The 72,089-nt window shown below is 39.5% G+C and overlaps 3 protein-coding genes across 3 annotated transcripts in view; 1 reads left to right on the top strand and 2 right to left on the bottom strand.

Moving 5' to 3' along the window:
- Positions 1 to 12,930, bottom strand: part of LOC116588729 (glycine N-acyltransferase-like protein 3) — a 19,655-nt gene extending 6,725 nt beyond the window's left edge. The window contains exons 1-4 of the mRNA XM_032340219.1: positions 12,844 to 12,930; positions 8,662 to 8,767; positions 2,855 to 2,962; positions 1,589 to 1,715 (exon numbers count right to left, since the gene is read on the bottom strand). Coding sequence (XP_032196110.1) covers positions 1,589 to 1,715; positions 2,855 to 2,962; positions 8,662 to 8,739 — 313 coding nt within the window. The 5' untranslated portion in view covers positions 8,740 to 8,767; positions 12,844 to 12,930. The remainder of the gene's footprint in view (positions 1 to 1,588; positions 1,716 to 2,854; positions 2,963 to 8,661; positions 8,768 to 12,843) is intronic.
- An 11,665-nt stretch (positions 12,931 to 24,595) lies between these two features.
- LOC116589359 (centromere protein Q-like) lies at positions 24,596 to 39,723 on the bottom strand. Its single transcript, XM_032341348.1, is given in 5 exon segments — positions 24,596 to 25,081; positions 34,486 to 34,560; positions 34,696 to 34,733; positions 34,736 to 34,814; positions 39,595 to 39,723. Coding segments are annotated over 5 exon segments (453 nt in total). The 3' UTR covers positions 24,596 to 24,949.
- Positions 39,724 to 65,889: 26,166 nt separating this feature from the next.
- On the top strand, positions 65,890 to 71,680 carry LOC116589358 (cytochrome P450 2K6-like). The gene is given in 6 exon segments (XM_032341347.1): positions 65,890 to 65,973; positions 66,635 to 66,776; positions 67,164 to 67,348; positions 68,023 to 68,164; positions 71,494 to 71,597; positions 71,600 to 71,680. Coding segments are annotated over 6 exon segments (738 nt in total).
- Positions 71,681 to 72,089: the final 409 nt, after the last annotated feature.

Genomic DNA, 72,089 nt, shown 5'->3' with positions numbered 1-72,089 from the left:
ACCCCAGCATCATGACCTGAGGAGAAGGCAGCGGCTTAGATGACTGAGCCACTCAGGCATCCCTCCATTGCCTAATTTTTGTAGGCTTTCTAGGCAGCCCCACCAGTAACTCGGGTGCAGGATGAAAGACTGGACTTTTCTATGGTAGCAGTTGGCTTTTGGAGTCATTCATGATTTGGGGATGTTATGGGAAGAGCCCTTAGGTGCTTAGGTTAAAATGAATAAAGATACTGATGACTTCTTAAAAGCTATTCTGTATTCCAAGGAAATTATAATTTTTACCACCAAAGTGTATAGGTAAAAGGCCACATCAGAAGCCAGAGATAATGCCTACACTGGTTACATGCTAAAAGAGGGACCTTTACCACCATTTTAGGCACTATTAACTCGCATCTGTCCCCACCTAACTTCAGGGAGGATGATGTGTCAATGTAAATGACTAAGACTGACTCATGACTAACAACTCAGCCTGCTAGGGGAAAAAAAATACAGGCAATTACAAGGATGTTCTCATCCTAATGGTGGCTGCAGGTGCTTTGAGGAGAGTGGGTCCTCTGGTACCACAGCCTGTCCAGTCATACCAAGGAAGAGATCTACTTATATCCACACTCGAGTAATAATGGTAAGAAAATTTTGCTAGTTTGGGTAAGTGAGTGGTAGAATCTGTCTCACGTCTCATCAGCATAACTGGGGTAAAATTGTAAAAGTCAGAGACTGTTCAGAACTTTCACTATAATGCCTTTGAGAGCATTTCCAAAGGGATGTTATAAAACACCCCAAGTCTTTAGGTAATGATATGCCTTAGTCATCCTTTGCAAGTATATAGGAACTTCTTCCTTGTGAGAGGGCTTCAGCTGTTTGCTGCTGGAAAAAATTACCAGACTTTGTATTTCTGACCTGGGGGACCCTGATTTCCTGTACAATGATCAAGGAACTCACTTTCAACGCAACAATTAAAAACAAGAACTTCATTGACTGTATCATCTCCCCAGTCATCACAAGAAGTTGGAAAAGTAACCCACTGAAGCTGAAATTGTCTATACACAGTATTAGAAACTCTTAATGTAGGTCAGTCCTGGCCAAAAGTTCTTCCATTAGCATTGATAACCATGCAATTATCTCCTTGGATCTCAGATATACTCTTATCTTACTAAATTATGCCAGGATATCCGATGCAAATCAGGTAATTATCTCTTTCCAGAATCAGCTGCTTCAGAAAGAAGCAGCCTACACTTACTGGCTTACACTTAAGTTAGAGTCACTTTAAAAGACTGGAACAGGAAATGATTAAAGGAATAAAGAAAAATATGCTGTGAAATTACAGTAACAGTGGGGGGAAAATGTCACTTGAAAGCAGCCCAATTTAAACGGTGCCTACTTACCCCAACAACCAAGCCTCTTTAGGAGTAAAACAAGTGTTCTTACAAAACTGTAGTATAAAAATTGTAACTATATAAAATGTATATCTATGAATTTGTGCACTTAAGTATATATATTATCATATATGTGAAACAGATATCATATCTATCTGATGTATATGACAAAAATGAGAAAAAGAAGACTGCCTAGTGTCTGTGCTTGATTTCACCTTGTATTTGAAGAACTTGATCCCAGTTGATAACATCGTGTTCTTCCAACAGGCGTTGGTAAGCCCTGACATCCTTGTAGAACACAGCATAGGCATTAGAATAATGGTCCAGGTTATCTCTCTCAGCCTGGGACAGAAGACATAATTGTAAAAACATAAATATGTCCTCTAGGTAACTCAAATCCTAGATAAATTAAGAACATTGACAGCTTTGCTTAGATCATTCCCACTGCCACAATCAGCCACCTATAAACAATGGCTAGATAGGAATGTGGCTAATACACTCTGGTGAGGGAAGCAACAGATATTTTGCTTAGTATACTTTTGCTTGATTATTCTTCTGGTATTTGGAAAGTTTAATTAATTAATTAACATATTTATTTATTTATCAGAGAGAGAGAGAGCGAGCACAGGCAGGCAGAGTGGCAGCAGAGGCAGAGGGAGAAGAGGGCTCCCTGCTGAGCAAGGAGCCCGATGCGGGACTTGATCCCAGGACGCTGAGATTATGACCTGAGCCGAAGGCAGCCACTTAACCAACTGAGCCACCCAGGCATCTTAGTAAATAAAATATTTTAAAAAAATGGAAATGGTATAGCTTAATGGAGCCACCAACAAGATTTAACTAGAACTCTCAGAACTTTCCTAATGTGGTCAGGGCAACACATTTGATGACGTGAGCTCTTTGTCCTTGCAAAATGGGGCAGATGTCATCTTTTTCAATCTCCCTATGTATTCACCCACATTACCAAAGTTGTTGGTCACAGGAAAACTTCAAACCAGAGGAAAAACAAGTATGAGTAAGTAGGTATGCTTCATGGTTCTAGAGATTGTGAAACACTAAAGAAACAGTTTATTGAATACATTTAATCTAGCCGTTTTCCATGTCTGCAACTCCAAAGCCAGTCAAATTAGAAGCTAATGGTGAGGGGCACCTGGGTGGCTCAGCGGTTAAACCTCTGCCTTAGGCTCAGGTCATGATATCGGGGTCCTGGGATCCTGATCTGTGTTGGGCTCCCTGCTCAGCGCGGAGTCTGCTTCTCCCTCTGCCCCTCCCTCCTTGTGCTCTCTCTCATGCAAAAAATTAAATCTTTTAAAAAAACTGATGGTGAAATATGTGCCTTATTAAGCTAATATATATGACTGTAATGGTTATAATATCCCCTTTACCGAATCTTTTCTTTCCAGTTGATGTCAACTCTTGAGTTTTCAGGAGATATTATGTTTTGTTTTGTTTTGTTTTGTTGCTCTGTCCTTTCCAATCTGTACCTCTTTCTGTCGCCGGGTGATAACAGCTTTGAAGTCTGGCCACGAATCCACCACCACCTCCTTCTGAAAGGGATTCCCACGATTCATGTTCATCACTGCTCCATAAACCTGAGCCAGAGAACCCAGAAAGACAAGCCAGTCACATTACTAACTCTTTCAGTTGCATATTACTGTTTTCACTTCTTGTATTATATAGTTGTGGCCATGAGAAGGGAAATTTTTTTATATGCACATATATACAACATGCACACGTACAAACTTTTCTCTTGTTATTTCATTATTGTACATGAAAACTGGTAAAAACAAAAACAAAAACAAACACAAAAACTAGGAAAACCTATGAAATTTCTCCCTAAACTTAGGTTTTTACTGTACAACAATGAGAGATACCAAAACAACAGGCTGACTAGATGGCACATGGGTCAATAATAAATACTTACAGAAGGAATCAGAATCTGATGTATGGATTTAGGGTTCATAATATCTTTTACAATTCCACAGATAATTTTGATGCTCAGCTGCTTTTGAAGCTTATTATACTCTCCAAAAATAACCTGCTTAATGCAACTACTCCTTCAACCCTGAGTTACAATTAAACAATTGTAACTCCCAAAAAAAGCCCCCTGCCTTTCAGATTTGATAGAGGAAGGCTCTCTAAGCATTCCCTGAGGGTCATAACTATGTCTTATTCATTGCTATGTACATGGAGTCTGACATAGTGGATCAACTGGTTGTTGACTAAACAATACGAGTATTAGAATTCTGACCTGTGCCCTTTCATATTTCTTTTCTCCACTTAGAATCAAAGATGCCGCCCCTATAAAGCAACCTCCATATGCCAGGGGTGCTTATAGAGAAGAAGTTGTGGTGGTAACAACGAGAGTGAGTTACAGGCTAGTGTTCTTAGCAGCACTTTCATCATAGATAGAAACTGAAAACAATCGAAGTGTCCATCAGCAGTGGGAAAAAATGAATAAATTGTGGCATATTCATACTATAAATTACAAAACAGAAACTTAATGGTGAATGAAAGAAGGTAGATACGAAAAGACATACTATGTGATTCAATTTACATTATATTCAGGAAAGACAAAACCACATTATCGTTTTAGAAGTCAGGATGCTGGTTACTTATGGAGAGCTGAGAAAGAGAATGTTTGGAAAATAGCACTGGGGGGCTGGGGAGAAACTGTGTCTGAATTAATGTTCTTTCTTGATTAGAGCATAAGTTATACAAGTATTTGCTCTATGAAAATTCATTGAGTGGCATAATCATGTTATGTGTACCTTCCAGTATGTGTTATACTTCAGTGAAAACCAATTTAAATTATAGGAGCATTAGAAACTACATTTTACTTCTTATATCACATCATGATTCAAATCATGCTCCTCAATACCTAGAACATTATTCAACTCTCGCTTCTCTTTCCCAATCTGGGACCTCACTCAAATCTTCTTATAGAATGTATCTTTCCTTAATTTGGTCTGGCTAATACTAACGTGTGGCATGGATCACACTTAGTGAAAATCCAAGAACTAAATTAACCTGAAAGAGTCATGGTTGCTCTGTTTAATTATTAAATTTTGGGGATCCTGATCTTATATATACATAGTCATAAATTTATTAAAGTGTTTTTTCCCATGAAGAAACCATACATCGTTATTTAAAAATGGACTTAAATATGATTGCAATGTTGAGAAGGTTAAAAGGAAAAAAAAATTTTCTGATATTCAGCTTGTGAAAGGAAAAGAAATGACTTGTTTGGAAGAGTTTTGCAACCAACTAAAAGAGTTGGCATTGGTTGAAGACAATGAAACAAATTCTTTAACACCTATTTATTCAAAGGGTGCATGTTGAGAGGAGAGGGGAAGTGGCTAGGGGAAGTAAGGATGCCGGGAGAATGAGCAGTTGGAATTTGTGAAGGAAATTTAGAGGGATATTTAATCACTGAAATACTAAGGTGAGGTAGGAGGGGGGATGGGTGAAATAGGTGATGGGGGTTAAGAAGGAGTTCACTTGTTGTAATGAGCACTGGGTCACATATGGAAGCATTGAATCACTAAATTGTACACCTGAAACTAATATTATACTATATGTTAACTAACTGGAATTTAAATAAAAACTAAAAAAAAAAAAAAAAACAGATTATAAAATACATAGCCATAGCCTCCAAAAAAATGGAGGAAGCATGGAACAACAAAACAATTGTTTCTTTATCATTTTGATTCTCGAAAGGGCATAGCGTAAGTGAAAAGGTATTTTGAAATTATGGTCAGAGAACCTAAGACAGACACTATATAACAATGCAATAACTGAAGAAAGATAAAAAGATTCAAAGGTAAAGAGACTCTGTGTACAGAAAATGAGAAATCGGGAGCGCTAAGCTAAGCAGCTATTAACGAGAAGATGATATGAGGAAGGCATTGATTTATGCCTACGTGCCTCATTTCTTTAACTCTTACTTTAAGTGGTGTTATGAGAAGCATTGAAATAAATAAATAAATAAAACCAAAAGCCAACAACAAAAAACAACAGAAAACCACAACCATGCAGTTTAGAATCTGAAAGCTTGGATTTAAATCTGAACTCTAGCCCTTAGAAAAGGGAAAGGGATTTAGTAATATCATCTGTAAAAGTACAATGTAATTACCTGCTTATTCAGAGTTATTAATATTACAGAGGAATTAATAGGTTTTATAAAGTTCAAAGGAGACAGCATTAAAGGTATGTTAAAAAAAATGATACCTACTATTCTGATCAACTCAACTAATCTGAATTCAGAGGTCCTTGAAAATACGATTTGAACAGGTGAGGGTTAATAAGTAATTATTTCATAACACTGCTAGCGACAAACCAACAACAGTTTATTGAGTAATTATATGGGCAAAGCCACATGCCAAGCAGTATGTGAGGTATCAAGAAAAAAACAGAAAGAGGAAAAATCAACATCCTCACCTGGGTATCTGGTAGTTAAGTTTCTATAAGAGAAGCAGTAGCTATGAAATCAAAAGAACCAGGATTCAACTGATTTTTACTTGCTTTAGGCTTTTTAGACTCTAAATTATTCATTTCTAAAGTGGGTTAGTAAGCATCTTACAAAGTTGTTGGAAGGATAAAATAAATTGAAATTATTTGTATGCCAAAGTACTACCCACATACTATTTATAATGTAAGAGCCCATCATTTGTCTTCATGATTATATGATATTAGATGACCCTGTGAAGGTCACCAAAACCTTTTTATTTCTCTTTGGCAAGAGTGGGTCAAACAATAAGGGACATTTTGTTTGATGTCCCTTATTCATTCAATAAGGGACATTTTTTTTAAAGATTTTATCTATTTATTTGACAGAGAGAGAGAGGTCACAAGTAGGCAGAGAGGCAGGCAGAGAGAGAGAGAGGGAGAAGCAGGCTCCCCGCCGAGCAGAGAGCATGATGCGGGGCTCGATCCCAGGACCCTGAGATCATGACCTGAGCCGAAGGCAGAGGCTTAACCCACTGAGCCACCCAGGTGCCCGAATAAGGGACATTTTGAGTCAGACTGTCCATTTGGTACTCTTTTAGCCATATGCTCCCAAATAATCACTCAGATTTTCACTACCATACATAGTTTAAGTATAATTCATAAGGCAAGATGACTAGATTTAATCACCCCAGTACAGTGCTCTAGATAACTTTTGTTAAAGATTAGTGTAAATAAGGATTATCGAGGGTGTGTGCCAAATACACAGGTCTCTGGTCTCCGTCTTTAGAAATTATGATTCATCACATCTCTTCTGGGTTATTAGCAGCCATCACATTTGCAGTCAAATGCTCTTACCACTGCCACTTAGATTTCAAAATCCATATCGTAGGGCTATCTCCTTGGTCAAGAATTGCCGCCCTCCAAGACAATGTCTTTGCACTTTGAATTTTTTTTCTCTAAGTGTTTAAAATATTTTAAATCTCATATTTATTTGTAATCTGTGATTAATGTCTTTTTCCACAGTAGCTCTGAGTTATCAGCAGACCCTCACAGACTTTGGGAAGTCTTCAACAGAGGCTTTATGATGACAAAGCCATTAAAAAACATAAATAAATAAAGATGTTGAAATAGTCAGAAAAATTTTATGACTTCTGGACCTCAGCTCCGTTGTGAACCTAGGTTATGTTCTTATGAACAATGCTACTTAATCCATACTGCTCTGCCGTTAAGAAAAGTTTAAAACTTGAGTTTACCTAGAAATAATCTAGTCCAGCACCACCTAAATTTTCCTAGAGGTCATCTAGAGTGAGTGTCAAAAAAATAATTATCACAGCCATATCTATGCTGCATGGAATCAGTCTCCAGCAGAAGACAAGTGGGAAACCGTCTGTTCAATAGTTTCTTTTTTTTTTTTTTCAGCATAACAGTATTCATTATTTTTGTACCACACCCAGTGCTCCACGCAATCCGTGCCCTCTACAATATCCCCACCACCTGGTGCCCACAAACTCCCACCCCCTGCCCCTTCAAAACCCTCAGATTGTTTTTCAGAGTCCATATTCTCTCATGGTTCACCTCCCCTTCCAATTTCCTTCAACTCCCTTCTCCTTTCCATCTCTCCTTGTCCTCCATGCTATTTGTTATGCTCCACAAATAAGTGAAACCATGTGATAATTGATTCTCTCTGCTTGACTTATTTCATTCAGCATAATCTCTTCCAGGCCCGTCCATGTTGCTACAAAAGTTGGGTATTCATCCTTTCTGATGGAGGCATAATATTCCATAGTGTATATGGACCACATCTTCCTTATCCATTCATCCGTTGAAGGGCATCTTTGTTCTTTCCACAGTTTGGCGACCTCAACTCTATGGTCAATTAATATTCAACAAAACAGGAAAAAATATACAGTGGAAAAAAGACAGTCTCTTCAATAAATGGTGCTGGGAAAACTGGACAGCTATATGCAGAAGAATGAAACCCAACCATTCTCTTACACCATACACAAAGATAAACTCAAAATGGATAAAAGATCTCAATGTGAGACAGGAATCCATCAGAATCCTAGAGGAGAACATAGGCAGTAACTTTTTCCATATTAGCCACAGCAACTTCTTTCAAGATATGTCTCCAAAGGCAAAGGAAACAAAAGCGAAGATGAACTTTTGGAACTTCATCAAGATCAAAAGCATCTGCACAGCAAGTGAAACAGTCAAAAAAACAAAAAGGTAACCCACGGAATGGGAGAATATATTTGCAAATGACAATAGAGACAAAAGGTTGATATCCAGGATCTATAAAGAACTCCTCAAACTCAACACACACAAAACAGACAATCATATAAAAAAATGGGCAGAAGATATGAACAGACACTTCTCCAATGAAGACATACAAATGGCTATTAAACATATGAAAAATGTTCATCATCACTAGCCATCAGGGAGATTCAAATTAAAACCACATTGAGATACCAACTTAGACCACATAGAATGGCCAAAATTAGCAAGACAGGAAACAACATGTGTTGGAGAGGATGTGGAGAAAGGGGAACCCTCTTACACTGTTGGTGGGAATGCAAGTTGGTGCAGCTACTTTGGAGAACAGTGTGGAGATTCCTCAAGAAATTAAAAATAGAGCTTCCCTATGACCCTGCAATTGCACTACTGGGTATTTACCCCAAAGATACAGATGTAGTGAAAAGAAGGGCCATCTGTACTCCAATGTTCAATAGGTTTAATAGGAAAGTCCTGACATCAGAAAAACTGGGGAAACAGCCACAAGTCTTACCTTATTTCACAATAAATAAAATAAAGAAATAAAAGAGAGCCCTTAAGTGTAGAATACCTTGAGTGATTCAGGGAAGTAACTCTTCAACATTTTTTCCAGGATCAGTAATTTGGTAGAACAGTTGAGCACCAGCATCTTCTCCAGAACTCTAGCAATTCCACACCTAATGAGAACACAGAGGGATGTGTTTTTCCTTGTTAACATTTGAATCTCCCGAGGAACATCCTTGAAGTCCTGCTTTCCTTGGGTGCAATTCAGAATGCCATTGCTCCCTCTGATGAGGGAAGAAGAGGGAAGATGAGACGCAGAAACAGTTGTAATTTCACATCTGTTTGTGTTTGTTTTCATTGAGTCTGTCTCAAGTCAACTGGGGGGTACAAGAAGGAAAGGGCCTGTATCTGCTTTGTGCTCTATTGTATTCCAGCACCTACAGGGCCTGGCACAGAGGAAAAGGGCATTCTAAGTGCTTGCTGAATGGTTTAGAGGAAGCTCAGAGTAAGAATCTTAGGGTAAGCAGGGAAACTTCTTTTTACAGTGTGGGGCAAAGGTGGAAGATGTGAGTGGGTCAGGCATCAGGTGCTTACAGGGAAAAACTTGCAGAGAAACACATCGGTTGAAGATAAAGAATCAGATGTGAGCAAAGGCTGAGACTCAGTTTAGTTAGACAAATTAAGGAATGAAAAGGGGACTTAATATAATGCATGCTATTCAGCCATTCAGAGGCAGTTATTTTTTTCTAGATTTGGGGACTTCCTATTCCCTGCTTTTTGTCCCTAAGCAAACATTTGAATCAGGTCTTGACTGAATTAAACAAACTTTTTTTTCTCTATATACGATGCACTAGAGTTTATCCATTTACTCTCAACAAACAGACACTAGGAGAGCAGTGTCTACCAGCTAGACATGAGAACCTGGTGTTTCTGAGACTGCAGTGAATTTTTTCCTGTACAGCACATCCCCCAGATAGAGGACGCTACTACTTGATGTGACAGCTCTGTGTGACTATAAAATACTCAAGTGTTTGATTATGATTTAAAATCCACCATACAACTCCATCATATGGTTTATATGAGTCTGAACTTCTACGAAGCATATTTCCTGTGACCAAGTCCTGGGCCCGCAGTCTGCTGAGTGGGACACCTGAGGTGTTTGTAATTCTCTCCAGGACTCTGAAAAGATACTAGGGGCAGCACCAGAAAATCAGCTTCCTGGACCCTAGTACTCATAGTCTGGGCCGATAGGAGAAGCTTTGCAAAGATCGAGTTTCCAGGGTTCAGGTTGAGCAAAGGAAGGAGAGATGTAGGCATCATCTTTTCACACTTGTATCTGCTTGACATTTCACTCCCTCATGCTATCTCTAAATAAAATATTAACTTCTTAGCAGATCCTCATGTTAAATACATTCATTTATTCTAATTCAGTATTTGAGAAAATAAGATAAAATTATTTCATAGAGAAACTGATCATGTTTCTCTTATTGCACTTGATGCCTAGAGATGTTTTTATGTCTTTATACATAGCAAAGTAGTTAGCATGAATGGTAGGAATTCTAAGAATTTGTTGGCCATTTGTTTTATTGCCTGGTTTGTTCCTCAAAGTTCCTGAAACCACTTATAAGTGTAGGTAAAATATATGATGAAAAATTAAGTTTAAATTAAAATTCAGGCAAAGGGAAAACAGAGGTGTAAACATATTATGGAGTCAAGAGTGAGGCCAGCAGACAAAGCATATGGACTATAGTTCTACAAATTGATCCTTTTTATTTGCGGAATGCATATTTGTGAATTCACCTACTTGCTAAGATTCACCTAGAACCCTCCAAACCCACAGTGATGGTGTTTTTGCAGTCATTTGTGGACATATTTGAGTCTCCAAAGCCAATATTGTCAGTGGATGCTGCAGAAGCTGACCTCTCTTTCCAGCTCTTATACTCTAAACAAGCCCTTTATAACGATGTATTTGTGCCACATTCTTTTGTGGTGTTCACTTTCTGCTGGTAATTTCACTGTTTAAAATGGTCCCAAGGGGCACCTGGGTGGCTCAGTCATTAAGCACATGCCTTCGGCTCGGGTCATGATCCCAGAGTCCTGAGATGGAGCCCTGCATCAGGCTCCCTGTTCTGCGGGAAGCCTGCTTTTCCCTCTCCTGCTCCCCCTGCTGTATTCCCTCTCTCATTGTCTCTCTCTCTCTCTCTCTGTGTCAAACAAGCAAAGAAAATCTTTAAAAAAAAAAAAAAAAGTTGTCCCAAGCATAGTACTTAAATGCTGTCTAGTGTTCCTATGGCAAAAAGACTGTGATGGGTCTTACTGAGAAGATACATACATGTGTTACACAAACTTTTTTCAATTATGGGTTATAATGCTCTTGACTGGGAGTTCAATGATAATAAAAAATCAACAAGTGTTAAATAATGTGTCTTTAAACAGAAGTGCACATAAAACAGGATTATATGTTGGGATGCATGGGTGGCTCTGCAGGGTAAGTAGCTGCCTTTGGCTCAGCTCATGATCTCAGGGCCTGGGATCAAGACCCACATCGAGTTCCTTGCTCAGTGGGGAATCTGCTTCTCCCTCTGCATCCATCCTTCCCCTGCTTCTGTGTGTGCTCTCTCTCTCTCAACAAAATTAATAAAATCTTTAAAAGTAAATTTTAAAAAAAGAAAGGTTTTGTGTTGGTCTTCTGATAAAAACATTGTGACCAGAGTCTTGCAGGAACCTAATCTTACGTTTTCCCTACAGATGGTGATCCCTGTAACCTTGCTGAACAAAACCACCACCAACAATCAGAAGCAGCGGATTTGCAGCAGGTGAGAGCACATTTTGTACTGTAAGCTTCCTGGCAGCCAACGTAAGAGAAACAAAAATGATTAGTTACGGGATTCAGTTTGTCCATAAAATTATTCTCACAGTCTTGGGGCACCCAGGTGGCTCTGAGGGTTGGTCATCAGCTCTTGATTTTGGCTCAGGTCGTGATCTCAGGGTCCTGGGATCCAGCCCATGTCAGGCTCTGTGCTCCGTGGGGAATCTGCTTGAGGTCTTCTCTCCCTCTCTCTCTGCCTTTACCCCTGCTCATGCTCTCTCGCTCACTCTCATTCTCTCTCTCTAAAATAAATAAATCTTAAAAAATATATATTCTTATGCTCTTTATCATAGCATTTGCTTGACTTTTCACTTGTATTATCTCTAAATGAAATTCTCTAACTTCTAAATAATCAAAACCCTCCTTGATCTGGCTTCAATATACCTTTCTATTCACAAATTTGCTGAGTGACAAATACGGGTGACATTAAAATCAGAGAGACATTTCTCCCATGGGTTCACAGAGGGAAGACACTATAATTAATGAACACCAGTGGACAATGTTCTTTCAGTAAACAGTGATGAATTTCCTGAAGACCTTCCTCTTATGATATACAAAGACAGTTTTAAGGGCACAGAGCAGAATGAAGAAAGTCTCATGAATGCAGAAAATATATTTTACAGATTTTTGATTTATATTAGAAAGTCATAATGACAACCATTAATTCTGAGAGCTACAAGATCAGAGAATCATAATCTCATCAATAAATTATAAATGCCCCATAATTCGCATGTGTTCTAGAATTGGAAAGTAAAGATTTTTAATTCCTCTGGTTGAACTGTTGCCAACAACAGACTCACTAACTGAAATCTTTGTCAAGGAATGTAATTAATTATAGTCATTCAAGTTTGAAGAGCTCAAGATTCTTTGGGGCACTGAAGTGTCCATCAGCACAGAACAAGCACTTAAAATATATTATTAACATTAATCAATGAAAGCATAACACTGGCCTGAAAGACCATTATTATAAATAAATAAAATATAAGGTCTCTTGCTTTTTAAGGTAACATAGCACTTACAGTACAATGGGGGACATCTGCTAATGAGAGAGAGAATTTTTTTAAAGTTCTTGTGATCTGATGCTTGTAATTATTTTTCAGATGATAGGCTTTCTGTTCAGAGATGCCTCTCTTATCTGTTTCTCTAGTTGTGCCCCATCAGTGCAAATGATTTTATATTTCATAATGCTTATTTTCCTCAAATCAAAATTTGAAACAGAAAAACAAAAACAAAAAGCAAATATCTTTCCCCATAAACCTAATTATGATTTATCCTTCCTGTATAATGCTGAAATTCATCTCTCCTCCCTATTTCTCCCATTTCTTCTTGCAAGTTTAATTAATAATTTGAAATTTATTATTTTAAGGAAGGAATGCTTACCTGCTATTGAGAGTTCAGTTTCTATCAGGTCAGTGGTTCCTTCTTCATAAATGGTGAGTTTATTCTTCAAGCCTACTTCCCTAATTAGTCCTTAGTGGAAAGAGAAGGGAGAGAAAAACAAAAAAGTGCCCACACCTGTAAATAGGGAGGAGTTTATGGTGTCAGGTGAAAAGCCTCATGCATACAGCATGAGTATTTCACCTCACCCCTTCCTTTCTCTCAGATTTAGACTTACAATGTAAAAAACAGTGAATACTAATCTTGATTTAAAGATGGACATTTTCTAGACCCCACACCCACTGTCTGCTAAGATCTCATGAAAAAATAAAAAGAGATAAGACCCAGGTGAATGGGGTACCATAGAAAATGACAAAGAGGTATTGCCCTCTTATATATTTTCATTTATTTTTTAAAAGATTTTATTTATTTACTTGAAAGAGAGGGCAAGACACAGGGAAAGTGCATGAGCAGGGGGCAGAGGCAGAGGGATAAGCAGACTTCCCACTGAGCAGGGAACCAGACTTGGGATTTGATCCCAGTACCCTGAGATCATCACCTGAACCAAAGGCCGATGCTTAACAGACTGAGTCACCTAGGTGCCCCTATATTTTCATCTATTTTGAAGAAATGATTTTGCTACCCTAAACTTCCAAAGCTGACAAAGGGATAATCTCTAAAGCATATACTTGTGGAATTGAGAGCATTTTTGATAATTTTAATTCTCTTTCCCTAATCTTTTAAATGAAAAGAGTTTACTTGTTTCCTCAAATGGCTGCAATTTCAAGTGACATGTAAACACTTGCATGGGCACACATGCAATACCTGAGCCCACAAAACAATACCTGAGCTTTGGAATAATAAACAGTATGAATATTTCAATGGCATGTGTAGAGTGCTTCAATTTGAATGTGGTTACATAGGAAGATACTCCTGTTTATCAACTTTATGTCTCATAAAGTAAATATCAAATGATGGGGAAAGTCTGGTCATACTTTTTTAAAAAAATATTTATTGTATTTATTTGTCAGAGAGACAGAGAGAGAGAACAAGCATGGGAGTAGCAGGCAGAAGGAGAAACATGTTTCTCACTGAGCAGGGAGCCTGAGGAGATCCCACATCCCTGGGGTCATGACCTGAGCCAAAAGCAGGCACTGAACCAACTGAGGCACCGAGGTGTCCTTTTCTTTTTTATTTTACTTTCTTTTATTTCTTAAGACTTTTTCATTTGTTTTGATAGAGAGAGAATGGGTGGGGGGAGGGCAGAGGGAGACAGAGTTGGAGAGAATCTCAAGCAGACACCCTGCTGAATGGGGAGCCCCAAGCTGGGATTGAACTCATGACCCTGAGATTGTGACCTGAGTTGAAATCAACAGTTGGATGCTTCACCACCTGAGTCACCCAAGTGTCCCTGGGGAATTCTGTACTTGAAGATGCTTATAAAGTAGCACAATGGATAGATAGCTGGTAGCTTAACGTGACTAGAGAAATTGTATTAGATGACAATTACTGGATGGAAAAGGCAGACTTCCTTTTTTGATCTGGATGTATTGATTACTTTTAAAAAATATTTATTTATTTGAGAGAGAGAGAGAGAAGAGGGGCAGTAGAAAGAGAGAATCTTGAAGCACACTCTCTGTTGGGCGCGGAGCCCTACGTGGACTTTAGTAGCAAAGAAATATATTTAGTGCCAGCAACTCTTAAGAAACACTAGTTAGAATACCAAAATATGGCTTAGTTACTTTATACATGATAAAGTCCAAATGGGAAATCTGAACTTTTCTATGCTCTTCCTTTCCTTCTTTCCTCTCCCCTCCTCAAAGCTGAGTGTTTGTTGACAATGAATGAAACATGAAAGGATTTAGAAGACTTGTGTTTGGAAATGAAGCCAACCTGAATGCCTTACATACTAAGTTTAACAGGTGCACCTACATTTAGTTTTGGTTGAGAATGTCAGGAAATTCTATCCAACCAAATAAAGGAAGGTATATCCCTTAATTTTAGGTTCCAGTTCAGGTGTCCAATATTTAAGCAAAACCTGTTTGTTAAACATATGCCCAACTTAAAGTTGGGGAAAATGGAGGGGTTCCTAAAAAATGAGAATTTTGAACAACTGACAGTGTACGAAGCTCTGCTACATATCTGTACAGGATACCCATTTGTCTCCAAAACCACAATTTACCTTCCTTCTCTGACACTACGTATTTATATTGTATGTCTTCCATCATTTTAAATATCTATGCCCCTAACATGGGAGCAGCCAACTATATAAACCAATTAATAACAAAATCAAAGAAACATGTTGACAATAATGCAATAATAGCAGGCGACTTTAACACCCCCCCTCATTGAAATGGACAGATCATCCAAGCAAAAGATCAATAAGAAAATAAAGGCCTTACATGACGCACTGGACTAGATGTACATCACAGATATATTCAGAACATTCCATCCCAAAACAACAGAGTACACATTCTTCTCTAATGCACATGGAACATTCTCCAGAATAGATCACATCCTGGGTCATAAATCAGGTCTTAACTAGTATCAAAAGATTGGGATCATTCCCTGCAAGTTTTCAGACCACAATGCTCTGAAGCTAGAACTCAATCACAAGAGGAAATTTGGAAAGAACCCAAGTACATGGAGGCTAAGCAGCATCCTTCTAAAGAATGAATGGGTCAATCAGGAAATTAAAGAAGAATTGAAAAAATTCATGGAAACAAATTATAATGAAAACACAGCTATTAAAAATCTGTGGGACACAGCAAAGACAGTCCTGAGAGGACAATATATAGGGATACAAACCTTTCTTAAGAAACAAAAAAGGCCTCAAATACACAACCTAACCCCACACCTAAGAAGCTGGAGAAAGAACAACAAAGAAAGCCTAGACCCAGCAGGAGAAGAGAAATCATAAAGATCAGAGCAGAAATCAATGAAATAGATGCAACAAACAAACAAACAAGCAAAAAAAAAAAAAAAAACACAATAGAACACATCAACAAAATTAAGACCCATTCTTGAAAGAATTAATAAGATTGATAAACTCCTGGTCAGACTTATCAAAAAGAAAAGAGAAAGGACCCAAATAAATAAAATCATGAATGAAAGAGGAGAGGTCACAACCAATACCAAAGAAATACAATTATAAGAACATAATACGAGCAACTATACTCCAGCAAATTTGACAATCTGGAAGAAACGGATGCATTCTTAGAGACATATAAACTACTACAACTGAACCAGGGAGAAATAGAAAACCTGAAAAGACCCATAACCAGTAAGGTGATTGAAGCAGTCATCAAAAATCTCCCAACAAACAAGAGCCCAGGACCAGACAGCTTCCCAGGGGAATTCTACCAAGCATTTAAAGAAGAATTATCCTATTCTCCTGAAATTGTTCAAAAAAATAGAAATGGAAGGAAAATTTCCAACCTCATTTAAGAAGGCCAACATTACCTTGATCCCAACACCAGACAAAGACCCCATCAAAAAAGAGTGTAACAGACCAATATCCTTAATGAACACAGATGGAAAATTCTCACCAAAGTACCTGCCAATAGGATAGAACAGTACATTAGAAGGATTATTCACTACGACCAAGTGGGATTTATTCCAGGGCTTCTAGATTGCTTCAACATCTGCAAATCAATCGGTGTGATCCAATACATTAATAAAAGAAAGAATAAGAACCATATGATATTCTCCATAGATGTTGAAAAAGCATTTGACAAAGTACAGCATCCTTTCTTGATCAAAACTCTTCAAAGTGTAGGGATAGAGAGTATGTACCTCAATATCATCAAAGCCATCTAAGAAAAACCCACAGTAAATATCATTCTCAATAAAGAAAAACCGAGACCTTTTCCGCTGAGGTCAGGAACATGGCAAGGATGTTCATTATCACCATTGCTTTTCAACATAGTACTAGAAATCCTAATCTCAGCAATCAGACAATGAAAAGAAATTAAACGCATCCAAATCAGCAAAGAAGAAGTCAAACTATAACTCTTGCAGATGATATGATACTTTATGTGGGAAACCCAAAAGATTCCACTCCAAATCTGCTAGAACTTGTATAGGAATTGAATAAAGTGTCAGGATTTAAAATCAATGCACAGAAATCAGTTGCATTTCTATACACCAACAAAAAGACAGAAGAAAGAGAAATTTAGAAGTCAATCCCATATACAATTGCACCCAAAACCATAAGGTACCTCAAAATAAACCTAACAAAAGAGGCAAAGAATCTGTACTCAGGTAACTATAAAGTACTCATGAAAGAAATGGAAAAACGTTCCATGCTTATGGTTTGGAAGAACAAACGTTGTGAAAATATCTATGCTACCCAAAGCAATCTACAGGTTTAATGCAATCCCTATCAAAATCCCATCCATTATTTCAAAGAAATGGAACAAATAATCCTAAAATTTATATGGAACCAGAAAAGAACTCGAATAGCCAGAGAAATATTGAAAAAGAAAGCCAAAGTAGGTGACATCACAAATCCAGACTTTGAGCTCTATTACAAAGCTGTCATCATCAAGACAGTTTGATACTGGCAAAAAAACAGACACACAGATCGGTGGAACTGAAGCCCATAAATAGACCCTCAACTCTATGGTCAACTAATCCTCAACAAAGCAGGAAAGAATGTCCAATGGAAAAAAAGGCAGTCTCTTCAATAAATGGTGTTGGGAAAATTGGACAGCCACATGCAGAAAAATGAAATTGGACCATTTCCTTACACCACACATGAAAATGCACTCAAAATGGATGAAAGACATCAATCTGAGAAAGGAATCTATCAAAATCCTTGAGAAGAACACAGGCAGCAACCTCTTTCATCTCAGCCGCAGCAACTTCTTCCTAGAAACATCTGCAAAGGCAAGGGAAGCAAGGGCAAAAAAGGACTATTGGGACTCCATCAAGATCAAAGTTTTTGCACAGCAAAGGAAATAGCCAACAAAACCAAAAGACAACTGACAGAATGAGAGAAGATATTTGCAAATGACATATCAGATAAAGGGCTACTATCCAAAACCTGTAAAGAACTTATCAAATTCAACCCGAAAGAACAAATAATCCAATCAAGAAATGGGCAGAGGACATAACAGACATTTCTACAAAGAAGACATCCAGATGGCTAATAGACACATGAAAAAGTGTTCAACATCCCTTGGCATCAGGGAAATACAAATCAAAACCACAATGAGATACCACCTCACACCAGCCAGAATGGCTAAAATTAACAAGTCAGGAAGTGACAGATGCTGGCGAGAATTCAGAGAAAGGGGAACCCTCCTACACTATTGGTGGGAATGCATCCTGGTGCAACCACTCTGGAAAACAGCATGGAAGTTCCTCCAAAAGTTGAAAATAGAGCTACCCTACAACCCAGCAATCTCACTACTGGTTATTTACCTTAAAGATACACATGCAGTGATCTGAAGGGGCATGTGCACCCAAATGTTTATAGCAGCAATGTCCACAATAGCCGAACTATGGAAAGAACCTAGATGTCCATCAACAGATGAATGGATAAAGCAGAAGTTGTATATATATACAATGGAATACTATGCAGCCATCAAAAGAAATGAAATCTTGCTATTTGCAATGGTATGGATAGAACTAGAGGGTATTATGCTGAGTGAAATAAGTCAACCAGAGAAAGACAATTATCATATGATCTTCCTGATGGAAGAATTTGAGAGGTTATGTGGGGTGCTTGGGTGGTAGGGAAGGAAAAAAAGAAACAAGAGGGGATAAGGAGGGAGATAAGCCATAAGAGACTCTTAATCTCACAAAACATATTTGCTGGGGGAAGGGGGGTAGGGAGAGGGTGGTTGGGTTATTGACATTGGGGAGGGTATGTGCTATGGTGAGTGCTGTGAAGTGTGTAAACCTGGCAATTCACAGAGCTGTACCCCTGGGGCTAATAATACCATATATGTTAATAAAAATTAATAAATCTGGCATCTATACACTTCTGTACATATATATATATATATATATATATATATATATATATATATATATATACAGACACAATCCAGTGGGTATCAGTATGAGAGTTCCCAAACTAGACATAATATCTCTACAGAGATATGTGTGGGGCTCTCAGGCATTATTAAGAAGGTAAAAGAGAAAATTGGATCTCCCCAGGTGCATCCCAATGGGTGTGAAAAAAATCTGGTTATGGGCTGTCCAGTGACACCCTTAACAAAAATGCTGTGGTTAGACAGTTGGCCTAGGATGGAAAGTAGTATCAAGAAGGAAATTGACTGGCTTTCTATCTCCAGGATTACCTGAGGTTCTCAGTTTCCATTGGTAAGCTGTTCTTGGGGAGTCACTGTGAAGAACCCTGGGCCCCACCAGTCCCTGTTGGGGGTGCTGGTTGTCTGAGCCCTTGCAGATTGAGATTCCCAAGGGCATTCAAATTCCCAGTTTCCCCCTCCACGTGTAGGACGGGGTTGCAGGGCTTTGATTTTTGCCTTTGAGGACATTCTCACTTCCAGTGCTGTGGGTGGCCACTTCAGTGGCATTTAGTAGCAGAGCCTTGAGGGGCCAAGTTGGGAAGCATATATAAGTTGGAACTAGGGTCTTGGACTTCTTTCTTAGTCCCTTTTCTTGTTCCTTACTCTCCTTTTGAACCTGATTGTAAAAAATCTGGTTAGCAGCTCATGAGTGCCCTTCTAGGGTCCCCTCTGGTCCAACAACCAACTTTTATCAAGTATCTGGGGCTGACTGGTTCAGAGATTTGTCTCTGAGAATGATCTCTGCCTCAGGAGAACTGGGGGAGATAGCCGTATTTAATGAGAGCCTCTCTCAACCTAAGAAGGCTGTTGGGTTTTCCTCTTGAATTTGGGTGATGGTAGGCAACTTGGCATAATTCAGAGGTTTAATTAATCTTTGACCTTCTTAATCCCTCAAGGATGCAAGCCTCATCCATTTTGAGCTTGGTACCAGTTTTTGAGGGGATCATGAGGTTCCAGTTGGGATATTGGGCAAGCACAGTGTGGGAACTGAAAGCCACCACAGGGCTCACCCATACCCTGGTAATGAAGTTGCTGTGTGTCCCCATATTTTTCAGTGGAGGCCAGGATCCCACATTTTTCTGCCTTGGAGAGGGTTTGATTTAACGAGAGCACTACCTCCTATTTTTTTTAAATTTTAATAAACATATAATGTATTTTTATCCCCAGGGGTACAGGTTTGTGAATCCCCAGGTTTACACACTTCACAGCACTCACCATAGCACATACCCTCCCCAATGTCCATAATCCCACCCCCCTTTCCCCCTCTCCCAACCACCCTGCCTCCAGCAACCCTCAGTTTGTTTTGTGAGATTAAGAATCACTTATGGTTTGTCTCCCTCTGAATCCCATTTGTTTCATTATTCTTCTCCTACCCCCTTAACCTCCCCATGTTGCATCTCCACTTTCTTATCAGGGAGATCATATGATAGTTGTTTTTCTCCGATTGACTTATTTCGCTTAGCATGATACTCTCTAGTTCCATCCACATTGTTGCAAATGGCAAGATTTCATTGCTTTTGATGGCTGCATAATATTCCATTGTGTCTATATACCACATCTTCTTTATCCATTCATCTGTTGATGGACATCTAGGTTCTTTCCATAGTTTGGCTATTGTAGACATTGCTGCTATAAACATTAGGGTGCACGTGCTCCTTCAGATCACTACGTTTGTATCGTTAGGGTAAATACCCAGTAGTGCTATTGCTGGGTCATAGGGTAGTTCTATTTTCAACATTTTGAGGAACCTTCATTTTGTTTTCCAGAATGGTTGCCCCAGTTTGAATTTCCACCAACAGTGTAGGAGGGTTCCCCTTTCTCCGCATCCTCGCCAGCATCTGTCATTTCCTGACTTGTTAATTTTAGCCATTCTGGCTGGTGTGAGATGGTATCTCATTGTGGTTTTGATTTGTATTTCCCTGATGCCGAGTGATGTGGAGCACTTTTTCATGTGTCTGTTGGCCATCTGGATGTCTTCTTTGCAGAAATGTCTGTTCATGTCTTCTGCCCATTTCTTGATTGGATTACTGGTTCTTTGGGTGTTGAGTTTGCTAAGTTCTTTATAGATTTTGGACACTAGCCCTTTATCTGATATGTCATTTGCAAATATTTTCTCCCATTCTTTCAGTTGTCTTTTGGTTTTCTTAACTGTTTCCTTTGCTGTGCAAAAGCTTTTGATCTTGATGAAATCCCAATAGTTCATTTTTGCCCTTGCTTCCCTTGCCTTTGTCAATGTTTCTAGGAAGAAGTTGCTGTGGCTGAGGTCGAAGAGGTTGCTGCCTGTGTTCTCCTCAAGGATTTTGATGGATTCCTTTCTCACATTGAGGTCCTTCATCCATTTTGCGTCTATTTTCCTGTGTGGTGTAAGGAAATGATCCAATCATTTTTCTGCGTGTGGCTGTCCAATTTTCCCAGCACCATTTATTGAAGAGGCTGTCTTTTTTCCATTGGACATTCTTTCCTGCTTTGTTGAAGATTACTTGACCATAGAGTTGAGGGTCTATTTCTGGGCTCTCTATTCTGTTCTATTGATCTATGTGTCTGTTTTTGTGCCAGTATCAAACTGTCTTGATGATGACAGCTTTGTAATAGAGCTTGAAGTCCGGAATTGTGATGCCACCAACTTTGCTTATTTTTCAATATTTCTTTGGCTATTTGAGGTCTTTTCTGGCTCCATACAAATATTAGGATTATTTATTCCATTTATTTGAAAAAAATGGATGGTATTTTGATAAGGATTGCATTAAATGTGTAGATTGCTTTAGGAAACATAGACATTTTCACAATATTTATTCTTCCAATCACATTCTTCCATGTTAATTCCAACATGTGACATTTTGGAAGGCTTCAATATATTTGTCTGGGTTGTTGTAAAATTTTCCAAGGTCCCCCTTTGTCTCAAGTCTTGCAATGAAAAGGGCTCCTATACCCTAGCCATAGCAGCATCCCCTTCCCTTGGTCCTTCTCTAGGTACATGTTCTTGAAAGGGATAGAGCCCCCGAGCACCAGTACAGGTGCCATGCAGAGGGAACTGACCTAAGACCCCAACAAACACCTTGAGGCCATAGGGAAGGAGAGACTAGGGGTGGATGATTCTCTGCAAGAGTGTCATTTGCCTATATACCTTCAGTGTGGGTGTGGTAGTCCTTTGTCTCCCTCCCCACCCCACCCCCAAGTGGCTGGCCACAGGAGAGAGCAGCCAGGAAGCTGGAATCAATCCTACACTGCTGGCACAGGCCCTTATTTTCCTGTAAGGCTGAGAAACATTGTACATAGGGTACTTCTTTCCATTTTCCCTCATGTTTACAAAACAAGTCTAATAGTAAAATAGTACTGTAATTGATACTTCCCACAGGTGGCCATGTCTCCTCTGCCAATTTATATTGTGGCCATGTCCTGGAACAAAAGAAAATAAGTTGCCATTTCTTCAATTTTTGTGGGTCAAAATGTTTCCAGATATTCAGGATGCATCTTAAAGGAGTACTGGTGTTGGTCAGGGAATTACAGTTACCCCTTTATAGGAAGAGAGGAAAGGGCATCCCTTAAGTCAGTTCCTTATAATAGATCAGGAAGACCTTTCCTGATCTGATGGCCTGACCTGATCTGACGACCAAGGACCCTATCAATTCTGCGAGGTGCTGGGAGTACGTGTGCTTACCCAGGCTTGGCCCTACCTCTAGAGAGTAACCCTTGCCCTAATATTTTCTTCTTTTTTTTCCCCTCATTTCCTATCCATGGGACTTGAGGGGTACCAATTATGACCTCTTAAATCACTCTGAATAGTTGATGGAAATGCTAGACTTCTTTTGGCTTGTTGAAAGTTGGCATGATGACATAACAGAATTGTCCCGTCTGGCATAGCCACAAAAAGAGGTTAGTAAAGGCTACCTTTTGGAGGGATATGATGGGGAACCTGGGGGGACAGAAGCCGCCTGGGTAGACATTAGTTTACCACCCCTGTTTTGCCATTCCTTCCTATAGGTGGTAAAGCCAATTTGGGGGTGGGGGGGTCTACATTAAAGTATAGATAAGGGAATAACAATTTTTCAGGTGTAGTAAAATGGCACCTGCCACCATGTGTGAGTACTCCTTAAGGCAGGTAATACAGACCTAGGCTTGTGGGGGTTCGATTCTATCTATACATCATTTATGCAGAAAGAGCACCCACATTTCTTTTCCGTCTATGCACAGAAGAGATGATGCCAGTGATCTAATATAGGGATTAAAGCAGTGCAGGTGGGGGTGCTTCCTGATGCACAGCATGGGCCAGGCCCCCAAGGAAGCCTTGGTTGCCAGCCCTTCTGGTAAGTATAGTAATACATGCTTCCATCTGACCCGGGAGCCGGGGTAAGGAGTATGAGTCAGAGATGCCACCACAGGGCACATGGCAGAGGAGGAAGGCCGTTCCTCATCATGACAGTGATCCCTTGGAGGGTGCCTGAAACATCTGCAAGAGGATGTCCGAGAAAAGAGCAATAGAGGGGTTTTTCTCTGGATGCCTGTATAGGCATGTAAGGAGCCAGGTCCCTCAGAGAGCCTTTGGGTGTCCTCCAAAGGATAGTCTTATTCAGGACACGCCATTGTTGCTCAGTTTTCTCTAGGTCCCTCACATCCAGTGATCTGGCCTGAAATGAGTTCTGAGTCCTCTTTGAACTGATAGTCCCAACTTATGTTGGGGGATTAATCAGAAAGGAGCCCAGAGAGCCTGTCACCCTAGATTTGAAAATGGCAGTCATGCTAATCCGCTCTTACGTGACTGATGGGTGTCCACTGTTTTAACAAAATGGAGAGAGAGAGACGCTTCCTGCTACTCACAGTTAGATGTCCTTTATGATGGTGAGATCCTGGATGAGTGCCCAAGAAAATACTTCAGGATTTCTCTTCCTTAAATGCCCAAGGTTCTTGGTCATGCCACTATGAAAATGAGGAGGTAGACCAGACGAAGACTGGTAACCAGCAAAGCAGAGTTTATTGAGCAATAGTACAAAACTCCCAAAGAGGAAGGGGACCCGAGAGGGTTTCATTTGAGTTTCTAAGTCTAGGGGTTTTTATGAGCACTTTTGCAGAACTATTTTAAGCAACCATAGTGTTCTAAGGCATGCTGATCAGGGCTTTGATCACACATAGGTCTACCTATTAGGTTAATGTTTATGTGCTGATGGCCTTTCTGGGCTAACATATGGGGACTTTTGTCTTAACTGTCCCGGTTCGTGATAGTGACAGATGCTTTGTTTCATTTTAGAACATCTTGCAGAAGTCATTTCTACAAAGGCTGCAAAACAAAATGCTAGTACAAAATAGGATGTTTGTACCGTTTTGTCTTAGCTGTCCTGTTTCCATGTTTTCTTGTTGGAGACCCTGGTCCAGACTACCTAACTGTCTAACTATTTCCTAACATTGTTACAATGAGAAAAGGTTTACAGAAAGGGGTTTTTTGTTTGATTTTTCTTTTAAGGGAATAAATGTGCTTAGGTTCCTTTTAAATGAAATTATGCTTTGATGACAGTGGAAAATATTCATCATCTAGTCAATAATCCAACCAAAGAATTAAAATGTTCATGCTACTCCCAAAGGTAAAGACACCTTGCAAATCTTAATTATGTCACAAAAGGTCTAAAGAGTTATGTAAAAGAATAAAAGCATTTGGGGATTTCTCAAGTTTCATATGACCAGACAGAAAATGCAAGTCATGAACTAAATAATAATGGTTGCGAACAATTGTGTTTTTATGTACTAGGAACTCTATGCACTTTACATATATTGCATTACAGTATCACAGTTCCTCTGCACTAATCAATAAAAGAACTCCATTCATCCATTATAAATCATTAAAGTGTAGCTCAGGAAAATCACCGGATAAACAGCATCAGAAATGTGAGTTGCTAGATTTGACAACAATTAAAAACAGTTTTTAGAACTACATTAGATGCTAATAGATCTACAGAGGCTAATGTTAAGTGTATGTTGAAAATAAATCCCAGAGAAGCCTCAGCTTCAGCGGTATCATCATAGGCTAAGTTTTACAATCTCATAAACTTTAAATTAATACAGAGCAGACTAAAAAACTCTTAAAGGGCATCCAGTCTCTTATAGGCTTCTTCAATGAAAGTTAACATATTCTTCATCTGGGATGAGTTATGGAGAACATCTAAGTCTCTCAGAAGAGCTTTATGGTTTGAAATTGATGTCAAAATTTCTTTCTGTGGGTATAATAGTACAATTAGTTTAAAATTTTTAAAAGCTGAGATATAATTGACATATAACATCATATTAGCTTCAGGTATACCACACAATGATATGATGTTTGTGTATACTGCAAAATGAACACCAAGGTAAGTCTAGTTAACATCTGGCATCATACATAGTTACAAATTTTCTTGTGATGTGAACTGTTAATATTTACTCTCTTAACAACTTTGAAGTATACAAGACAATGTTATTGACTACAGTCACTGTATTCTATAGTACATCCCCATGACTGATTTTATAACTTCAAGTTTGTACCTTTTGACCACATTGACCCACATAAATAGTTTCTAACCTTTTATTATGAGAAATGTCAAATGTATGTTTAGGGAGAATGGTACACTAAACCCTATATACTCATCAGCCAACCTCAGTAATCATCAACTCATCCCTATTCTTTCAAATTTGTATTATTCGGTTTTACCTCTGTCTATTCCCTTTCCTTTCACTCTAAATGGATTACAGATAGAACTATTTTAAGTTATTTTTGAGAAACTTGAAGACTTTCTACCACTCTAAACATTTACACCATTGTTATGGCCAATTTAATGTTAAAACGTGTTTAACTATTAGGGCCTGCTTACCCAAAGCGACTCCATATTACCTGGGTAGCCATATTGTTGTTTACATCTAAAGACTTCATTCTGGGAATAAACGCCCCAGTAGTTCCTGGTATTGGTTCCGGGTGTTGATTCCAGGAGTAGACGCCTTAACCATAAAAGCCGCATAACTTGGGTCTGCTGTTATGCCCTATAAAACCAGCCTGTGAGATTGGGACGGGGTCACCCTCTTCAGAGGCGGCCCTGGCCGGTCAGTCTGACTTCTGATGCCTGGCATAGAAAAAAAGCCTTGCCTTACTTTCAAATTTCTATCAGTCTCGCTCCTTGAAAACGGACCCCAACATTATGGGGGCTCGTCCGCTATCAAACGACAGAAACTGAGTCAGCATCAGAATTTCTGGCAAAAGCCTCCGGAGGTAAGACCTCGATATTTTATTCTGTGGGATCTGGTCTATCTGTCTGGTTGTGGAGCTCCAGGGTACAGACCACCGGGGAGAAGCTGGATGCAGCATTGCTCCTCAGGGCTGGAGTGGATGCGGGGACGACCCATCCCTCCACTGGGAGATTGCCAGTGGGTTCAAGTCCCCCTAGGTAGGCAGGGAACTTGACCTGCCAGGTGTTTGAGTCCCCCTAGGTAGTCAGGGAGAAAATCCCCACCAGTGGCAGGTTGTGTTTTTGAGTTGGGATTATATCTTGCATATAATCTTAGACTTGATATCTGGTTGAGGAAGGGCCTCTGGGTCTGCAGTTGTCTGTGCCTTGTCTTTTTGTTGTTTGCTGTGTTGTTTGTTGTGAATCAATGGGGCAAACAGGGAGTAAGGGATCTGTGACACCCATGAGTCTTATTCTCCAGCATTTCAAGGATTTTCAAGATAAAGGTTTACCCAGGAAAACTAAAAACACTTTGCCAGCTGGAGTGGCCCACTTTCTCCACAGGGTGTCCACCAGAAGGAATGTTTACCTTGGCCCAAATCTACTCTACCCAGAGTAAGGTCTTTGATTTCCATCGAGACCAAATACCTTACACCGTGGCCTGGTGATACTTGCTAGAAGAGCCACCTTCATAGCTCAAGTACCACCTTCCCCCTACTAATAAAACCATTTCTCCCCTCTACGGCAGGTCAGATCACCATAACCAGAACAGAAAGATGAGGGGGAACCAAGGAAGACCGTCCTGCCTCCATAGGACATGGAGGACATAGATTCTCCCCCTCCTTATCCGTCCCCTAAACCTGACTCCCAGTCCCAAGACACCCTTACTAGTCCACCTCATATACGGTCAGGATCCACCTATGGGACCACTGAGCAGAAGGACCGCCCTGGTCCTACCCCTTCCCTCTACCCCACTCTGCTGCCCCCTGCCCCACTGGCTCCATCAGTGCCGATGCTGCCTCTCTGTGAGGTCACTCCACCAGATGGGAGGGGGCACCCCCACCTAACCTATATTCCTTTCTCCTCTTCTGACATCTATAACTGGAAGGCCCAAGGTAAATCCTTCTCTGTCCACCCTCAGGATTTAATTAGTCTCTTGGAAACTGTTTTTTACCCACCAGCCTACCTGGGTGGATATTCAGCAGCTCCTTATGGCCCTCTTTAATACAGAAGAGAGGGATTGCATTATGCAAGAGACACATAAGGTGATAAGTGAGAGACTTGGCAGCAACCTCGATCCCCAGCAAATGGAGGACTACTGCCCAAAGGAACCCCCCAACTGGAACCCAAATCTGATAAAGGTAGGGAGAGCCTCCATTTCTACCACCAGGCTCTGCTGGGAGGCCTCCATGTGGCTGCAAGGAGAACCATAAATTTATACAAAATTAGTGTGGTGTGACTCAAGGTATGAATGAATCTCCGGGGGCTTTTCTAGAAAGGCTTATTGAAGCCTATAAAATGTACAGCCCGATCAACCCTGAGGCACCCCAAAATCAGAGGGCAGTAAATCTTGCCTCTGCCAGTCAGTCAGCCCCAGATATAAGGAAGAAACTTCAGAAAATTTAAGGATTTGAAGGGAAGAATCTGACTGAGTTAGTGGGAATAGCAGAAAAGGGCTTAACAACAGGGATACATAAGAAGATGAAAAGCAGACTAAAAAAATAGCTAAAGTTTTGGCATTACATGAGGTGGGAAGGAGACAGGGGAAAAAAGGTTGGTGGAAAAGAAAAAGGCAGGTAGGAGATGGTCAATGGAAAGAAAAACCTAAACACAAAGAAAGCAGACGGGAAGGCTTAGATTCAGATCAGTGTGCTTACTGCAAGGAAAAAGGACACTGGGCCAGAGAGTGCCCTAAGAAGAAAATGGCAATGCTGGCCACCAAAGACTGAAGGAGCCATGGTTCGGATCCCCTCCCTGAACCTTGGGTTAAAATTGAGGTGGAGGGGAAATCAATTGATTTTTTGGTGGACAGGGGAGCCCAATTTTCATCATTACTAAAGCCTTTGGGAAAACTATCTGGAGAGGAAGTCTGGGTACAAGGGGCAAATGGCACAGAAAGACAGAAATGGACAACAGAAAGGACTTTAAATTTGGCCTTGGGAGTAGTCAAACATCGGTTCTTGGTCCTACCTAATGCCCTGTATAACCTGATAGGAAGAGATCTCCTCCACAAACTACAGGCTGGCATTCAGTTCTCGGAAGGAGACATGACTGTGACTTTGGCACAACCCACTGTGCAGATGCTTGTGGCAACAGTAGATGAACATCTCCTTTACGAGCCAGTCTCAAAACCAGAGGAGATAAGGGAGGGAAGCCTTCTCCAAACCCTAAAGTCTGGGCAGAAGGGAGGCTTCCTGGCCTGGCCAAGAGACAGGCTCCAGTAGTGGTACAGTTAAAAGCAACAGCTACAGCCATTCAAGTCTGGCAGTACTCCCTCCCCTGGGAAGCAAAGGAAGGGATCAGAAAACACATTAACCACCTCCGAGGAGATGGGATTCTAGTTTCTTGCAAATCACCATGGAACACACCTTTACTGCCTGTCAAAAAGGCTGAAACTGGGGAGTATCGGCCCATTCAGGACCTGCAGGAAGTTAACAAATGGGTTGAAGATATCCACCCAACAGTGCCCAACCCCTATACCCTACTCTCCCTCCTAGGCCCCAAAAGAACTGTGTACACTGTCTTAGATCTCAAAGATGCATTTTTCTGCATACCTTTGGTAAGGGAGTCTCAACCTCTCTTTGCTTTTGAGTGGTCTGACCCACAGGAAGGGTTCCAGGACCAGCTCACCTGGACAAGACTTCCCCAAGGATTCAAAAATTCACCCACCATTTTCGATGAGACCCTACATGAGGATTTGCATGAGTACAAAATTACCAACCCGGGAGTCACTCTGCTAAAGTATGTTGATGACTTGCTAATAACTGAGAACTATGAGTCATGCTTGCGGGGAACAAAAACTCTCTTACAGACTCTGCAGGAAAAAGGGTATCAGGAGTCAGCAAAGAAAGCACAACTTTGTCAGAGCCACACCACTTATTTAGGCTTTGATCTCCACAAGGGAGTGCGTTCGCTGTCTGAGTCCAGGAAACATGTGATCAACCAGATACCCCTGCCCCACCACGCCCCGACAAGTGAGGGAGTTTCTTGGGATGGTGGCTACTGCAGACTGTGGATACCATGGTTTGCAGAGATTGCCTGACCCCTCTATGAACTGATTAAGGGAGGACTCACTACAGTAGAATGGACAGCTGAGGCAGAAGGTGCATTTTGAAAATTACACACAGCCTTACTGAGTGCCCCAGCACTGGCTATCCCAGATGTTACCAAGCCCTTCCACTTGTATGTAGATGAAAAGGCAGGGGTGGCCAAAGGGATTTTGCCTCAGACTCTGGGGCCTTGGCAAAGGCCAGTGACCTATCTTAGCAAAAAACTAGATCCAGTAGAGGCTGGGTTCCCCCCTTGCCTCCGCATAATTGCTGCCATGGCCCTCCTGGTCAAGGATGCAAGTTAATTAACTTTGGGTTAAAATCTCATCTCGACCACTACTCATACTATCGAAGGCCTCCTCCGGACCCCACCAGACTGGTGGATGACAAATGCCCGAGTGACAGGGTATCAAGCCCTCCTCCTTAACGAACCGAAAGTGATTTTCAGGCCCCTGGTGGTGCTAAATCCAGCCACGTTGCTTCCAGAAAAGCTAGCTGACCACCCTCATGACTGCGGGGAGGTCCTAACCCAAATCACAGGAATAAAGCCTGATCTCAGAGACACTCCCCTCCCAGATGCGAAGATGACTCTGTTCGCAGATGGGAGTAGCTACATAATCGATGGAAAGAGGGGGCTGCCATGGTTTCTCCTGTACAGGAGCTCTGGAAGACGGCCCTGGCACACAGAACCTCAGAGCAAAAAGCGGAGCTGATTGCACTCACCAAGGCACTGCAGAGGGCCAAGGGTAAGACCACCAACAACTCTACAGACAGCAGGTAGGCCTTTGCTACTCTCCATATACAAGGGGATATTTATAAGGAAAGTGGCCTATTGACAGCAGAAGGAAAAGAAATTAAAAACAGAAAAGAAATATTGGCTCTCCTCCAGGCTATTTGGGACCCGAAAGAGGTGCCTGTTATGCATTGCTGGGGGGCACCAAAAGGGGACTGATCTGGTTTAAAAGGAAACCAATTAGCAGATCAAACAGCAAAGCAAGCAGCCAGGGAAACCGCTCAAGCACTGGTTATAATCCCAGCTCCAGCCCTACCAGAAAAACCAGATTATTCAGAGAAAGATTAAAAATATTTACAAAAATGGACTAAATTAGACTATGAAGGGGATTGGGCTAAGACTAGGGCAAGAAAGTTAATTCTTCCTCAAAGACTAGGAAAAAAATTAGTAAGCCAAATACATCAGGGCACTCATTTAGAGACACACAAGCTTAAGGAGCTCGTGGGTAAACAGTTCCAGGTTTCTAAATTAGGGCATATGGCACAGGATGTGGTTGACAGATGTGCTCAATGTCAGGCGGTAAATGCAGGAAGAACTAGGATGGGAAGAGGAAAAAGAGAAAGAGGAAGGGAACCAGGAATTTATTGGGAAGTAGATTTTACAGAGATGAAACAAGGAAAGTATGGACACAAGTATATGTTAGTTTTTGTGAATACCTTTTCAGGCTGGGTAAAGGCTTTTTCTGCCAAACAGTAAACGGTAGGAAAGGTAGCCAAAAAGTTACTAGAGGAAAGAATTCCTACGTTTGGGTTGCCTCTCGCGATTGGATCAGACAAAGGTCCTGCATTTGTGAATTCAGTCTCACAGGCATTGGCCAAGGCCGTGGGCACTAATTGGAAACTACTCTGTGCCTACAGGCCCCAGAGCTCCGGACAAGTAGAGAGAATGAACCCGACTCTTAAAGAGACCTTAACAAAGTTAATTCTGGAGACTGGAGGTGGATGGGTGGATCTTCTTCCCTTTGCCCTCCTTAGGGCGCGATGTACACACTACTTAAACAAGGTGACCCCATTTGAAATAATGTTCAGGAGATCCACCCCTCCCCCCAGCTCTGCCCTTGGCTACAAAAGGTTGCCCTAGCAGAAATGAATGATCAGTCTATACTCCAGTCACTACAGTCTTAAAAAGAGCCCACGCAGGGATCCGAGCTGCCTACACTGAGACGGAGATGGAAGTGAAGCCGCACCCTTACCAACCCGGAGATTTGGTATGGATACTCAGTCACCGAGTGGAAAACTTGGGGCCCCGCTGGAAGGGACAATTCAGGGTCATCCTGACCACCCCCATGGCAGTAAAAGTAGAAGGCATCAGGGCCTGAATTCATGTGTGTCACGTCAAACGAGTCGAAAGCAAGGACACCCCCCAGAAATGGGAGCCACTGCCAGTGGATCCCACCAACCGTGGACAAAACTAAGACTCAAAAGGGTTTCATGACTTGGTCACTTTTAACCCTGTTCCTACTCAGCAGCAGCCAGGGGGACACCTCATCGGCCTAAAACAGCCCAATGGAAAAGCAGAAAGACAGAGGATGGAACAACACACAAGGTCAATGACACCTCAGGTCAGCCTGTTTTCACCCTCGATCTCTGTGATTTGATGTCAGAAATAAATGTAAAATTGCTCGAGGGTAGTGCCCCCTTTGGGATGGGTGGCCAGTACCCAGTTCAGGGATGTGGGGACCAGTCATACAAGTTTCACTTGCAAAGTTACCAATTCTATGCCTGTCCTGCTAATGGGGAACCTAATTGCCAAGGGGCAGGGGAATTCCACTGTGCAGCCTGGGGATATGAAACAATAGTCCTCTGGACACACCATGACAAGTATATTTTCCTTGTCTGAGTTAGACCACCAGTCAACCAAGAAAATTGCCCGGTCAGAAAATGCAACCTCATACAGATTACAGTAAAGTCATGGCAGTCGGGGTCATCGGGAAGTGTTAATTGGGAATCAGGAAAAACTTGGGGTCTAAGACTGTATGTATGGGGAAAAGATCCAGGTACAGCCTTCACCATCCAAAAAAACAAAAACTAGGGAGCGACCCCGGCCAATAGGGCAAAACCCAGTTTTAAATCCTCCCAAGCCACTAAAACCAACCAGACCACTCACCACTGCAACCCCAAAAGAGACTGCCATGAAAAATAAAAAAGAGAGTGTTGACAATGACAACAACGCCGCCAAAGTTTTACTCCCACTGGTAGATTCAATGTTTAGCTTTTTTTTTTAATTTATCAGAGAGAGAGACGGGGAGAGAGCGAGCACAGGCAGACAGAATGGCAGGCAGAGGCAGAGGGAGAAGCAGGCTCCCTGCTGAGCAAGGAGCCCGATGTGGGACTCGATCCCAGGACGCTGGGATCATGACCTGAGCTGAAGGCAGCTACTTAACCAACTGAGCCACCCAGGCATCGCTCAATGCTTAGCTTTTTAAAAGTGTCAGACCCCAATATTACTCGAGACTGCTGGCTATGCTTAAACCCTCAGCCCCCATATTATATTGGAATAGGGGCCAATCTTATTGTAGGAACTCAGAAGGGACAGATTAAAAATGAAAATTCTTATAACTCTTGCGAATGGAGAAGGGTACCTAGACTAACCTTAGGGGATATAAAAGGAAAGGGACTTTGCCTTGCAACACAAAAAGGAAAACAAACTTCCCCATATAGAGACCTATGTAAGGCCATAATAGTCCCTACTATTTTCACTAACTTCCTTAAGGCCCCCACTGGAGCCTGGTTTGCTTGTAGTTCAGGACTCATGCCATGACTTAATCTCACTTTGTTCCAAAACTCTTCCTGGAACGAACTTTGTATAACTGTCCACATTCTTCCCCAGGTAGATTATTATGGAGGACCTGAAGGATTCCAATATCTTACTGCAGGGATAGAATGAACAAAGCGTGGGGTTCCTATCCTAATCCCAGCACTAGTTGTGGCAGGGATAGCAGAGTCCACAGCAGTAGGGACCGCAACTTTAATAAAGGAAGAAATAGATTTTGAGGCTATTGGGTCCCAAGTAGATACTGATCTACATTATATTCATGAAAATATAGACAAACTAACTGATTCTTTGAGCTCATTAGCTGAAGTAGTACTGCAAAATAGAAGAGGGCTTGACATACTATTCCTAGGAAAAGGGGGGCTCTGCATAGCCTTGGGAGAAGAATGCTGCTTCTGGGCAAACCATACTGCAGTCATCAAAAACAGTCTAGCAGTCATTAAAAAGAGATTAGATGAACGCGAGCAACAACGCAAGAACTCCCAGGGATGGTTTGAAAGTTTGTTCAGCTGGTCCCCATGGATGACTTCCCTATTATCAGCAGTTGCAGGCCCCCTGGCTTTACTATTACTAATGTTGCTTTTTGGCTCCTGCATTATAAACGCCCTAGTGTCATTTGTACAGAAGAGAATTGGTGCGGTAAAAATGTTAGTCCTACAAACTCAATATACAATAAGAGATAATGGGATTGACTGAAAAGTCAAGGAATTGATTAACCTTCAAAAAAAAGGCGGGGGGGAATGTTAGGGCTGATTTAATGTTAAAACCTGTTTAACTATTCGGGCCTGCTTACCCAGAGCGACTCCATATTACCTGGGTAGCCATATTGTTGTTTATATCTAAAGACTTTATTCTGGGAATAAATGCCCCAGTAGTTCCTGGTATCGGTTCTAGGTGTCGATTCTGGGAGTAGACGCCTTAACAATAAAAGCCACATAATTTGGGTCTGCTGTTATGCCCTATAAAACCAGCCTGTGAGATTGGGACGGGGTCACCCTCTTCAGAGGCGGCCCTGGCCGGTCAGTCTGACTTCTGATGCCTGGCATAGAAATAAAGCCTTGCCTTACTTTCAATTTGTATCAGTCTCGCTCCTTTGATAACGGGCCCTAACAATGATAACAGCTACTGGGAACCTGTGAAAACAGAGACCAGTATATAGTCTGCTACAAATAACACAACATTATTTCATGAAGAGTTATAGGACATTGTTAGAAGCATAAACAAACTCAACTATTGGAATTTACTTCCAGAAATCTACCTTACAGTTACAACCACACAAATATCTAAAGATACATATACAAGCAATACCGAGCATTATTTGTAACTGCAAAATCAATTATTTCCAACAGTAATTCACGAATTATAGTATGGTACAATGCAATGTTATATAATTATTGATAAGAATGAGAGATCCACATGAAAGATGCTCACAAAATAAGATGTTCAAACTATTCTGTCAAGTCAGAAAAATAATGTTGCCTACAAACATATCATAGATTTCATTTGTCTTTAGAAAAAGAAAAAGGATATTATGGTTTTATATATGCAAGTCACAACTGATGATACAGCTGATATGGCAAATTAGCATTTACCTGAAGTGTGACTGCTTTGAGACTCTTCTGAGAAAGTTCTGGAAGACAGAGTATCCCACTATCTATTTGAAACATCTAAAGTAGAAAAAGAAAGCTACAGATTATTTCAAAAGGCTGATTCCTTTCATCTTACATTCAGAAGTTGTCTTACTGAGAGATAAGCATTAAAAAACTTATCCAGACTCAAGATATGCATCATTAAACAATTACCTGTTTTACTTTCTCCTCCTCTTCTTCCACCTCACTTTGAGAACTTGAATTTTGTTCTTTAGGCTCTGAATATTCCCAGTCATTGACTCTATGGTTTCTACTACTTTATCTACTTCTTTCTGAGTAAGAGATCAGAAAGTTAATGTTTTAAATTAAATACAGTATTAAATAAAACCCAAATAGGTATTAATATACATATTTCATAAATACCACATATATTGAAAAATTTTTAGAAGAAACTGGTAATTTTTTTTTCCTTTTCCAAAACTAACTTCCGAGAACCTAATTTACCAACATACTAATTCATTACATGGAGATTTATTTATTTATTTATTTATTTATTTATTTAAAAGATTTTATTTATTTATTTGACAGAGAGAGATCACAGTAGGAGAGAGGAAGGGAAGCAGGCCCCCTGCTGAGCAGAGAGCCCGATGTGGGACTCGATCCCAGGACCCTGAGATCATGACCTGAGCCGAAGGCAGCGGCTTATCCCACTGAGCCACCCAGGCACCCATTACATGGAGATTTAATTTCCATGGAACAAGGAGATACAACCCATGTACAAAATATTTCCTCCATAATTCAGCAAAACTGCTACAGTCAGAGATACTGGAAGACCTGTGAATACAGCAGAGCCCAAGGACTGATGGCCTAAAAATCTGCTGTGCTATGCCTATCCATCTCTAAGCCACTACGCACCCCTGGCAAACACTCATCTTTTTATTCTCTGGTTCTGCCTTTTCTAACTCATCACATAATGGCAGTCATACAGTATGGAGCCTTTTCAGTTTTGCTTCTTTCACTTGTGATTTATAATATGCACTTAAGGTTCCTCCATGTCTCTTTAGGGCCCAAGAGCTTATTTCTTTTTAGTGGTGAATAATAGTCCATTGTCTGATATCCCACATTTATTCATTCACTTAATGAAGGACATCTTGGTATTCCAACTTTTGGCGATTATGAATAGAGCCGCCACAAACATCCATGTGCAATATTCAAACATCCATGTACAACATACGAAGGCGCCTGATCGCTGTATCATGTAGTAAGAAGAGGTTTCATTTTGTAAGACACTGCCAAACTGTATTCTAAACTGGTTGTATCATTTAGCATTTCCCACCAGCTGTAAGAATACTTTTTTTTTCTTTTAAAGATTTTATTTATTTATTTGAGAGAGAGAGAGACACAGTGAGAGAGCATGAGAGGGGAGGTCAGAGGGAGAAGCAGACTCCCCATGGAGCTGGGAGCCTGATGTGGGACTCAATCCCAGGACTCCAGGATCATGACCTGAGCCAAAGGCAGTCACTCAACCAACTGAGCCACCCAGGCGCCCTGTAAGAACTCATTGTTCCACATCCTCATCTGCCTTTGCTGTTGTCCACGTTCTAGATTTTGGCCATTCTAATTCTAGGAAGTGCATATTAAGTCTCCTTTCATCCATAGTTTTCCAGTCCAAGTTTTTTGGATCTTTCCAATTGATTCATACAGGAAACTAGATAGTTTGCTTTGCAGAATTTGAGGGTCAGGTTTAACCTGTTTCTTGGTCCTGGATTTCCTGTAACTTGGTTTTTGGATTTTAGAGAGTCCTGTCCAATTCCAATGTGTATTACCACATGTATTAGTTTACTGTGCCTGCCCAAAAAACTGCCACACACTTGGTGTCTGAAATCAGAAATTTATTCTCTCACAGCTCTGGAGAGCAGTTGTCCAAAGCAAGGTGTGGGCAGGATAGTGCTCCCCCTGAAATCTCTGAGGGAGAATCCTCTCTTGCCTCTTCCAGCCTCTCCCAGACTTCCTTGTGGCTGCTTGCTCTAATCTCTGCATTTTTCACACAGCCTTTTCTTCCATGTCTCCTCTTATTAAGGACACTTTTGTCTCTTTAAGGACTTGAGTCTTTGTATTTAGGACCTATCTAAGATAATCCAGGATGATCTCATCTTGAGATCTTTAATTATATCTGGGAAGACTCTCTTTCCAAATAAGGGCACATTTGCAGGTTCCAGGGCTAGGACTTGGGCATATCATTTTGGGGGACACCAATCAACCCACTATAGAGGGAATGAATAACAATGATGAATAAAGGAAAGTTAATATAATAAGGACTAAAAATTTCCATTGTAGTTAAAAAAATATTTGGGTCCACTGCTTTGGTTATCTTCTTTGGGTAGTCCTACTATACCTATGCCATATCTTCTATGCTGAGCTTTTACTTTGTCAGTTTTTCTCAACTTCAAAAACAAAATGTTTCTTTTTGATTCTTAAAATTTTCTCCTTTACTATTTATTTTAAGCATTTATTTGTTACATTTGCTTTAATTCTTCTAATGTAGTCTGCATATCTGAAAAGCTTTTCTTTTACTTATAATTTTTTCCTCAATTCTGTGGTTTCAGTTTTTAGTATCTCTAATACCAATTTAGGATTTTTTCCATACCCTCTACTGTTTTTCTGAATTTCTTTCAGTTTGCTTAAGAATTAGGTTAGTGTTCATCTGTTTTGTGAACACACGCTTTTAGCATGTTTTTTTAATCTGTGGATTGCTATTATTTTGTCCTTATTTTTATATATTCTTATGCTAAATCTGGTTGTGAAATCCTATGGCTCTGTTCTTATGCGGAGGTCCATATAGATCAAAAACCTGAGCCCTTGCAGTTCCCATACCATCTTCTCAGTCTCAGAGACAGTGCTCACCACTGTCTTTTCTGTAGCACCATCAGCGAATGAGAGAGCTCAATGAATACAACTTCCGTTATTAGCTGATACAGGTTTTTGAAGTCACCCCAAAGAACAGCTTTGGCTACTTGTGGGAAAAGGTAGTGGTTGTAAATAAGGCACATGACGGAAAACTGATGGATACAGACAAGACCTAAAAACTCCTAGTTCAACGATTCTGTTAGGCCAGCGAAGAACTCTTGTGCCCAAAATGCAAACAGTGCTTCCACTGAGTAACTGGCCATCAAGCAAGCAAACCCAACTCTTGTAATGCTGTGATATAAGAAATATGTATTTGGTTTTCATCCCTGGTTTCTGACAGAGAGCTTCTAAAATCCTTGTAATCTATTGAGTGATTGGGGTGACAGAGTGGCATCCTTTGCTAGTCATAATAAGCCTCTTTCAACCTTACCTGAGAGTTTATGCTAATGAGTGATTCAGAGAGGATGAAGGCTGGTTGCCAGAGCAAGCAACCAAGTGATTACAGGGTTGGGACTTTCAGCCCCACTCCTTGGTCTCTTGGGAAGGGGAGATTTAGTTAATAATCAATTCTGCCTACGTGATGAAGCTTTCATGAAAATTCTAAGCACTGGATTCAGAGAGCTTTCAGGTTAGTGGAATACCTTGGGAGGTTAGCAAATCATTGAACATGAGGAACGAGTAATGGCAACACCTGATTTATATGTGGAAAATCCACACATTTGGTGTCAGAAGTGTTGAGGATTGAAAAAGTTTTTTTCATTTAACTGTATTTATGCTTTTTGCTAGAAAACAAATGCCCCTCATATTACAGAAGATCACACTATCATTTACTATCTCTGACCACTTTCAAGTGACTTACTCAAGTATTAAATATTAAGATAACTGCCATGATCACACTTTAAAACCTTTAAAATCACCTTTAAAAAACCAAATTCACAAAAAAAGAGAAAGAACATGTTTACCAGGGGCTGGGAGGGGAGAAAATAGGGAGAGGTTAGCAAAAGGTATAAATGTTCAGCTATAAGATGAAGGAGGTGTGATGATCTAATGTGAAAAACAAAGTGATTATAACTGGTAATACTGTACTGTATACTTAAAAATTTGATGAGAGAGAACTTAAGTGTTCTTAACACACACAAAATAAAAAATAAATAATGTGAGGTGAAGGATGTGTTAATTTACCAGATGAGGGAGTCCTTCACAATGTGTACATATATCAAATCACTACAATGTATACTTCGAATATCTTATAATTATAGATTATAGAGCTGAGATTTTAAAAAAACCTATGTCAGTGATATCCAACTGTTCATTTCATGGTGGAACTAGTGTCAGTGCTGCAAAATATCATCTTGAAAAGTAGTAACAGGAATAAAAATTCAATATAACCTCACACTAGGAAGAAAGTAAGTTTCTATTTATAAAATATGCAATTTAGTAATCCATAATATACATGTTATAATATATGTAATTAATTTATAATATATGTAAATTTGTTGCTCAGAGTCTAATGCACCCAATGTCATTCTCAATCATACGGAAAAACTGGAATAAATTGTGATTATTTAATTATTAGAAATTCTTGAGGATGCATTCCTTGCATAAACTACTACCAATCCTGGATTTTCTAAATTGCTAACAAAGACCCAAGGACCATTATCTACACACTACCTTGAAATGGCTAAGGGATATATGGTCTAATCAACTTTAGTCTTAATAACTACTTAATAAGTCCTACACTTCTCTTAACTGTTCAAGTATCCACTAACTAAAAGCCTGAAGTTAGTCATAATACCTAATGTTATCTCCCATTCTCTTCTGCAAGATAATGATTGAGAATCAGAATCGGCATTTGGACTAAGGTGTGCATCATAACTTTAAGCAGTTTGTCTAAGGTTCAGCTAAAAATAGGTCTCTTTTCCACATTTGTATAATGAGATCATATAGCACACACATCTTGAAGTTGTTTTGAGAATTAAGGGATATAACTAAAAGTGCCTCGAGCAGTGCCTAGAACACAAAAAGCCCTCATTACATATTAGCCATACATAATAACAATTAGTATAAAAGAAGAATTTAATGAACACCCTGTTCTAAGATCTAGTATTTATTATTCAGAGAATATCATGATAATTAAAAAATTTCTTATTCTGTTCCTCTTTCTCCTAACTCTCTAATTATGAACTCCCTGTTCAAATTTCATACCTGCAATAATGCCAGACCTTCTTCATTAGCTCTGTGCTGTGCTCTTTCCATTTTCAGTAGATTTGACACTTTAGTTAAATCTTTCAGCTTTTTGCAAGGGACTTTAAGGGTTTTACATAATTGTAGCATAGCAATCATAGGAATAATAAAAAATATTATTATAATTATAATACCAATATAATGTAACAATAATCATTAATAACTAATATAATATAATATTTATAATTATAATATTATAATAAAAATATTATAACAATAAAAATTATATTTACTTTTTTAGAACCATTTTTATTTTGTTTTGTTGTGTTGTGTTTTGAACTGTGTTTGCTGCCATCTTTTTTCTGTCCTCATATTCTCAAGGGCTATCATATTCCTTTATTAACATTAGCTAACATTAGCAGTGACTCAGCCATAAAAAGCCATGACACATTGTATAAGGTAGGAGACCTCTGCTGATCTAGGGCAGGGCTTCTGCAATAGCTTTATGTTGTTAGAAGCCACTTATTTTGGGTGTTTTGAGTCTCTTCCTTCCGGGTTCTGGCACCCTTTCGGTTGGTTGTTGACTTAGTATGTCTTTTCCGTGGGTGTTATATTCCAGTTGCTGAGGTACCTTGAGTGCCAGTAATCTGGATAATGAAGGCAGGCACAGCAATCTGGCAAAGTATGTCAGAGATTTGCCAGAGTGTGAAAATATAATTCCCCTAATGAGAGCTTGAACAAAGCCTCTCTGTTCCTCAGTCTTTTCAGCAAGCTGTTCTTGGTGTTCTTCTAGAGCCAGGACCAGAAAGAACTCAATGTGTCTGCTAATATGCCTGCAGTTCATGGGGGACAAGGGAGACCCACATCACCTCAGGAATGCTCAGCTGAGAAGATAAATTACCATTCCCTGGGGATTCACAAACCTCTGCAAAGCAATAGTTCTCAAACCTCTCCTTGTTGGATCTCTGCCACCTGGTTCCAAATTCTCATCAAACACAGAGGAGGGAAATTCTCTATCAGCTTTTCTTTCCTTCTTTGAATCCACGATCTTCCATCCTCCAGTTAAACAGCAGGCTCAGTTACTGCTCAGCTCGGGACATGCCTTGTAGTTTGATTAGAAATATAGGATGAGGGGAGGAGGAGTCAAGATGGCGGAGAAGTAGCAGGCTGAGACTACTTCAGCTAGCCGGAGATCAGCTAGATAGCTTATCTAAAGATTGCAAACACCTGAAAATCCATCGGCAGATCAAAGAGAAGAAGAACAGCAATTCTGGAAAGAGAAAAACAACCACTTTCTGAAAGGTAGGACCAGCGAAGAAGTGAATCCAAACGACGGGAAGATAGACCCCGGGGGGAGGGGCCAGCTCCCGGCAAGCGGCGGAGCAACAGCGCACAAAATCAGGACTTTTAAAAGTCTGTTCCACTGAGGGACATCGCTCCAGAGGCTAAACCGGGGCGAAGCCCACGCGGGGTCAGCGTGGTCTCAGGTCCCACAGGGTCACAGAAGCATCGGGGGTGTCTGAGTGTCGCAGAGCTTGCGGGTATTGGAACGGGAAAGCCGGCTACAGAGACAGAGCTGACAGTGAGATCGCAGTTGGGGTAACCTTGAACCGGTCGCAGGCTCGGTGAGCTCGGAGCGCGGCCGAAGATCAGGCAGACAGGAGTAACTGGGCGCTGTTCTCTGAGGGCGCACTGAGGAGTGGGGCCCTGGGCTCTCGGCTCCTCTGGGCCGGAGACCAGGAGGCCGCCATTTGTATTCCCCGTCCTCCAGAACTGTATGGAAAGCGCTCAGGGAACAAAAGCTCCTGAAAGCAAACCCGAGCGGATTACTCACCCCGGCCCCTGATAGGGGCGGTGCAATTCCGCCTGGGGCAAAGACACTTGAGAATCACTACAACAGGCCCCTCCCCCAGAAGATCAACAAGAAATCCAGCCGAGACCAAGTTCACATACCAAGGAGTGCGGTTTCAATACCAAGGAGAGCAGCAGAATTCCAGAGAAGGAGAAAGCAAAGTACGGAACTCATGGCGTTTTCCCTGTGATTTTTTTTAGTCTTGCAGTTAATTTAATTTTTTTCTTTTTCATTTTTTGTTTTTTTTCTTGCCTTCTGGAAAATTTTTTTTTAACTTTTACCTTTTTCTTTTTTAACGTTTTTTAACTAGTTTATCTAATATATATATATATTTTCAGTTTTATATTTTTCTTATTTGTTTTTTCTTTAATTCTCTTCTTTTCTTTTTTTTTTTCTTTTTTTTTCTTTCTTCCTTTTTGAACCTCTTTTTATCCCCTTTCTCCCCCATCACGATTTGGGATCTCTTCTAATTTGGTTAAAGCATATTTTCCTGGGGTTGTTGCCACCCTTTTAGTATTTTACTTACTCCTTCATATACTCTTATCTGGACAAAATGACAAGACGGAAAAATTCAACACAAAAAAAAGAACAAGAGGCAGTACCGAAGGCTAGGGACCTAATCAATACAGACATTGCTAATATGTCAGATCTAGAGTTCAGAATGACAATTCTCAAGGTTCTAGCCGGCCTCGAAAAAGGCAAGGAAGATATGAGAGAAACCCTCTCGAGAGATATAAAAGCCCTTTCTGGAGAAATAAAAGAACTAAAATCTAACCAAGTTGAAATAAAAAAAGCTATTAATGAAGTGCAATCAGAAATGGAAACTCTCACTGCTAGGATAAATGAGGCAGAAGAAAGAATTAGTGATATAGAAGACCAAATGACAGAGAATAAAGAAGCTGAGCAAAAGAGGGACAAACAGCTACTGGACCACAAGGAGAGAATTCGAGAGATAAGTGACACCATAAGACGAAACAACATTAGAATAATTGGGATTCCAGAAGAAGAAAAAAGAGAGAGGGGAGCAGAAGGTATACTGGAGAGAATTATTGGGGAGAATTTCCCCAATATGACAAAGGGAACGAGCATCAAAATTCAGGAGGTTCAGAGAACGCCCCTCAAAATCAATAAGAATAGGCCCACACCCCGTCACCTAATAGTAAAATTTACAAGTCTCAGTGACAAAGAGAAAATCCTGAAAGCAGCCCAGGAAAAGAAGTCTGTAGCATACAATGGTAAAAATATTAGATTGGCAGCTGACTTATCCACAGAGACCTGGCAGGCCAGAAAGAGCTGGCATGATATTTTCAGAGCACTAAACGAGAAAAACATGCAGCCAAGAATACTATATCCAGCTAGGCTATCATTGAAAATAGAAGGAGAGATTAAAAGCTTCCAGGACAAACAAAAACTGAAAGAATTTGCAAACACCAAACCAGCTCTACAGGAAATATTGAAAGGGGTCCTCTAAGCAAAGAGAGAGCCTACAAGTGGTAGATCAGAAAGGAACAGAGACCATATACAGTAACAGTCACCTTACAGGCAATACAATGGCACTAAATTCATATCTCTCAATAGTTACCCTGAATGTGAATGGGCTAAATGCCCCTGTCAAAAGACACAGGGTATCAGAATGGATAAAAAAAAAAAACACATCTATATGTTGCCTCCAAGAAACTCATTTTAAGCCCGAAGACACCTCCAGATTTAAAGTGAGGGGGTGGGAAAGAATTTACCATGCTAATGGACATCAGAAGAAAGCAGGAATGGCAATCCTTATATCAGATCAATTAGATTTTAAGCCAAAGACTATAATAAAGATGAGGAAGGACACTATATCATACTCAAAGGGTCTGTCCAACAAGAAGATTTAACAATTTTAAATATCTATGGCCCCAACGTGGGAGCAGCCAACTATATAAACCAATTAATAACAAAATCAAAGAAACACATCAACAATAATACAATAATAGTAGGGGACTTTAACACTCCCCTCACTGAAATGGACAGATCATCCAAGCAAAAGATCAGCAAGGAAATAAAGGCCTTAAATGACACACTGGACCAGATGGACATCACAGATATATTCAGAATATTTCATCCCAAAGCAACAGAATACACATTCTTCTCTAGTGCACATGGAACATTCTCCAGAATAGATCACATCCTCGGTCCTAAATCACGACTCAACCGGTATCAAAAGATTGGGATCATTCCCTGCATATTTTCAGACCACAATGCTCTAAAGCTAGAACTCAACCACATTAGGAAGTTTGGAAAGAACCCAAATACATGGAGACTAAACAGCATCCTTCTAAAGAATGAATGGGTCAACCGGGAAATTAAAGAAGAATTGAAAAAAATCATGGAAACAAATGATAATGAAAATACAACGGTTCAAAATCTGTGGGACACAACAAAGGCAGTCCTGAGAGGAAAATATATAGTGGTACAAGCCTTTCTCAAGAAACAAGAAAGGTCTCAGGTACATAACCTAACCCTACACCTAAAGGAGCTGGAGAAAGAACAAGAAAGAAACCCTAAGCCCAGCAGGAGAAGAGAAATCATAAAGATCAGAGCAGAAATCAATGAAATAGAAACCAAAAAAACAATAGAACAAATCAACGAAACTAGGAGCTGGTTCTTTGAAAGAATTAATAAAATTGATAAACCCCTGGCCCGACTTATCAAAAAGAAAAGAGAAAGGACCCAAATAAATAAAATCATGAATGAAAGAGGAGAGATCACAACTAACACCAAAGAAATACGAACTATTATAAGAACATACTATGAGCAACTCTACGCCAATAAATTTGACAATCTGGAAGAAATGGATGCATTCCTAGAAACATATAAACTACCACAACTGAACCAGGAAGAAATAGAAAGCCTGAACAGACCCATAACCAGTAAGGAGATTGAAACAGTCATTAAAAATCTCCAAACAAACAAAAGCCCAGGGCCAGACGGCTTCCCGGGGGAATTCTACCAAACATTTAAAGAAGAACTAATTCCTATTCTCCTGAAACTGTTCCAAAAAATAGAAATGGAAGGAAAACTTCCAAACTCATTTTATGAGGCCAGCATCACCTTGATCCCAAAACCAGATAAAGACCCCAACAAAAAAGGGAATAACAGACCAATATCCTTGATGAACACAGATGCGAAAATACTCAACAAGAGACTAGCCAATAGGATTCAACAGTACATTAAAAGGATTATTCACCACAACAAAGTGGGATTTATTCCAGGGCTGCAAGGTTGGTTCAACATCTGCAAATCAGTCAATGTGATACAACACATCAATAAAAGAAAGAACAAGAACCATATGATACTCTCAATAGATGCTGAAAAAGCATTTGACAAAGTACAGCATCCCTTCCTGATCAAAACTCTTCAAAGTGTAGGGATAGAGGGCACATACCTCAATATCATCAAAGCCATCTATGAAAAACCCACCGCAAATATCATTCTCAATGGAGAAAAACTGAAAGCTTTTCCGCTAAGGTCAGGAACACAGCAGGGATGTCCATTATCACCACTGCTATTCAACATAGTACTAGAGGTCCTAGCCTCAGCAATCAGACAACAAAAGGAAATTAAAGGCATCCAAATTGGCAAAGAAGAAGTCAAATTATCACTCTTCGCAGATGATATGATATTATATGTGGAAAACCCAAAAGACTCCACTCCAAAACTGCTAGAACTTATACAGGAATTCAGTAAAGTGTCAGGATATAAAAATCAATGCACAGAAATCAGTTGCATTTCTCTACACCAACAGCAAGACAGAAGAAAGAGAAATTAAGGAGTCAATACCATTTACAATTGCACCCAAAACCATAAGATACCTAGGAATAAACCTAACCAAAGAGGCACAGAATCTATACTCAGAAAACTATAAAGTACTCATGAAAGAAATTGAGGAAGACACAAAGAAATGGAAAAATGTTCCATGCTCCTGGATTGGAAGAATAAATATTGTGAAAATGTCTATGCTACCTAAAGCAATCTACACATTTAATGCAATTCCTATCAAAGTACCATCCATCTTTTTCAAAGAAATGGAACAAATAATTCTAAAATTTATATGGAACCAGAAAAGACCTCGAATAGCCAAAGGGATATTGAAAAAGAAAGCCAACGTTGGTGGCATCACAATTCCGGACTTCAAGCTCTATTACAAAGCTGTCATCATCAAGACAGCATGGTACTGCCACAAAAACAGACACATAGATCAATGGAACAGAATAGAGAGCCCAGAAATGGACCCTCAACTCTACAGTCAACTAATTTTGACAAAGCAGGAAAGAATGTCCAATGGAAAAAAGACAGCCTCTTCAATAAATGGTGCTGGGAAAATTGGACAGCCACATGCAGAAAAATGAAATTGGACCATTTCCTTACACCACACACAACAATAGACTCAAAATGGATGAAGGACCTCAATGTGCGAAAGGAATCCATCAAAATCCTTGAGGAGAACACAGGCAGCAACCTCTTCGACCTCAGCCGCAACAACATCTTCCTAGCAACAATGCCAAAGGCAAGGGAAGCAAGGGCAAAAATGAACTATTGGGATTTCATCAAGATCAAAATCTTTTGCACAGCAAAGGAAACAGTTAACAAAATCAAAAGACAACCTACAGAATGGGAGAAGATATTTGCAAACGACATATCAGATAAAGGACTAGTGTCCAGAATCTATAAAGAACTTAGCAAACTCAACACCCAAAGAACAAATAATCCAATCAAGAAATGGGCAGAGGACATGAACAGACATTTCTGCAAAGAAGACATCCAGATGGCCAACAGACACATGAAAAAGTGCTCCATATCACTCGGCATCAGGGAAATACAAATCAAAACCACAATGAGATATCACCTCACACCAGTCAGAATGGCTAAAATCAACAAGTCAGGAAATGACAGATGCTGGCGAGGATGCGGAGAACGGGGAACCCTCCTACACTGTTGGTGGGAATGCAAGCTGGTGCAGCCACTCTGGAAAACAACATGGAGGTTCCTCAAAATGTTGAAAATAGAACTGCCCTATGACCCAGCAATTGCACTATTGGGTATTTACCCTAAAGATACAAACGTAGTGATCCAAAGGGGCACATGCACCCGAATGTTTATAGCAGCAATGTCCACAATAGCCAAACTATGGAAAGAACCTAGATGTCCATCAACAGATGAATGGATCGAGAAGATGTGGTATATATACACAATGGAATACTATGCGGCCATCAAAATAAATGAAATCTTGCCATTTGCGACAACATGGATGGAACTAGAGCGTATCATGCTTAGTGAAATAAGTCAAGCAGAGAAAGACAACTATCATATGATCTCCCTGATATGAGGAAGTGGTGATGCAACATGGGGGCTTAAGTGGGTAGGAGAAGAATCAATGAAACAAGATGGGTTTGGGAGGGAGCCAAACCATAAGTGACTCTTAATCTCACAAAACAAACTGAGGGTTGCTGGGGGGAGGGGGTTTGGGAGAAGGGGGTGGCATTATGGACATTGGGGAGGCTATATGCTTTGGTGAGTGCTGTGAAGTGTGTAAACCTGGTGATTCACAGACCTGTACCCCTGGGGATAAAAATATATGTTTATAAAAAATAAAAAATTTAAAAAAAAAATAAAGAAAGCAAAAGTCAAATTAAAAAAAAAAAAAAAAAGAAATATAGGATGAATGGTGCCTGTCTAGCTCAGTGAGTATAACATGTGACACTTTAACCCAGGGTCATGAGTTCAAGATCCACATTAGATGTTAAGCTTACTTTAAAAAAAAGGGGGGACGGTGCTAGAATGGTAGCATACACAGTGTCACAGATAAGAAGAAAGGAGAACCTAAATAAAATTAAAGGAAAACTTGCCATTAAAAATATATATATATTTACGCAAAGAGTGATTTAAAACTCAACTATAGGGATGCCTGGGTGGCTCAGTTGGTTAAGAATCTGGCTCTTGGTTTCAGCTCAGGTCATGATCTCAGGGTCATGTGATGGAGCCTCAAGTTGGGCTTTATCTCAAGGTCATAGTTCAAGATCCACATTAGATGTGAAGCTTACTTTAAAAAAAGGGGGAGGGTGCTAGAATGGTAGCATACATAGAGTGTCATAGATTAGAAGAGAGGAGAACATAAATAAAGAAAAACTTGCCAGAAAAAATATATATATACAGTTAGGCAAAGAGTGATTTAAAACTCAACTATAGGGGTGCCTGGGTGGCTCAGTTGGTTAAGCATCTGGCTCTTGGTTTCAGCTCAGTTCATGATCTCAGGGTCATGCAATGGAGCCTCAAGTTGGGCTCCACACTCAGCATGAAATCTACTTGAGTTTCTCTCCCTCTGCCCCTCCCCCAGCTCTCTCTCTCAAATAAATCAATAAATCTTTAAATAATAATAAAAACAAAACCACCCTATTGGTAATAAAGCTAACATACTTTCACCTAGAAACCAATTGCTCATGAAAAGAAAGATTAGATGACTTCTCCATCCACTTTCCCTTCTTTTTGAAGATAGACATTGTTGCTGTGCATGCATATGTATGTGGATGTGGATTGGTGGATAGGTCACTTAAGGAGAGTAGCAAGTGAGAGGAGTTAACAAAATTCATGAATGTCAGATCTCTCTAATCTGAACTTCTGTCCTATCTAGCTCTAGACCTATGTTCTGTCCATTTGGGGGGAACAAAATCCAGTCTTTTCTTACTAATGACCTTAGCTTTTATCCTGGCCTTATTTCAGTTGGTATTCATCAAAAATCTCTCCAAAAAATGTCTACCCCAATTTTATCCAACCTAAATGATAGCAGCTCCAACAAGCACATCTTGTCCTTGTCAATCAGATATAGACACTTCCTAGACCTCATCTGATAATAAGTATAGATATGCCAGGTCCACTTTTAAGGTCCTTCTTTTTGCGGGGGAATCACCCATTAATATGCCAGGCCTTGAATTTAATTCCTGCTTAGTCTTTTACTCTTTATGTGTTTTTAGAAAAAGTACTTTATCTCTCTTAATCTCTTTATTCACCTATAAAAAGCGGTAATACCTACTTTGTGAAGTTATTTTTGAGGATGAAGGATAACATTTTGACCCTTAAGAAAAATTAGAAGAAAGTTAAATCATGTAATATTCTTTAATTTTTGAAGTATTTATATCAACTAGGAGCTTTCCATAAATTGTCCAAATTCACCCTTGCAGTGGCCCTCTGAGTTAGATATTATCACTAAAGAAGCTGAGATTCTGACTAAAGGAGCTGGGGTTCAAGCTTAGATCTTGTAACTTCAAATATTGATTTTTTACAACCAACTCCAAATGCTTCTTCTAAAGATTAAGTTATAAAAGCACAGAGAAATGGATGTCTCTTGGTGGAATTTCAAGTATTAGTGAAAAGAGTGAGGCAGAGAGATCTTGTTACCACATAACCAGCAGCTTGATTCCATCAGACCTAGGGAAGAGGGTCTTAGATGTGAGCATTCTGCCACTGCTGCCTGAATCATGATTCCTGTGGGGATATATTAACCCCCAGCATTTAGAATTCGTATATATTTCTCCTAAGAACCCATTTCTACCAGGGGCACCTGGGTTGTTCAGTAGGTTAAGCATTTGCCTCCTGACCTCAGTTTAGGTCTTGATCTCAGGGTTGTGAGCTCAAGCTCCACATTGGGCTCCACACTGGGCATGGAGCTTTCTTTAAAAAACAAAACAAAACAAAACAAAACAAAAAACTATCAATTAAAAATACCAGAATTTTTAATCCTTCAAATTTTTTCCATTTCCAGATTTCCATAGATGAATTAGATAAAATGATGAATGAAGTGGAAGTAACTTTTCTGGGTGCAAGGAATATCAGGCACTTACCTTGAAAACATCCATTCTTGCGAAGTTCCCTTTTCTACACATGATGAACAGAACAATATTGCTCTGTAAAAACAAACAAAACCCAAACAAGTGCCTGATTTGTTCTCATGGTCAAGTTTCCACATTCCTGCTCCAAAGCAATGAACTAAGCAAACAGCAGCACCTTGCTTAATGTATGGGAACAGCTGGCACAATACCCAGCACTCACATAGTTAATTCTGGAGGGAAAAGTCTCAGGTCCTGCCCTTTTTCTGTCAGTAAATAAAGTTCTGATCTACATCAAAGTTTGTTGGATATGCAGGTCAATACATTAAAAAAAAAAAGGCAAGATTTATTCTAAAAAGTTTGGCTGATATTTTTGTCCATTTTTTCATCAACATAAATCCAACTGTCAGCTTCCTGAATATTTTATGCTATCCTATTAAAGTAGGGCCAGAAGTCCTCAAAAAATACTGAATATTTTGCTCAATACCTCTTTGAAATAATTTTATTTTGAAACAATCTCAAGCTTTCAGAAAAAGCAGTACAGCCCACAAAACTGTCTTTTCTGGATCCATGTAATTTTCTGGCTTCATTATCCCTGAATATTTCAGTATATATACAAGTACTCTCTCAACCAAAACATAACCATCAAAACCAGTGGTCAGCTTAAGCTGCTATACCATGCTATACCAAAACACGCTGGGCAGCTAAAACAGCAGAAGTTCATTTTTCTCACAGTTCCAGAGGCAGGAAAGTCCAAGATCAAAATGTCATTCTGTTTGGTTCCTGGGGAGCAAGCTCTTCCTGGCTTGTAGATGGCTGCCTTCTCTCTGTGTCCTCACTGGGTCCTTCCTGGGTGTGAGTAGAGGGAGGGAGGAGAGAAGGACAGGGAGAGGGAGAAGGAGAAGGAGGTAAATTTCTGTTCTTTAAAGCCACCAATCCTATCATATTAGGACCCTGCCCTTATGACCTAATGCTTAGATTCAAGTTCTAAAACTCAAAGCAATATCACAAAAGTGAACCTACATGCTTCTCCTTGGATCCTACCAGTTAGAATTTATTTTTGAACTTTCTCCATTACTAATGATCATTTTGATCATTGATGAAGGAGGTGCCTGTTTCTCCACTTTAAAGTTCCTTGTTCTGGGACACCTGGGTAGCTCAGTTGGTTAAGCATCTGCCTTTGGCTCAAGCCATGATTCCAGGATCCAGGATCCTGGGATCCAGTCTCACATTGGGCTCCTTGCTCAGCAGGGAGCCTGCTCCTCCCTCTTCCAGCTGCTCCCCCTGTTTGTGTGCTTGAGCTCTCTCTTTCTCTTTCTGACAAGTAAATAAACAAAATCTCTAAAAAAATAAAGTTCCTTGTTCTTACTTTTGTAATTAATATTGTTTTATGGGAAAGCAATGTGAAATGTCCCATGTCCCTATATAAATGTTTCACTCTTCCTCCATCTTCTAATTTTTTATTTACTAATTTACATCAGTAGAAACTCATGAATTCTAATTTTATTCAACTTTTTACATCATAACCACTATTCATCCATTGTGATGACAAAATTGTCCCAGATTTGGCCAGTGGGATACTATTCAGACTGGTTCCTATGTCTTTTCTGACATATGCTTATCTTGTACTTGCCTTGTTCCAGCTTTGGAATCACTCTTTTCTTCAAGTCCTGGTTCCTTTGACTGGTACAGACAGTCCCCAAAGTATGATAGCTTGACTGACAATTCTTCAGTTTTACAATGGCACAAAAGTCCTACACATTCAGTAGAAACCATACTTTGAATTCGGAACTATGATCTTTCAGGGGCTAGTGATGGGCGGTACGATCAACTCTCCTGATGCTGGGTAGTGGCAGCACAGCTCCTGGTCAGGCATGTGATCACGAGAGGGAACAGCCAGGACACCTACAACCATTCTGTCCCCACACAGACATTTTGTTTTTCACTTTCAATACAGAATTCAACAAATTACATGAGATAGTCAATGCTTTATTATAAATAGGTTTTGTGTTAGATGGTTGTCCCCTACTGTAGACAAATGTATTTTGAGCACATGTAAGGTAGGCTAGGCTAAGTAGGTTGGGTGTATTGCGTGCATTTTTTTACTTATAACATTTTCAATTTACAATGGGCTTATTGGGATGCAATTCCAGTATAAGTTGAGGAAGATCTGTATTTAGATTCTGAGATCTAAGTGTGCTCATTGCTGTTGGGATGTTGCCTTTCAAGGCTCTCTCAGTGGTTGGAGATAGAGAATATCATATAAGTTAGAAGTGTGTGTAATCAATGTGTGCATTTGCATTTATAAATATTTCAATACCTATCTATGTATATGTATATACAATGAGTTCTACTTTACCATTTGTTTGATAATATGATTTTGTTCCAATACAACTGAAATATGAAGACAGAATTTGAGCATAGTGCAATTTCATGTTTGCTTAGGCATGATTTCCTCTGAGAGAAACAGATGAACACAGAAAACTACATCCAGTTGTTCCAATCCTTGTTTTATGGAACACACACACACACACACACACACACACACACACACACACATATCCAACATCTACCATCTACTTCAACTCACTTTATGTGCCATTCTCCATAACCATCTCATCTGGTATAACAACTTACTTTCTGATTTCAAGTAACTCTCCTTTCCACTGCTTCACAATGACATCGAAGCTGCGGTCTTTTCGATGCCTACTTCTAGAAGCAAATTTCTGGTCCTTTTCAATGTAAAGTACCATAGTATTTATCAATTTCTTACCCATTTAACATGTTAACTGTGCTATCATTTTTACTATGTTCCAAACTTTGTTTTTAATGTGTCACTGATGAAGTATTTGCCCCAACCTCATTTCTTTCATAAGCCCTGTCCTTTTTGTTGTCTGATTTTGTATGACATAATAGTTTTTAGGAATGTGATGTCATATTCTTGCAGCACTGACTCTATTCAAAACTGTAAATTCACACTAACATCTCTAATTCCACTCCAACACTCCAGGATTCATTCTAGTTTTCTTATCTTCTATTTTGGGAGCCCCAGGGATAAACCTATCTCTTCTTATTCTTGATATGGGCACTTAATTCACCAAGTCCCAGTAGATAACCCATCTTTCATCACTACCACTGCCTCATCCTTGAGACAGGTGATCTCCTCACCACCACACTTTATCACCATAGACGCTAGCTTGCCCCTCCTTCCCTTATGACAACCTTTTTCCATGTGGTCACTGTCTTCACTCTTCCTGGCTCTGATTCTCCACCATGAGAAATCCATTTACATTGTTCTGGCTCCAATAGCATGTGCTGGTCTAAGCTACAGAGTCACCCTCACCACCACATGGGAAGGACTACCTTGTTTTCAGTCCTACCTTTAGAGGTGGAACTGAGTTTTTCATTAGAAGAAGAAATGGAAAGGGGAAGAGGAAGAAGAAGAGTCAATTTTTTTTTTCTCTTTGGTCAGAGGAATAAAAAACAGTGATCTATCACCCTACAATAACTGTCTTCTGGACTTGCATTACAGGATTAGCTTTATCCCATTTTAAAAAGAAGATTTTATTTACTCACTTGAGAGACAGTAAGAGTGCACAAGAAGAGGGGGAAGAGTAAAAGAGAGGGAGAAGCAGTTGCCCTGCTGAGCAGGGAACCCAATCTGGTGTTTGATCCCCTGGGATCATGACCTGAGCCAAAAGCAAACGCTTAAGAGACTGAGCCACCCAAGCACCCCATCTCAATTCCATTTCAGAAAAGCCTTTTAATCTTATAGAAGGAGCCAGGGATTACATCTATATTGAGCTAGGTGAAATTGCCAGTCATTCTTCTCCAAAATTTCTAAAATGAAGCAAAATAGAGCATGAAGTGATTGAAAAATATCACTTTATAAGTTGCTATTTCAATGTGTGGTAGATGTTTAGCCTGTGATACATTAAGGACACTTTATTTTATCCTTAATTTCAAACTTAAAGTAACTTTGTAGTCCAAAATGGATTTTATTAGCCCACATTGATGACATGAAACACACTCCTCTTACAGAGAAAATGCTGTTGGGGAAGGAGTGCAGGGGAACAGAGTCCAGACCACATAAGCACTGAGCTGCACTATGATGTTTTCACTCCCAATCTTCACCAACAAATCAGGTAGCCAGCACTCAGTTCATTAGAGAGGCAGGCAAAAATATATATATAAGCCAATTGATGAACACCTCTCCACTTATTCTTTGAATAAATTCATGAGGGAAAATAAAAAATCACAAGATCAGGTACCTTAAAGCAAAACATGAATTGGGTAAGATGAGACAATTAGGAGCTACAGAGTATCTCTAGGATCTCATTGAAGAAGAACCTAGTTCAGTTCAATACTGTTCTCTTAGAAACACTTTCTAATAATTAGCACCAATCCTTTATTGGGCTAGAAATGAGAATTTACATCATATCTCACAATACACCATTTTGAGTTTATTGGCCAAAAGTATGTTGGGTAAATTGTAAATATTTCACATTATGGTTTGTAGATTCCATCATTCTCAGCAAGTCCTTTTAATATCTTCAAAATTTCCCCAGTAAAAGATCCCTTTAAGATATCATTATATCACACATAATGATTGGCTAAAAATTCATATCTCTGAAGTGAGTGAAATCAGGTACAATAGCTTTCTCATCAATTTCTTAATATATAGTAGAAGTTCTCTTTTATTGACATCTATTTTACTCAACTCATGGAATTAAACAAGCTGTCTAGTCTATTACTGTAATTATATTTTCCAAACAATTATATGTTACCAGCTTACTTCATAATTGTTTGAATGATCCGATTTTAGCAACTTGCCAACATGAAGCCTTTCTAAAACAACCAGTTAGAGATTCATTCATGTTTACGTGGACTAAATGGGAGTGATAATTTCTACATTGAATTTATTAAAAAATACAAAGTCTGGGAGTCCTCAAGAATACCCTCAGGTTGAATAATTTGTTAAAAAGAATTAGAATTCCAGAAAAAGCACTTATCCTCATGGTTGCTGTTTACTATAGCAAAAGAATAGAGATTCAAAGCAGAAAGATTCAAAGGCTAGAAAAGAATCCCATAGGAAAAGTCCAGGAAATTCCAGACATAAACTTCTAGCTGACTTTTCCCAGTGGAGTCAAGTGAACTGGACTGTTAGCAATATTGGGTGGCAATATGAAATAATGCCAACCAGGAAGATCACCAAGCCTTGGTTTCCAGAGTTTTTATTTGAGCTTGGTCACCTAGACATGACTGACCACCCACATGGTTTATCTTAGCCTCTACCCTTCCAGAGGTTGAGTTGTTACCACATGGCCCAAGACCACACAGTAAGTCATTATTCGCATAGACTATCTAGGTGACCCAACACACCCAAGTAAACAAATACACTTCTGTCAGGCAGGAAATTCCAAGGGCTTAGAGATTACTTCCCAGAAGCTGAGAGCAAAGTCCAGATTTCAAACAATTGTAGGTTATCAGTTTACCTAACACTTCTTTGAATGATGCAATTTTAGTAACTTGTCTCTATGGAACCTTTCTAAAATTCAATGCTCATTGATGTTTTTATAAGTGCAATTAGTGAAAGTTTTCATTTTTGTGTTGGACATATCAGAAAGACTATAAAGACAAGTTGCTAAAACAATGACAACAAAAACATACTGTCTTTGCATTAAGTAAAAATAAGACAATAGGACTAGAAAGTAGACAACACAAAAATCTAAAATCTAGAAAGACTCTTATTTAGATTGCTTATCAAGATTTTTTTTTTTAATAAACATATATTTTTATCCCCAGGGGTACAGGTCTGTGAATCACCAGGTTTACACACTTCACAGCACTCACCAAAGCACATACCCTCCCCAATGTCCATAATCCCACCCCCTTCTCCCAAGCCCCCTCCCCCCAGCAACTCAGTTTGTTTTGTGTGATCAAGAGTCACTTATGGTTTGTCTCCCTCCCAATCCCATCTTGTTTCATTGATTCTTCTCCTACCCACTTAAGCCCCCATGTTGCATCACCACTTCCTCATATCAGGGAGATCATATGATAGTTGTCTTTCTCTGCTTGACTTATTTCACTAAGCATGATACGCGCTAGTTCCATCCATGTTGTCGCAAATGGCAAGATTTCATTTCTTTTAATGGCTGCATAGTATTCCATTGTGTATATATACCACATCTCCTTGATCCATTCATCTGTTGATGGACATCTAGGTTCTTTCCATAGATTGGCTATTGTGGACATTGCTGCTATAAACATTCGGGTGCACGTGCCCCTTTGGATCACTACGTTTGTATCTTTAGGGTAAATACACAATAGTGCAATTGCTGGGTCATAGGGCAGTTCTATTTTCAACATTTTGAGGAACCTCCATGCTGTTTTCCAGAGTGGCTGCACCAGCTTGCATTCCCACCAACAGTGTAGGAGGGTTCCCCTTTCTCCGCATCCTCGCCAGCATCTGTCATTTCCTGACTTGTTGATTTTAGCCATTCTGACTGGTGTGAGGTGATATCTCATTGTGGTTTTGATTTGTATTTCCCTGATGCCGAGTGATATGGAGCACTTTTTCATGTGTCTGTTGGCCATCTGGATGTCTTCTTTGCAGAAATGTCTGTTCATGTCCTCTGCCCATTTCTTGATTGGATTATTTGTTCTTTGGCTGTTGAGTTTGCTAAGTTCTTTATAGATTCTGGACACTAGTCCTTTATCTGATATGTCGTTTGCAAATATCTTCTCCCATTCTGTCAGTTGTCTTTTGATTTTGTTAACTGTTTCCTTTGCTGTGCAAAAGCTTTTGATCTTGATGAAATCCCAATAGTTCATTTTTGCCCTTGCTTCCCTTGCCTTTTGCGTTGTTCCTAGGAAGATGTTGCTGCGGCAGAGGTCGAAGAGGTTGCTGCCTGTGTTCTCCTCAAGGATTTTGATGGATTCCTTTCGCACATTGAGGTCCTTCATCCATTTTGAGTCTATTTTCCTGTGTGGTGTAAGGAAATGGTCCAATTTCATTTTTCTGCATGTGGCTGTCCAATTTTCCCAACACCATTTATTGAAGAGGCTGTCTTTTTTCCATTGGACATTCTTTCCTGCTTTGTTGAAGATTAGGTGACCATAGAGTTGAGGGTCTGTTTCTGGGCTCTCTATTCTGTTCCATTGATCTATGTGTCTGTTTTTGTGGCAGTACCATGCTGTCTTGATGATGACAGCTTTGTAATAGAGCTTGAAGTCTGGAATTGTGATGCCACCAACGTTGGCTTTCTTTTTCAATATCCCTTTGGCTATTCGAGGTCTTTTCTGGTTCCATATAAATTTTAGAATTATTTGTTCCATTTCTTTGAAAAAGATGGATGGTACTTTGATAGGAATTGCATTAAATGTGTAGATTGCTTTAGGTAGCATACACATTTTCACAATATTTATTCTTCCAATCCAGGAGCATGGAACATTTTTCCATTTCTTTGTGTCTTCCTCAATTTCTTTCATGAGTACTTTATAGTTTTCTGAGTATAGATTCTGTGCCTCTTTGGTTAGGTTTATTCCTAGGTATCTTATGGTTTTGGGTGCAATTGTAAATGGGATTGACTCCTTAATTTCTCTTTCTTCTCTCTTGCTGTTGGTGTAGAGAAATGCAACTGATTTCTGTGCATTGATTTTATATCCTGACACTTTACTGAATTCCTGTATAAGTTCTAGCAGTTTTGGAGTGGAGTCTTTTGGGTTTTCCACATATAGTATCATATCATCTGCGAAGAGTGATAATTTGACTTCTTCTTTGCCGATTTGGATGCCTTTAATTTCCTTTTGTTGTCTGATTGCTGAGGCTAGGACCTCTAGTACTATGTTGAATAGCAGTGGTGATAATGGACATCCCTGCCGTGTTCCTGACCTTAGCGGAAAAGCTTTCAGTTTTTCTCCATTGAGAATGATATTTGCGGTGGGTTTTTCATAGATGGCTTTGATGATATTGAGGTATGTGCCCTCTATCCCTACACTTTGAAGAGTTTTGATCAGGAAGGGATGCTGTACTTTGTCAAATGCTTTTTCAGCATTTATTGAGAGTATCATATTATAAGAACATACTATGAGCAACTCTACGCCAATAAATTTGACAATCTGGAAGAAATGGATGCATTCCTAGAAACATATAAACTACCACAACTGAACCAGGAAGAAATAGAAAGCCTGAACAGACCCATAACCAGTAAGGAAATTGAAACTGTCATTAAAAATCTCCAAACAAACAAAAACCCAGGGCCAGACGGCTTCCCGGGGGAATTCTACCAAACATTTAAAGAAGAACTAATTCCTATTCTCCTGAAACTGTTCCAAAAAATAGAAATGGAAGGAAAACTTCCAAACTCATTTTATGAGGCCAGCATCACCTTGATCCCAAAACCAGACAAGGATCCCACCAAAAAAGAGAGCTATAGACCAATATCCTTGATGAACACAGATGCGAAAATACTCAACAAAATACTAGCCAATAGGATTCAACAGTACATTAAAAAGATTATTCACCACAAGCAAGTGGGATTTATTCCAGGGCTGCAAGGTTGGTTCAACATCCGCAAATCAGTCAATGTGATACAACACATCAATAAAAGAAAGAACAAGATTTTTTTATCTTATTTAAAGAACCTGAAGTTGAATATCTTAGACAATGAACTTTTTGTGTAGTTTATGCCAGGAAATAGGAAATTTCAATCTGCAGAAACTGCTCCCCGCACCCTCAAAAAAATCTTGGCCTTGCAACAAAAGTTTGGGAAATAGATGCATACATGTGAATCTTCACTGACTAATTCTTTTTTCTGGTTTTTAATTTTTCAATAACATGCCAAACATTAGATAACAAGGAACTGACAATGCAGAATTTTATTCAAGCCCTGTGCTCTGGAAATAGCCAATGATAAAGGATTCTTACCCATTATGCTCCAGAAAGCAAAAGAGCTTACTGAAAGCAAAAAAAAACAAAAACAAACAAAAAAAAACTTCCCCATTAGACTTGAAAAGACTCACAAAAATCCCCTTGTTTACCTATGACAAAACCAGACACAGATCTTTCAAATTCCCCTTTTTGCCTCATTAAATTATAACCTGAACTACTCATCCCACTGATCAATCAGAACAAAATGTTTGTTAGCCAAACTTCGTTAAACTTCTCTCCTACCTCTAGGCCCCTGAGTATTGGTCTGCCTCCAGCTTGAGCCAGCACACAACCCTCCTGAGAATGGACTCACTTCAAGTAGAATATTCTGAGCTACTATCCCATCATGCCCTGCTCTCATTGTCTTTAAAGTATTTTTTTCTTTCTTTCCTTTAGTTCTTTCTCATTTTCTTCCTTATTTTTTTCTTTCTTTTTCTTTTTCATTGCCTTAGGAGGCATTTCTTTCAAGTCATTATGCAGTTGTCAGCAAAATGTTGCCCCTTCCTGACCCATTTCACCCCTTCACACTCTGGGAGTCTCAGGGAGACTCTCTTCCTGAGGAAGAGCCCATCTGTCTAGCGCAACTCTGAGGCACTGAAACAATGTTTTTGGTATCTTTATGCCTTGTCCATTCCAAAAACACTTAAATCATTTTGCAAATCATTAGTACAAAATCATTTTGCACTATAGTGCAAAATCATACTATTTAGATTGATTGATTTGATTAAAAACCTTAAGTTCTACTCTGACGGCCTTTTTCTGGAAGTTTTTGCATCTTGGGTTCACATTTTAAGGTGAGAGATTAAATGATAATTCCTGACTGTAATTACAGATAGTTTGGTGAAAATTTACCATTATTCAGGCTTTACCAGTATTTGTTTCCGCCTACAATCTTTAGGCTGTTGACTGTACATCTTGAGATGCCTCCCCTCAGGAGAAGAGGATATGAGGCTATACTTTGTTCATCTAGGGATTTTATCAGAACTAAAGAAATATATTCAAGGGTCCTAATTCATTGACCAGGTGGCCATCTTCATGAATAAACTATTACATTTTTCTGTACTTACAGATTACTGGATAGCCCATACTCTTATTTTATTTGATTCCTAAGAAATAAACTTGGCAAAGTTTGACCTTCTGTCCTATAGATGGTTCGCAGAATTGACTTCCTAAGTGAAATAGTAAGAGGATCGTGGCTATCATCTTGGGTGCAGTGAGAGAGGTAAGTGTGCAGATTAATAATAATAGTACATTTTATAAAGAATCAACTATTTACATAATTTTCATTAACAACCCATCAGAATGGAACAAATTTTGGGGGTGAGATTGCCCTCATCTTTTAAGTAGGAATTTGGGTGTCCTGTAATCCAGTGCCCTGTAAATATAAAAAATATGCCCAATCATCAACAAAGGCAGATAAATGGTCAATAAATCAGATTGTTTTCATATATTAATTTTAACGTCGATAAGTCCTCTAGATGATTAACTCTTCCTTTTGAATCACGGACTTTAAGTAGCTTTCCACAAGCAACAAAATAAAAAGCAGAATCTGAATTCAAATTTGTATCTGGTAGGTGTCAAAGGTCACTTTTTTTTTTTTTTCATTATGCCATACATTACACATCAAGAGCTGTATAACATGCTTCAGACCCTCCTTAGGCCCAGAAGTTAAATACCATAGATTATATTGGAGTACATAGTGAACTCTCAGTAATAATAATAATAAACAATCATATTGTGGGTTATCAAAATTATCTTCCTTGAGGGATGACTCTCCATTCCCCATCAATATAAAAGCGTGTTAATAACCTGTACACTTTCTCCTGAAATAAGAGCTTTGGAATCAGGAAAACCTGAATTCTCTCACTTATCAACTGTAGGACCATGGACGGATTGTGTCACTTTTTTTTTTTTTAAGATGTACATATTTATTTGAGAGAGAGAGAGCACAAACAGGAGGAGGAGCAGAGGAGAGGGAGAGAGAGAATTTCAAGCAGACTCTCCTCTGACATGGAGCCTGAGGCAGGGCTGGATCTCACAACCCTGATAGCCGGAACTGAGCTGAAACCAAGAGTTGGACACTCAACCAACTGAGCCACCCTGGTACCCCTGGTCATTTCTTAAATCTTCAATTTCCTCATTTGAAATATGGGAATAATAATAACATCACTAAGATCTATGATTATATACTGTATTGCCTGTTATTATACAGCAATTTGAAATGATCCTCTACAAGTGATTTTAATTCCTGACACACCCTGTTGAGTCTGATTGGACTCTTTGTCTCTCCCTCTGCTCTTTGTTTTAGGAAAGGACCCTATTTGACAGTAGCACAGTTAAATGTGGATGCCGTTGAAAAGATGGCTCTGAAACTAACAGTTACTTTCCACACAAAGAAATACTGCTCATTCTTTTGTGCGTAAGGCTGCCCCTTTTAGATTATTCCCAAGTTCAAGACTTGGTTCAAGAAGGTTTTCATTGTTGCCTGCCAGACAGGGCTAATTAGGATTGTATTCCTGCACCCCACGGCCATGTCAGGCAGAGAAGTCAAGCAGCTATGTACAGAACATTTAGTATCATGGCATTAAGCCATGTGGCATAATGAGCATTGTGAAGGACCAGACTTAAGTCCTAATTGCAGCTCTACTGAATCGGAATTAAATACAAACCTGAACTCTCTTGGTCCCAGTTTACTTACCTACAAAATCATGGAACCACAGAATTTTGTTACACACAGTCTTTGGGTTCCCCAAATTCTAAGTTACTAGAAATGACTCTCCAGAAATAATATATTCAGAAAACTTCAATCACTTATTTGCACCTTCATTTTTTCACTAATTTAAGCTTGTTTAGTGGCAGGTACTGTTCTTTCTAAACATTGGAGATCCCACAACTGGGGGGACAGGGTGAAAATAGAGTCTTTGTTTTCAAGAATTTTAAATTCCTTGAAGACAACAAATGATAAACTAAAAAGTAAATATAGAACATAATGGCAACTTCTAGAAAACTTGAGGAAATATTATTATCAAGAAGGTGATATATAAAAAAATTTCAATTGAATCTATTAAATGAGTGCTGTTATTCACACTCATTCTAACACAAAAAGGAGAGATAAATATTTCTTTCTTGAGCAAATCAACCAGAATAGGCTATAGTCCAGTTGCATAGTTAAAGTCAGTAGCACAGGGACACCTCGATTAACTGTCTACCCTTCAGCTCAGGTCAGGATCCCAGGATCCTGGGACTTGATCACAGGGGGTCCATTGGGGGTTCCTTGCTCAGTGGGGAACCTGATTCTCTCCCTGCTGCTCCCTCTGCTTGTGCTTTCTAACAAATACATAAATAAAATCTTTAAAAAAGAGAGAGAGAGAGAGAGTCAGTAGTACAAAAAGGTGGAAAATTTAATGATATCAAGATTTTTTTTAATTACATGAAAGAATACAGACATAAAGAAATACAGACATAAACAAATTAGAAAGCTTACCAGGAGAGAAAAGGGGAAAAAATGAGGAATGCCAGGCAGTGAATTTTAAGTCTATGTAGGAGCTTTTTATCTGTCATTTCTAACTCATTGCAACAATTGAATAATTTATTTCTCTCAGTTTAAAATGAAACTAAGGCTCAAAGAGGATGTGTCACCTGCTAGGATCTGCACAGGCCCTCAACTTAAAAACCGACGCTCTTTCCCTGGCACTGAGACTCCTGTGAAACTCTTAGGAGAGTGGAAGGGTGAGAACTTACTGTATAAGAGCCTTGACATTCTTGGTGTGACACTGATACTTGACCAACCACACACGGATCACGGGGTATCCTAGCAAACAGTACAATTCTTTTTATTGTGAAAGTGTAGATTTCACACTGAAGGTTGAACATCTTGTATTTCTCTGAAATTTCAAGACAAATCCTTGTTTTACATGAGGAGAAAATCCCTCCTCCAGGCTCTATTAGATAAAACAGGTTGCACTGAGAAGTGAAAAGAGAGAAGGGGGAAGGAGCTGAAATAAGGCAAGCATACCCTGTAGGGCTGAATTCATTTTAATTATAAAATAGATGGTTGACTAGAAGATAGGGCAATTATGATGAGCAATGCCTTCATGCTTTTGATTTGCACTGGAAGCCGCTGATTCTGCCTGGTTGCAATTGCAAACATTTCTATTATCTTGACAATTACTTCTACTTAAAGATAATGAGTGGGTTTGACTCTTCTGTCATAGTTCCAATTCTGAGCTTGCTTCTCATTTTTCTTTTCAATATTAAAATCTTCATGACTAAAGCTTCCAAGCAACATTTTCCTCCAGGACCCAGACCTTTGCCAATTATTGGAAATCTGCATATTCTCATCCTGAAGGGGCCATATCAAACTATGCTGGAGGTAAAAAATGATTGTTCATTTCATACTTATTTATAATTTTCTACCCTCATTCTTACCCTCACGAGTGTATTATTAGCATGCACACACACTTATGACTAGTTTGTATATGTATAATGAAGTAATTAAATAGGATTCAAAGTTAATTGAGCTGTTTTATTTAATGTTCAGTTTCTTTTAAATTTGGATATATAAAAATATTAATAAATATATTTCTACTATTTAAAGTGGAATTTTACCCTGAAATATTGATGATCTGTATCCTTTATTTCAGCCACTTTGATCTACATATTCCATATTCTATATCCATATTCTATGTCCTACATATTTCTCTATAAAAGAACTGATTATGATTATAGTCTTACTCTAGAAAACTTTGTTATTAAAAAGAGTGTCTGTGGAAGGCACAATCGACCGTATGATCCCAGCAACAGAGACTCAAAATTGTCCATCATTAATTAGCTGTGTAAATTTATAAGAGAATTTAATCTCTATTTCTTTGTCTGTACAGTTACAGGACTAGACCAAATATTGGACAAATTTCTCTAATTTCCACTTCAAAGATTTTACAGTTCTTGATTGTGGAATAAGATAGAGGGATGGAAGGAAGAAAGGAAAGAAAAGGAAGAGAAGGGAGGGGAGGGGATGGGAGGGGAAGGGAAAGGAGAGGGGCGGAGAGGAGAGGAAAGGGAGTAAAGAAAGGAAAGAAAAGAAGGAAGAGAAAGGAAAAGAAGCAAGATGGGAAAGAAACAAGGAAAGAAAGAGAGAGAAAGGAAGGAGGGAGGGAGGGAGGAAGGGAGGGAAGAACAAAAATATAATATTTAAAATTTGCTTTTGGCCATAAATTCCTATTTTTAAGAGCAAAGGACAGATAATTAATATTGAGTTCTGCTATGTTCTATAAATTCTAAGCTTGAAAACCATAACAGGAGATCTACTGAAGAGAAAACCATTACTTTGCCTCTGTGGATAACACAATCATCATCATCACCGTCATCTAATATTCATATTGTACTTCTTAGTTTACAAAGGACTGCAAGGATTTCACTTATTCCTTACAACCACCCTCCAAGGGAAATAGGGATGATATTTTTATCTCCATTCCACGGATATGTGACTCAGAGCAATTAAATTTTACTAGTGACTTTCATTTTCTGATCTTTTAATGCTACTTTACGGCTTTCTCCTATACTCAAAGGTCACATGACAGGTCGATTCCTCAGGAGTACAAGATCTCTCAACAAAGTCTTTCATCTAATTCCATGTGCCCAACCCTATTTGTTTCCTAACATTCCTGTTTTTTTGCTTACATATTAACCAGCCTAATCCCTTTACTATTTAGATCTTCAATTTTTATCATTTCTACTTCTGTCCTACTGTTCTGTGTTAATTTCACCTATGAAATGTCTTTTCATCACTTCTTCTGAGCCTATGTCTACATTTTTTTCTCAAAATATACCTTGGTTATTTTTGTTCCTTTTCTGAATCCTGATATTTTATCCAATGTATATGTTGTGGTTCACACCTAAGAAACTGTCCCCACAGACTCAAATTCCTATTTTAATTTTTACTTACCTGTAACATTAAAATTTAAATTCTATTATCTTCCTAAGTTATTGAACCCTGTTACAATCTTTTTTTTTTTTTTTTAAGATTTTATTTATTTATTTGACAGAGAAAGTGAGAGAGCACAACCAGGGGGAGCAGCAGAAGGAGAGGGAAAAACAAGCTCCCTGCCCAGTGCAGGGTTCAATCCCAGGATCCTGGGATCATCCTGAGCTGAAGGCAGATGCTTAACAAACTGAGCCACCCAGGGGCCCCAGTTCCCATTTTCAGTAGCACAAGTGACAACGGACAATATTATTTCACTTTGGAATAATTTAGGTTCCGTTACTACAAGTACAGGTTTACTCTAAATATAGGTGTGGGGGAACCCTGGCACAGGGAACTATGTCTATTTTTTTTAAGTTAATTAGAGAAAGATAATTATCATATGATTTCACTCATGTGGAATTTAAGAAACAAAACAGAGGAGCATAGGGGAAGGGAGAGAAAAACAAGACAAAACCAGAGAGGGAATAAAACCATAAGAGATTCTTAATCTTGGAAACAGAGGGTTGCTGGAGGAGACAGGGGTTAGGGGTTGGGATAACCGGGTGATGGGCATTAAGGAGGGTATGTGATGTAATGAGCACTGGGTGTTATGTAAGACTGATGATGGATCACTGACCTCCACCTTTAAAACCTCTAATACATTATATGTTAATTCATTGAATTTTAAAAAAATAAGTACATAAATAGCTCAATCTTTAAACATAGTTTTTAAAACAATTTTGTTTATTTACTCATTTGAAATATAGACAGTGGGAGCAAGTATGCAAGTGGGGCCCATGGGGGGAGGGGGAGAGAATCTCAAGCCGACTCCTTGCTGAGCAGGGAACCTGACACAGGGCTTGAACCCAGGACCCAGAGATCATAACCTGAGCTAAAACCAAGAGTCTGACACTTAACCAGCTGAGCCACGCAGGCGCCCAACTATGTCTAACTTTAGGTGTGGCCTTTTATCTTCGGTATTTATTAGGTCACTTGGGTGGTTAGGGACCACTTTGAGAATCTGATGAAATATATAAAGAGCTTATCGCTCACATACATGAATATACCAAGAAACACACCAAATTTAGCCAACAGTGAAGTTCTTCCTGAACTTTCTAAGGGTTAGGGAATATTAGATTATATGGTGCTTCTCTAGAGACCCTAGACATAGTAAGCTAGATCTAAATAACAAGAATAATTATTCCGATCCTACAAAGAAACATCAGTGGTAAGGTGACAGTGCTACATAGCACTAAAATGGTTTGATCTGGAATCACCTAGGAGTTTGAAAGAAAAACACTTACATTTATAGCCTTAACCAAAAAGCCAATATTGTTTTCATGTCTCGCCTAACCTCTGAGTACATGTGTTACTACTGGCATAATATACAAAATACTCTGGGTACATAGAACTTACTATAAACCATACCAATATCCATTTTAAGTTACCGAACTCCACTAAATGAGGAAATCATGTTGTCCAGGCCAGTCTGCCAGCTAGTTGAGAAAAAATTGAAGTCTAAATGGGGTGCTATTCTATAATCCTTCCAGAAATAACGGTGTCATTCCCACTACTGCATGCATACCATGTGTGTATTTAACTTACTTTGTTATTTTTTTATTCTTTCAGTATGTTTCTTGTTTAGGGGTTCCTCCTAAAAAGTCATAAGACAGTACTCAGGAATAGAGATGAATTATTTGCTTTTATAAGGATGACCTTCCTAGATCATCAGCATGACATTGACAAAAATGATCCAAGAAGTTTCACTGATGCCTTTTTGGTCAGACAGCAGGAGGTAATGATGTTACTGTATCGTATTGTTTATTATTTAGTTTAATTAATACTATCTGGAGCAAAAATATTTCTTGCAAAGAAGAAAAATCATTGGACTCAATTAAGTTAGTAATGGTAGATTTGTACCCTACCAAGAATGCTATTTACTACATTTTCCATTCTTGAATATTTTCCACTGCTTTTCACATCATTCCCTTAAAAAAAAAAACAAAAACAAAAAATATATATATATATAGAAGACTTTGAATGCTAGCTTTTAGAATTAGTACAGCATTTCTTTTATTGTAATCTTGAAAATGTGTTTCAATTGATGACCCCAAGAAAGATTACTTAATACCATTTTTTTTAAAAGAAACAATGTTGGGCACATTCTAATCACTCAGTCAAAAACTAAATTCAAAAATGGCAAACAGCTTTTCCCATTGTTAGAATTATTTATTATCATTAGCATCCAGGATGTGCTTTATTTGAAAATTCTGCACAACATCCTCCTAATAAAAATAAATAAATAAATAAATAAATAAATAAAAATTAAAAGAAAAATTCACTCTATTGAGAAAAGAATGGCAAGCTTTTTGCTTTTTAAATTCATGTTACGTTATCTGCTATGATTGTCAAGTATAAAATTTTTTCATCACTCATGATTTCTTTTCCCCTTTCAGGAGAAAGATACATCTACTGCCTATTTCAGTGATGAAAATTTGGTGGCACTCGTTAGTAACCTGTTTGCGGCTGGTATAGAGACCACAGTCTCCACGCTACGCTGGGCACTACTGCTCATGTTGCGATATCCTGAAGTCCAGAGTAAGTCTCTTAAGATTCAGGCCATTGCCTGAAGGAAGGACTCGAAAATCTTTTAGGATGGAAAAAGCAGAATTCTGTGGCCACCCTGGATACCTTTAATTTATACCCCTGAGGACAGTGTGTACTTTAGTTTCCTTTGGACATAAGAAAGTAGATTTTACTCTCCAAGCTTCCTGAGACGGTCAACAGGTGTCAACACTTTGCAAGTGTCACTCCATGCAGGTCCCCAACAGGGCCTCAGGAATAGAGATCTAGGAGTGCAAACAGTGCAGAAAAAAATGGGTCAGAACTCAGAAAGCATTAAGGTTTGATTTTCAATTGGAAGGACAACTGAGAATATTGTTCCAATATCTCTCCCCCCACCTCTAATCAGTGCATTTTGTCCAGAAAAGGTCTGTGATGAGATCACCAAAGTTGTGGGGGCAGCCCAGCCTCGAATTGCACATCGAACTCAAATGCCATACACAGATGCCGTCATTCACGAAGTACAGAGATTTGCTAATATCCTGCCCACAAGCTTACCTCATGCAACAACCACAGATGTGATGTTTAAAAATTACTATATTCCTAAGGTAAGGGTTTAAAAGGGGAAATGAGGGGAGAGGGAAAGGATGTCAGCTGCTCAAAATCACAGAAGCACTGAAATAAGCCGCTGCAGGCGATCTCAGCCTGCCTTGCTTCCCGGCCTCCCCTGCTTCTCTCTCCCCCCTTCCCTTTGTCCTCCTTTTCTCCCTCCCTACCGTGCAAAAAAAGGTAACTGAGTGTGTCAGAGTGTATGTGCACAGAATAGGTGGTAATTACTCTGCACAAGGTATTACAAGGGATTATTATTTCCATGCAGTATCTGAGGAAATTGAGGTTCAGAGAGTTCAAGCAAGGTGGGTGGGTAAGGGGCCCAGATCGTGGGGAAAGGGTTATTTAATTCCCTTCATATAAATGTAGAAACTGGGATTATATCAAGAGTTAAATCATGTGCCATTATCTCATAGCAAACACAGAACTAAGTAAAGAATGTTTCTGGTTCTGAGTCCAAAGCTTGTGTTTTTTAGGAGGTACCAAATAAAAAAGTGGTTGAGTAAGTGAATGTTCTACACCAATCCCAAGCCCCTCATCTTCCCCTCCTTCCAGATTCTTCCAGAACACACCGCTTCTGAAAAATTACCAACGGGACCTTCACACATTTTTCAAGAGTCACTTGTTAAAGAAGGAATATAATCTCTGTCATTAATAGCACTTCTGTTTCTAGAGCACCGAGGTCATCACTTTGCTGACCTCTGTACTTCGGGACCAAACACAGTGGGAAAAGCCAGACACATTTAATCCCGAGCATTTCCTGACTTCCACTGGAAAGTTTGTCAAGAAAGACGCTTTCATCCCTTTTTCAGCGGGTAAGGTCTCGCCTTTGAGACAGGTGGTTTGAGAAATCTGGAGAGATTTGGCCTTGTCTGATGACTATACTTAGGTTTTGTATTTTTTTTTTTCCATGTGGCACTAAACGTCAGAAATATGGGAGAGTAAAAGGGCCTTTCCTCCCCAGGCTTTAAATTGGCTATAAGACCTTGGGCATTAGGCATTAGAATGGCATTTTCTTAGGGAGTCCCTGAAGATTCCTTGTAGCTGAGGCTAGGGTAGAGCTTTGAGAATTTGAGGAGAAAGTTAAGCATGGGGACAGTGGATAGCCCACTTCACTCCAACCAGAAAAGCTTTGCTTGCTTGATTTATTAATTGATTGATTGATTGATTGATTGATTTGACTCCATGCCCAGTGTGAAGCCCACTGCAGGGCTTGAACTCAGGACCCTGAGGACCAAGCATTGGTGGCCTGACTGAGTCAACCAGGCACCCCTGAAAAGCTTTGCTTTAATATGTATAAATGTCAGTGTTACTCTTAGAATTTCTTGGGTAGGGGAGGGAGGGAGGGGGATTAGGATTAGGGAAGAGAGAAGAGCTTTCCACTAGAGTACATTTTGGAATCCAGGGAACTAATTGAATTTACTCTATAATTTTCTGGCTTCATAAGAACCTGAAATGAACTCTCCATTCCTAGAAAAGACTCTTAGCAAAACTACACCATAAGCAGTTTGTCACCTTGTGCCTTTCCACTTACACAAACAATAGGTTAGCATTCACTCTGTATACTCATTCAGGGATAGGTAAACAGCAGTCACCCAAAGAATAGACTTTTCTTACCTACTGATAACTAAGGGATACAGAGAGATACAAAGTACAATACATTCTTCTAATTTTTACACACAAATACATGGAGGATTATATATGAGGAAACAGCACATGTATTTATGACTTCTACTTTAAATAAAAACATGATATCACATCTGGAACTGGAGTTAAAGGAAATGAAAAATAATCCACATTTAATTCATGGTGCTATGAATTCAATTTTTATTATGTTTCCTTGCATTAGATTTTGAAGAAAAAAAAAAAGCCATGGAAACATAAACAATGATCTCTGGAGGGCACTTCAGCTACATCTAATTCCAAACCTTCACTTTACAAGTGAAAAGATGGAGCAATTACTTTATCATACATAAATTATTTTTTCCCTAGACTCATCTATCAAGTCTTGGATTTACTGATGTTTAGAGAGAAGAAACAATGTTCCCCTTGACACCCCCTTGTCTCCATGCACAACAATTACTGTTTTTTTCTGACCAACTGTGCCTCCAGGTCCTTCCTGGTTTCTCACACACCTGGGCTTAGAGGCTTCTTTGGACTCTGAGACAAGCAGCAAATAGTCCAGATTTTTGCAGAGTGGCCCATCTTCAAACAAGTTTGGCAAAGTATATCTCAGGAATTCCAAACATCTCCAGATATACTGTTTGTGTATGTGTTTCCTGCTTTAGGAAATCTAGGAGTAGTGATACTGTTTAATCATAGACAAACAAATGGGAACATATTTAAAATATAACAACCACAAAACCATCACAATAAGAAAAAATACCATAAAGGCAATGTTGAGTGCAAAGTCCTCACATTTATCCTTACTTACTGCATTAAGATAGACATCTTGCTCTCTGGTGGGCTTATTTGACCTTTGATCACAATCACTCAACTAATATTGCACACAGAATTTCTTTTTAAGATCAACAAGATCATTTCCTATGTTTTCACCTATATATCCTTAAAAGTAAACTAAAACAAGGCATGCTTTGTTTTGTTTACCTTAACTGAATAAACCTAAATATAGAGTAGATAATTCACATCCTAAGTTGCATTATTTATCATCCATTAGATGACACTGCTCAATCATACATGTTGCTCTTGGCAAGTGGGAAGATCTGATCCCAAAAGCTAGATTAGTGTTCCTTCATGGGCTCCCTCAACACCCTATCATAACTTGTGACACTGTATAATACTCACCTAGTTCTTTGTTGGGCTCACCTACTGGGTAGTGAACCCTCCCTGAGCAATAGTCTCAGAGCCAAGCTAAATTAAATATCTGTATCTCCTTGACATTGCACATACATCGATGGACTGAATTGTTAGCTTTTATTTAGTAAACATTTTCCAACAGAGAGACGTAGTATACATTGCCTTTCACCCCTAAAAATCCTGCCTTGGTAGTAGACATTGTGAAAAACTGCCCCACACTATCCTTTGTGGTGTTCATCTATTTCCTGGAAGTCCCATTTAAACCCAAGTGTTACTTTCCTTGAGATGTAAAATATCTAGATTCCGATATTTTTCAGAACGTTGAAGTCTTTTGTGACTCAGTACCCTTGAGAGTTATCTTCCAAATTACATAAACCAACAACAAAGGAAATCTAATTGAACCCTCTTGTTTCAATAAAAACTTACCTAGAAGACTCCCTTCCTCAATTTTATTGACTCCACTTTTCAGATATCTTGACATTTTCCCCAATAAGTCATGTTTCAAGAGTAATACAAACCGGGACACCTCGGTGGCTCAGTGGGTTAAAACCTTTGCCTTCGGCTCAGGTCATGATCTCAGGGTCCTGGGATCGAGCCCCGCATTGGGCTCTCTGCTCAGCAGGGAGACTGCTTCCTCCTCTCTCTCTCCCTGCCTGTGATCTCTGTCAGTCAAATAAATAAGTAAAATCTTTAAAGGAAAAAAAAAAAAAGTAATACGAACCAAGTGTCTTGTCTTAAAATGCTTCATGTGTCTTCAGAGGCTACGTAGACCCAAGTCTTGGGTAAATAGACTTGGGTCTACGTAGCCTCTGGCCTCAGGTCTTAAGCTCCATAACTCATGTTCTATGCTCATGTCAGAGCCAAATAATTTTAGCCCTGATATACATCATGACCCTTCCACATCCCACCACATCTTTGCTGGCTGACTTCTTCTCACCCTGGCCACAAGAGCTGAGATACAAAGCTCTCATACAAAGCAGGAGACCTCCCTGATCCTTCAAATTATACTGGGTACCTTCACTATCTATTCTCATGACACACTAGGCTTTACCCTTACATTTTTCACACTGAAGTGTTAATGTTTGTTTAGCTGCTTGTTTCCTTCATGGGGGGCAGTTACGGGGGACATATGTACTTGGGTACATATGTATTTGATTTTGTTTTTCCAGGGCTTCAGCAGAGCCCATGAGGCCCAGAAGAGGCTACAGCACTAATCCACACATTCTAAAGTAGGAGAAATCAATGTGGAAAGCTTTTGTCTCTCACCAGATTGTGTTTGCTTTTTGTGCTCCTATGTCTCATAACCCTGCACTGCGTCTCTCTCCAGGGCGCCGGATGTGTGCCGGTGAGTCACTAGCCAAGATGGAGCTTTTCCTGTTCTTCACCAGCCTCATGCAGAAGTTCACCTTCCTGCCACCCCCGGGGTCTCCCATCTGGACCTGGACCTAACCCCAGACATTGGCTTCACCAATCAACCAATGCCTCACAAGCTACGTGCCCTGCCCAAGGCCTAGGCTATGCATTGCAAGCAGCAGCCCCTGTTCTTAATGGGGTCCTTCACACCAACTCCCCTTTGCTACATTTCGCCAGACGTGATATTCTTCCAAGTATTTCAGCCTTATTTAAACAGTCAGCCACATCATTGCCAAGAGTTCTCGTGTTAGGTCAGACTGGGTTCCTGAACTAATCAACGCGGTAGAGCCTCCGTGCAGTCATTCTCTAAGACAGAACGTGTGACAACTAGAACCTTCACTTCCTTCTCTAAGGTCTTTCTTTCCAACCAAAACTGTCCTTTTCCTCCAAGCCATATGAGACATCTAAGTATCACCAATCAGTAGTTTTAGTTGGTTCAGGCAGGATGACTAGAGAATGCTTTGTCCCTATATTCCCATGAACATCTTCAAAACTGCAATGAAGAAAATT

The sequence above is a fragment of the Mustela erminea genome, chromosome 4 (assembly GCF_009829155.1).
Source record: "Mustela erminea isolate mMusErm1 chromosome 4, mMusErm1.Pri, whole genome shotgun sequence".
Classification (NCBI taxonomy): Eukaryota; Metazoa; Chordata; class Mammalia; order Carnivora; family Mustelidae; genus Mustela; species Mustela erminea.
Note: the sequence above shows the minus strand (reverse complement) of the source record. Positions and strands in the feature narration are given on the sequence as shown.